The 72089-nt window shown below is 41.4% G+C and overlaps 1 protein-coding gene across 1 annotated transcript; it reads left to right on the forward strand.

Annotated features, from left to right (window-relative positions):
- The first annotated feature begins 26684 nt into the window (after positions 1 to 26684).
- On the forward strand, positions 26685 to 59301 carry LOC121522486 (matrix-remodeling-associated protein 5-like). Its single transcript, XM_041806932.1, has 12 exons — positions 26685 to 27346; positions 27904 to 28121; positions 31297 to 31426; positions 35171 to 35412; positions 36982 to 37133; positions 37765 to 41102; positions 45544 to 45685; positions 46270 to 46405; positions 48348 to 49463; positions 49542 to 49749; positions 55766 to 55987; positions 56080 to 59301. Exons 2-12 carry the CDS (start codon positions 27934 to 27936, stop codon positions 58111 to 58113), a joined length of 7908 nt encoding a protein of 2635 aa, XP_041662866.1. The 5' UTR covers positions 26685 to 27346; positions 27904 to 27933; the 3' UTR covers positions 58114 to 59301.
- Positions 59302 to 72089: the final 12788 nt, after the last annotated feature.

Here is a 72089-nt window from a genome sequence, read left to right on the forward strand (position 1 = left end):
AAAATTGGTGGGTGGGGGGGCATTTAATGGCAAAATGCAGCTTAAATGAGGGAAAATTGGCAAAAAAAAAATGCAAAAAAGAGGGAACAATTGCAAAAAGCAGGATAAAAGAGGAAAAAAAAACTTATCCAAAGTGGGTTTAATGTAGTGAAAATGGATTACAAGTGGCTAAAAGTGGAAAAAAGGGGAAAAAATGTCAAATAAGTACAATAGAAATATCTTGACAAAAATTATTGTTGACAACCAAAGCCAACGTTATAATTGTGGTAAACAAACTGATTTATGTGACTTGCAACGGATAATTTCTGGAGTCAAATTTTCCCTTTTTACATTTTTCTGGGTGAATATTTAAAATCGAGACATAAAAGAGCCACATGTGGAGATGATTTAGTCTACATGTGATCAAACAAGGCGGACAACTCCATCAGACAGAGAACAACGGTGAGTTAAGGTTGGTTATAAACCTCAGAGCTATCTACAGATTTAAGGTGTGAGAAGATGCATGCATGTACAGAGCATCTCTGTAATCAACCAGAGGAAGAAAAGGAGCAGAAACAAGTCTTTTCTTTGCAGCCAAAGAAAAACAAAGACTTATTTCTGAAGTAAAAGCTCAGTCAAAGCTTTAACTTCTTTATAAGTTCATCAGCATGAAGCTGAAAAGTCAAAGAGCCATCGATCAGAAATCCAGGTAGACACAGACTCAGGCCTGTCAGCCTGGCTCAGCGGCTTCTTCTCTGAGTTTGACAACGTCAGGAGTTTGCTTTAATCAGGATTCAGAACTAATTTTAGCTCACTAAGAGCTTCCTGTAACAGGGGTATCGAACTCAGTCACAGAAGGGGCCGGATTCTGATTTCAGGTCTGACCTGAGGGCCTAACAGGGTCCACATTTAACTGTGAACCTCATTTTTCACCAGTTATAAACGATGGTGAAAAAGTTAGCAATGATGATAAATGATTATGAGGCTTAAAAGTCAAAATGATCAGTTAAAAGGCTCAAAATCTGAGATAAAATGTCAAACTTATTAGTTCAAAAGGTCAAAACATGAATTTAGATGTTAAAATAATTCTTTTAAAGAAAAATATATAAAAAAAAAGTCACAGTAATGTTTTTAGAGCAAAAATATGGTTTAAAATTAAAAATGGTGCACCTAAAAGGTAAAAATATGATACCAAGGTTGAAATAAAACATTGAAAAGGTCAAACTATGAGATAAAAAGCAACAATAATAAATTGACTGTTTAAAATATGAGATTAAAAGTCAAAATCGTGAAAATATGAGAGAAACTGTGGAAATAATAAATTGAAAATTGTCAAAATGTGAATTAAAATTTCAAATAAAATTGAAGTCATAATTGTGCAATGCAAAGTTGAAAATATGAAACGAAAACACAAATGAATTTGTTTTCCTGCATTTCTGTGATGTAGTTATTTTTACTCTTTAATTTTTCACATTTTTATGACTGAAGGATATTTGATATCATCAGGGTTAAGTTTACATTTTTATACTGCAGGAAATCGCAGACCTCACATTTTAGGTTAGTTATAATTAAATCATGGTACGACCTTGCGGGCCGGTTGTAACTGTACCACAGGCCGGATTTGGCCCCCGGGCCTTAAGTTTGACACCCCTGCTACAATATGAAAGGCGACATAGCAGGAGCAGAACAATAAATGACTGCTGTCTGCATATAAATGAACGTCAGCATTAAAAAAGCATTAATCCTCAGTGGTGGTTCTTAGCCTTACTAAGTGCCACCCCTAAAACCCTGCTCTACCATTGGTTGTTTGCCTCATCAGGGGTGGAACTTAATGTTGATGTAAACTCTGACTTCGGACATGAATCTTTGTTGAGTCCTTAAAGCAGAGAGAACGAGTGTTCCTGTCTGTTGTGTGGCGTTAGAATAAAAACAAATATAAGAGAGAAAAGGAGGTTAATGTGTTCACAGACGTCAGCGCGGCCACACCAGTCAAAACAGTCCTGACTCACTGCTGGCAGCAGCATCTGGGTCAGAGCACAGATCTGTCTTATGATGGGGTTTTTGGTCCAGGACCAGAGCAGAGGTGGGTCTGGTGTGCTGTGGCATCAGTGTAGAGTCGAGAAAGCATTTATGTAAAAACTAAAGCCAGAGCACAAATCTACTCTACCCCCGACGCACGGCGAGATTCACACTCATCTGGGAAAGCTCTCATCAGAGGGTGATGGTCTGTCTCATTTATTATGGACCAGTCAGAGCAACAAGACACAATGAGGTAGTAGACATGAGGTGACTGTGGCTCAGTAGGTCATGTGATCCCAGCTCCTGCAGTCTTATGAAGACGTCTCCTTTGGAGAGACTCTTAACCCCACTCTGATCCCAGACTGTGGCCGTTTTTGACCTGGCCTACTGCATACTCCTGCCAAACGCAGTATGCAGTATGTATTGTGCACTGCGTACTGCGTTTGACAGTAGTACGCAGTATGACTGCCAGTCAGACGGTATTGTGTAGTACGCTTGGCCCGGTTTAGCTGGTTTCTGGTCTACAGAAGTACGTCATACCCTGGTCAGTATTAAACGACACTACAGCGTTCTCCAACCATTTATGTACAGAAAAATCTGGGAAGTGTTTTTATTTGATTTTTTGGGATTTTTATAGCCGTTTTTTTAAGCTTAGCATGTATAGTGCAGTGAAAGGGTATGGTGGGGGTTCCTGGTCTCTGGCACCTGTGTACTGGGGGTCACGGTCTGAAAAGGCTGAGAACCCTTATTAAACCCTTATTAAGTCCTGATTGAACCCTGATTTAATCCTGATTTAATCCTGATTAAACCCTGATTTTATCCTGATTTAATCCTGATTGAACCCTGATTTAATCCTGATTTAATCCTGATTGAACCCTGATTTAACCCTGATTTAATCCTGATTTAACCCTGATTAAACCCTGATTGAACCCTGATTTAATCCTGATTTAATCCTGATTTAATCCTGATTAAACCCTGATTTAATCCTGATTTAATCCTGATTAAATCCTGATTTAATCCTGATTTAATCCTGATTGAACCCTGATTTAATCCTGATTTAATCCTGATTAAATCCTGATTTAATCCTGATTGAACCCTGATTTAATCCTGATTTAATCCTGATTTAATCCTGATTAAACCCTGATTTAACCCTGATTTAATCCTGATTTAATCCTGATTTAATCCTGATTAAACCCTGATTTAACCCTGATTTAATCCTGATTTAATCCTGATTGAACCCTGATTTAATCCTGATTTAATCCTGATTTAATCCTGATTTAATCCTGATTAAACCCTGATTTAACCCTGATTTAATCCTGATTTAATCCTGGTTAAGACTGTGTAAATATGGGTAACGATCTTATCATCTTAACCCAACATGTTCTGTCATCCCTGCCTCCAAACGGTGAGGAGAAACCTGCCACGACCACTTCCACGTCTGAGTGAAAGACAACGCTGCAGACGCTCTGTAGCATCATCTCTACAGAATCAGCCGATCTGTGTTCAGACCGTCACTCAGGATCGGGTCCCTTTACGAGTCCAGGATAAATACTGAGTGCTGTGTAACAAACCTTGTTAGGAGACTTTATGTGAGCTACGTCTGTGTGACACTCAGAAATTAGCTTAATTAGCATTTTCAACACACTGTGGAGTGAGACTAGCCATTACATAAAGGGGTCCAGATTCTTGTGTGAAGGTTCAATGTGAAAGTCAAAGTGTTCCTGTGAGATAATTACAGATTCTGTCTGTCTGACCTGCAGGGCAGCAAATGTGTCTGCTCTGGTGCCTTTGTGTGAATGTGAATGCGTTTCTGGCTCTGAGTGTGGAGCAGAAAAAGAGCCAAGAATGGAAAAGTACGTCCTGAGATGAAAAGCCTTCAGAGCTCTGGCAGTTTTCTCAGTAAATTTGTGCTTAAATGCAGAATGGTGGCAGAACCAGTCATTTTCCTCAAACCCTGTGACACTTGGAAACCAGTGGTTTGCACGGGCCGTCTGTCAGTCGCACACAATCCAACCTCCGTGGAGTGTTTGACTGTAGTAATCCTCCTTTATTATCTTATCTGTGTCATTTCCTCTCTGTTCCTGCCGTCTGTGACGACCACAAACCCGATGTGACAGCTCTGAAACACTCTGCTCGTATCTAACCTTTGCCAAGCCCATCCTTTCTCTGGGCGAGTCGGCAGTCTGCCATTTTTAGCACTCTTAGGTAAACCAGTTAAACGGCTGTGGCAGGCTGTGAAAGGCTATTTCAATCTGGTATTTACTACTCTGCTTTATTTTTATTTTTATTTATTTATTTTTTATTTAATTTGTTAGGAATTATCAAGACGGATGAGTGATATTCGAGTGGTACACGAGGGACGGTGAGAGATGAAGAGGGGGAGAAAAAAAGACAAAGAAAAATAAATAAAACAGAAATAAAAATGTATATTTGTTAATATATATTCATAATATTAGAATATAATAATAAAAATGTATATATAATAATAAAAATGAATAATAATACAAAATTAAAAATTGATATATACAAGGAAGACATTGATTAATGATAATGATAAAAATAATAACAATAACAATAACAATAACAATGATAATAATAATAATAATAATAATAATAACAACAACAACAACAACAACAACAATAATAATAATAATAATAATAATAAATGAGAAATGAGAATAATAATAAAACAAAATAATAAATGATAATAATAATAATAATGAAAAAATAAAAAGTAATGATAATTATAATAATAATAATGATAAAATAATAAAAAATAATAATAAAATAAAAAAATGATGATGATGATATTAATAATAATAATATAATGATAATAACAATAATAAATGATAATAATGATAAAAATGAAAAATTGATTAATAAAATTAAAAACAGTTATATATATAAATATATACATATGTAATTATATATGTATATATAATTATATATATGTATGTATATATATATATTTTTTTCTTAATTGGACAAAAATTTAAAAAAGAATTACACTAAAGTGCACAATCCTTTTATTGAATGAGCCATGAAGGATGACTTTTACACACTAATCCATTCATTGAGTTCTTTCATCAGGACAAAACTTTAAACATTCCTCCAATAAGACAGCGTCTGTAGTTTACCTTAATAATATTCTTACCAATGCAAGGCTAGAATTTAGAGTCTGCTCAGGAAGATTGCTCTCATAGAAAATTATCCGGATAACTATAATACTCCATGTCAGCAAATATCCACCCTGGAGGTAATACTCAGCTCTGTGGCTGCACTCAGAGAAGGTGGAGCTGTAAACAGTGTTTTCACCTGGAGCAAGAGAGCAATAAGCTGCTTTAGTTCCTCAAAAACAAGAAATCTGACTTCAAAAGAGATGGAGAAAAAGACAACAACACAAGTCTGCACTATGTGAGCTGGAGTTGACCCAAACAGGCCCGTCTCCAGTCAGAGTGACGGTGCTTTTATTCTCCTGAGTTCTGAATCTGAAGGTGTGACCCCAGCGTCCTGCATTATCAGTTCAGCCTCAGGCTAAGACTTCTGCAGGAAACAAAACCTCAGGGAGCCCAGAGAACTTCCAAAAGGCCTCGAGTGTTTGAGCTAGTTAAGGCGGCAGCTTACTCACACCTCTGTGTGAAAGGGTTTTATGGAGCTGAACGCTAAATAGCAGCAATCACAGTAAATGACTGTTTGAATAGCTAAGACAGGCTCTCTACTGAGTATGAGTTGATTAAAGGACTCATTTAGTCTGAGTCTGTTTGGAAAGGGTGTCCTCCACTGTTACCAGGAGACATCTGTAGTCTCACTCCTGGATCCAGGACTCTAGAAGGTTCTGCTGAAAAAAGTTAATGAGCCTGGAGCCAGAAAAAGCTCTGACACTGTGAGTTTAGTAAAACCAGCCTGAAGATCTTAATACCAAAGTTTTAGCTCATTTAAAAGGAACACTAATGATTGCAGCCCAGTAACCTTTCTTTAGGAGAAGAATTTAAGGAAAAGCATGTTGAATAAGATTTATAGAAAGCAAATATAAATGTATCATTAGCAGCCTGTTAGCCTGGCACAGACTCAGTGAGGAGGACAACTGTCCCACAGTCTGCTTCCTGTAAATCAGTGAAACTCTGCGTGTGGCTCTAGAGCCACATGTGGCTCCTTTGTGATTATTTATGGCTCTTTTATGTTTTAATTTTAATTTCATTCCCCCAGAAAACCTCAAAGGGAAACTTCGTTGCCTTTTTTTTTTATTTCTTTTTGCCACTTTTTGCCCATTAGAGCTACCTTTTGCCATTAAATACCACTTCTTTCCTACTTTTTGCCAATGTTTGCCACTTTTATCCCATTTTTACCACTTTTTGTCCATTTTTTTTGGCCATTTTTGCCACTCTTCACCCATTTAAGGTACCTTTTGTCATTAAATACCACTTTTTTCATATTTTTTGTCCATTTCAGTCAATTTCCTCTCATTTTTATTTTTATTTTTTTTGGCACCTTTTTGCCACTTTTGGACCATTTTTGCCACTGGTAACTCCTTTTATTGTCACTTCTCACTCATTTTTGCTTTTTTCTGACCCTTCTTCCACGTTTTTCCCCCTTTTCCCCCCTTTCACACATTTTTGCTGCTTTTTGACAATTTTTTCCACCTTTAATTTATTTTTATTGCTACTTCAAGCTGTTTTTGCTACTTTTTACCACTTGTCGTTTGTGGCTCTTGTGAAGGTATTTTTCAGTTATTTGGCTCTTTGCTTGAGCACAGTTGAGTAACACTGCTGTAAAGTTTTAAATCTATAAGCACAATAAATGATTCATGGTGTATTATTAGTGAGAAATCATTATTCATCAACTCATAACCTTGTAAAACAGATAGATTTGCCTGTTTCCTGTTTCTCACTGGTGAATCCATCTTGCAAAGCTCCCATCTGAACCATGTGGGCCCGGTTAGAAAGTGACAGGACCAATCAGCGACGAGGGGCGGTACTTTCAGGCGCGGCGAGGGGCGGTGATGTGTAAGCGAGCAGCAACAAGAGCTGGTGCAGTTATGGAGGTTAAACATTAGCGTGGATGCTGCTGAAGTGCCAGTGTTATCTACCTATTTATCTACTTCTTTGTATGTATTTACAGCACTTTGATGGACTGCTGTCTTCTTGAAGATGCTTTATAAATAAATTTGACTTGACTTTCTCAAACACCGTCTATGAGAGGTTTAGCAGATGTGTCCGGTTCATCTATTCATGCTAAGATAAACTAAGCTGAAAATTGTCTCATTACTGACTCAGAAATGAAGGTGGCATTATTCTAATCCTAATCTGAACAAATGTGAAGCCGCTGGCGTGCTTTCACACTAAAAACATCGATCCGTGCCCGAACCCCTCACGTATTTACTCAGTCTGAAACAGCAGGTGGCGGTATGCATGTAGCTGGTTTAAAAACCCACCAAGGAGGAGAAAGAAGAAGAAGCTACCATGGCAACCACTGGGGTCATGACCTGATTGAAGATTGTTCATGTTTAAACCTGGCAGAAAGAGTCCATCCTGCAGCCATGGATGATCTAAAAGACTTTTAAGATGCCAGCAACGACACTCTTCACATCTACACGTCTGCACATCCACTACAGCTCAGAGGACTAAGGGGCTCGCGCTATGTGGATATGGCGGTTTTTGAGGTGTCAGGAGACTTTTACTGCCTTTGCATCTCCTTTCACTGACTCAAACTTGTGTTCAGCTCTGAGTCATCCTGATTCTGATGATTGACTGTCTATGAAAACATCAGTTCACATCTGAACCTTACTTGAACTGGTATTGGTAAAAGAACTGCTCTCTGTGCTCGGAAATATAGAAATCTGGTGTGAAATGAAATAATCTTTCATAAGGTGGCCCTGGGTAATATATGAGTCTAATTAAAGCCAGTTAAAACAGTTTCATTCAGTTATTTATGCTGTTTGGGTCTGTCACTGAGTATAATGAAATCATATGTAATCTCCCTAATGAGCTGTCGGCACAGGAACACTTCTGAAGGAAGAAGAAATGGAGACAGAGCACCAGGAGAACGGAGGAAAGAGAGTGTGACTGAGGAAAGACGAGGAATGTCCCACCTGAGCTTCTGTAATTAACATTTTCTGTGTCACTTTGTGTGTGTGTTGGAGTTTCACGCTGATTTACAGCCCCCATTATGAGGCGCATACGTAAAGGACCACAGGCCTCCAGACGTCCTGCCTCCAGGATCTCCTCACCCCCTCCTCTCCTCTCCACACTGCTTACTTATTGACTTCTATGCCCCCTGCAATTCTTCCTACCCCCCTCTGACTCTGCTTCTCACGAGCTCCCAGCATCCTTTGCAGGCCTGGGTTTCATGAATCTATGTCAGGATTCTTGCATCATGAAACCTTTTTGACCCATGAGCCCATATCTCTTTCTTCACTCCCTCTCCTCGTCACATTCTCTCTATCGGTGACCCATGAAGACGGCTGCATGGTAAAATGGGTCAGATGTTCAAGTCCTCAAAGTGCTCTACCCCACATGTTTGCATTAACCCTTTAAAGCACTAACATGCTAACATAATGAACAAATCACTCACATACTCCCACGTAAACGTTCTGTCCCAGCTTCAGCTCGTAGCTCAGGTATACTTCATGTGGAATGTAAGAACCATAAAAAGACACAAATCTTCTGAACAATGGACAACCTGAGCTCTCTATGAGCTACAGTCACTAAAGCCGATTTCACACATTCTAGGAATGATTTACCTCATTCCTAAAATTGTCCTGATATTTTCTATACATTTTAACAGACCTTAAGCAGACTGTTTTAATCCAGGCTGTGCTTAAAAAGCCTGCATGGATTTGTACTGAGCTGATATGTGAAAGCAGCATATCATAACCTGGAACATTTATCACAAATGAGTGGGCAAAGTGATGACATTGTTCACATTAGGTCATGTTCCTCTGCTTTAAACTATTTATAGCTCCCCTTGTAAGTATGAACTATGTTTCCTGTAGTATTTGAGCTGTTTGTATTGTAAATGTGATACTGATCCTGTTATGGAAAATGCACTTCATCACATTTTGTCCACTGGTAGGACACTAAGGAGGGCACTTCATCATATTTTGTCCACTGGTAGGACACTAAGGAGGGCACTTCATCATATTTTGCCCACTGGTAGGACACTAAGGAGGACACTTCATCATATTTTGTCCACTGGTAGGACACTAAGGAGGGCACTTCATCACATTTTGCCCACTGGTAGGACACTAAGGAGGGCACTTCATCATATTTTGCCCACTGGTAGGACACTAAGGAGGGCACTTCATCACATTTTGTCCACTGGTAGGACACTAAGGAGGGCACTTCATCTCATTTTGTCCACTGGTAGGACACTAAGGAGGGCACTTCATCACATTTTGCCCACTGGTAGGACACTAAGGAGGGCACTTCATCACATTTTGCCCACTGGTAGGACACTAAGGAGGGCACTTCATCACATTTTGTCCACTGGTAGGACACTAAGGAGGGCACTTTATCACATTTTGTCCACTGGTAGGACACTAAGGAGGGCACTTCATCACATTTTGCCCACTGGTAGGACACTAAGGAGGGCACTTCATCACATTTTGTCCACTGGTAGGACACTAAGGAGGGCACTTCATCACATTTTGCCCACTGGTAGGACACTAAGGAGGGCACTTCATCACATTTTGTCCACTGGTAGGACACTAAGGAGGGCACTTCATCACATTTTGTCCACTGGTAGGACACTAAGGAGGGCACTTTATCACATTTTGTCCACTGGTAGGACACTAAGGAGGGCACTTTATCACATTTTGTCCACTGGTAGGACACTAAGGAGGGCACTTTATCACATTTTGTCCACTGGTAGGACACTAAGGAGGGCACTTCATCACATTTTGTCCACTGGTAGGACACTAAGGAGGACACTTCATCACATTTTGCCCACTGGTAGGACACTTAGAAGGGTACTTTATCACATTTTGTCCACTGGTAGGACACTAAGGAGGGCACTTTATCACATTTTGTCCACTGGTAGGACACTAAGGAGGGCACTTTATCACATTTTGTCCACTGGTAGGACACTAAGGAGGGCACTTTATCACATTTTGCCCACTGGTAGGACACTAAGGAGGGCACTTCATCACATTTTGTCCACTGGTAGGACACTAAGGAGGGCACTTCATCACATTTTGCCCACTGGTAGGACACTAAGGAGGGCACTTCATCACATTTTGTCCACTGGTAGGACACTAAGGAGGGCACTTCATCACATTTTGCCCACTGGTAGGACACTAAGGAGGGCACTTCATCACATTTTGCCCACTGGTAGGACACTAAGGAGGGCACTTTATCACATTTTGTCCACTGGTAGGACACTAAGGAGGGCACTTTATCACATTTTGTCCACTGGTAGGACACTAAGGAGGGCACTTCATCACATTTTGTCCACTGGTAGGACACTAAGGAGGACACTTCATCACATTTTGCCCACTGGTAGGACACTTAGAAGGGTACTTTATCACATTTTGTCCACTGGTAGGACACTAAGGAGGGCACTTTATCACATTTTGTCCACTGGTAGGACACTAAGGAGGGCACTTTATCACATTTTGTCCACTGGTAGGGCACTTAGGAGAGCACTTCATCACATCTTGTCAGTTACAGGAAAGTTAGATGGTCACTTCATCACAATTTCTCCGGTTCATGGGTCAAACCGACAGAGACTGTTGAGCATGTGCAGGATGCCTAGAGAAGTCTGGTTTGTTAGTCTGACTGTGAGAAATGTATTTCAGGAAGTTTTTTTCTCCACTAACATGTTTACATGCATCTTAAAAGTCTAGTTTTTGTCAGAGTTGCTCAATAATTTGACTTTTCTAACTCCATGTAAGTGTGTTGTTATACAGTACATCAGTTTGTCATTGGGTTAGGTCACACTTCCATGCTATTAGCAGTATCTTGGCTAACAGAACAGAAAGCAGCTTGATGCTGTACCCCCTCTAAGTGTCACAGCAGCAGTTTGACTGATGGGCACTGTATCAAAACCAGATGCTGTTCCCTGGACTTTCCCGACACTGTTGGGTAAGTGATGAGTCTTTTGGTTTGAGTATGATTTTAGCACGTTGTGATTTATTGATATAAACCCAAGTGAGTGGCACTTGCTTATCCAAAGCACCTCTCAAAGACTTTTGGTGGCCCTGGGAAACTCCAGCTCTTCCTCTTGTATTTACACTCGCTCAAATGTTCCGGCTGAATGGGACGTTTTTTTCCACACAACTGGTAACCAGATCTGCTCCTGTTTCCTGTTGTTTGAGAATTAAAATCATTTCAGTGCTTCTTCCTGGGTATGGGGTGGTGCTGCAGCAACGATTTACTGTTGCCCTCAGGTGATCATATAATTGCGTCTGTAGATAAAAGTCTTCCTGCTCAATGACGGAGCCCCTTTGACCTTTTCCCCTCCATTTTTTCTTAAATCTTTCTGCTTCCTTCTTCTCTCTCATCCAGCCACAAGGGTCAAAAGCTCAGGGGCTTGGAGCTCTTACCATTTCTGTGCTGTCAATGTGAGAGATTTAGCCAAACAGGCTCCGTATATCATTCAAGAAAACACAAGAGGGACTTGTTGACTGCAGCTGTGGATCCCATTTATCTCCCTGAAGCTCGCAGATCAAATTTTAATGGCTCAAACATCTGAAATCTTTATGTGATAAAATAGATAATGGACTCTTACCGTGGTACGGCTGCTGTTGGACTTAAAGATCCTGTAGAAAATCAGGCCGTGCTGAATGGCACCTCTGTAGGATTTATTTTTGCCCTCTTTAATTTGTATGTTCTTCCTTTACTGCTTAGCCACCCTGCAGCTAGCATGTGCACTAACAGGAGAGGATGCTAATTATACATCACCACCTCATGTTGGCTCAGTACATGTGTTTTTAGGTGTAGTTTAATTAAAGTGACATGAAGCATCTGCCTGGGGGGGGGGGGGGTTGCCATTTTCTAAAGCCAATATTATTTCTAACCAACGTTTATTAGTTGAATTCATTATTTAGCCACAATGTAAACATTACAGACCAAGCAACATTTTAAAAAATAAACAGTAGCTACACCAAACGATGTTTGCATTTGCTACGTTAGCTTTAACTAAGGCTAAGCTTTGCTAGATATGTAGTTAACACTACTTTGTAAACAAAAGCAGCTAAAGGAGCTAAAGCAAGCCATCGTTCCCATAACCACCTCTAAAACGGTTCCAGCTTTAGCGAGCAAAGCATAATCTAACGTAGCTAACATATCATTGTTTGCTTTAGCTTCAGCTGTGTAAGTTATGTAGCTAAGTTACCATGTAGCTAAACTTGATTCATATGCTTTAGCTTGAGCTATGTTAATTGTGTAGCTATGTTACCCATGTGACTAATGTAGCTTTCTTTGCTTTAGCTTGAGCTATGTTAGTTCTGTAGCTTTGTTACCCATGTACCTATGTTATCCATGTAGCTAGCGTAGCTTTCTTTGCTTAAGCTTCAGCTATGTTAGTTATGTAGCTATGTTACCCATGTAGCTAACGTAGCTTTGTTTGCTTCAGTCTTAGATGAGTTTGGGCCCAGAGAAGGTGGCGGTGTTTCTGGATGCTGCTGTTTTATGGCCTTTATCTGGACGACAGAGTCTTAGTCGACATTTGTAGATGCAGAAGCATGCTATGCTAACTGACGGAGGTTTTCTGAGGCGCTGCTGTGCCACATTGAACTGTCCATGACAGAATGATGCTGCGGTCTGAGGGACTGACAGTCAGACATCCAGGGTTGTTTCTCGTCCTTGCTCCTACATGTAGCCATTATTACTCATGAGGATATTATGGTTGGTGAAATCCCTAAATTCCTGCTTTTTTAGCAACATTCTCAGTCTCACCTTTCCCCTGTCCAAACATTCTTGAAACATGCTATGTTACCAAATTTAGCACGTGCACGTATTTCCCCAAAGACAATAATGGAGTTGATCATTGACTAGATTAAAGATTAAAGTCCTTTTTTTCTTAGTTTCTCTTTTTTATAGAGTAAAAACTTTTAAATGTATTGAAATTCCCAAAGTATAATACAGTTTTTAAGACAAATCCCTCAAATCAAAGACTTAAAGCCCCCAGTAGCCTTCAAACACCCCCTTAAACAGCGATCCTTCTCCTCTGAAGCTATCAGCCTGTTCTAAACTACATATATCTGCGTCTCCTACCAGGACCTTGCATTTTAATCCTGCTCTCTTACCTCCATGCACCATTACACCTATTTTATAAAGCATACATATTGATTTTACATTTTAGCATTTCGTAATCACAGAACAGGGCAGAAGTAAGGCCAAAGGGGAGGTTTTTCGTTTTTGCATTACTTAGCATAATTTTCACAACGGCGCCTCTCCCAGAAAACCATAACACAGTTTCAAAAGGCTAAAGCTGGCACGAAAAGTCCTTTTTTCATCCACCTATTAACCCAGTGGATCAGCGCCATCCCGCTAAGCTCCAGGCTCTCACATAGGCAGACCTCGACCCCATAGTGTGCCGGAGCCTTTAATCAGTATTAGACCATGAGGACCAGTCCTGTAGCCCCGATGTGCCCTGAGGCTGTGAGAGCAGCACCTCTTAAAGTCAGGCTTTGGGACGGTGAGCTGTCATTAGAAAAATGATGAATATCTTTAAAGGTTGTAGAGTCAGCCGGGGTACTATATCACATTATCACATATGAAACTCTTAGTTTGGAGTTTTCTAACCCAGTGGTGTGAACATGAGTTCAGAAATACTGCTGGAAAGAGCTTTTAGTGTTTTCTTCCACTAGTCTGTCAGGATTTGAACACCAGGATTTTCTGATGACTTACTCGCCTGAACAACAGACAGAAGGTTGTATCATAAGAGCACATGAATCACTTTAACACAGACCTGCACCTTTCCTCCTTAGCTTTGTCTAACGCAGTCTTACTCAACCAAAGAGCCACATTATTGAAAAATACATTTGCAAGAGCCACAATCAGAGTGGTGAAAAGGGTCAATTAAAGTAAGTTAAAGGTGGCAAAAACGGTTAAAAAGCAACAAACACTAGGAGAAAAGTGGCAAAAATGGGTGGGAAAAAGACCAAATAAGGAGTTTAGAGTGCCAAAGTGTTGCAAAAAATGAGTAAAAAGTGACTAAAATGGGCAAAAATCAGAAAGAAAGTGATAAAAAAATGGGCAAAAAGTGGGATTTAATTGCAAAAGGAGGCTTGAATGGGTAAAAAGTGGCATAAAGGGGCAGAAAGGGGCAAAAAATTGCAAAGGGGAGAAAAGTGACAAAAGAATTGGCAAAATTGGGCCTAAAGTGGCAAACACTGGGAGAAAAGTGGTGAAAATTGTTAAAAAGTGGCAAGAAAAATTGTTAGAGGTGGCAAAAATGGTCTAAAATGTTGCAAAAAATGAATAAAAAGTGACTAAATTGGGCACAAAGCATGAAAAGTGGCAAAATGGGAAATTTAATTGCAAAAGGCAGCTTAAATGGGTGAAAGGTTGCAAAAAAGGAGAAAAAAGGGGCAAAAGAATTGCAAAAAAAAGCTGAATAAAGGGGTCAAAAATGGGCTAAAAGCAGTAAAAATGGAATTAAAGTAGCAAAAAATGCAAATAAGGCCAGTGGACATATGCAGACAAAAATAGAGGTTGACAGTAAAAACTTAGTGTGTAAGTGTGCGAAACAAACTGATTAATGTTAGGGCTACATCTCAGAGACGCTGCACGTCTCATGCTCGAGGAATTTTACTTTAGTTTACTTTACGTTGTTGTTGCAAATACACTATATTGCCAAAAGTATTCACTCACCCATCCAAATAATGTAAATCAGGTGTTCCCATCCCTTCCATGTCCACAGGTGTATAAAATCAGGCATGCAGACTGTTTCTACAAACATTTGTGAAAGAATGGCTCGCTCTCCCAACTTTCTGCAGAGTCAATGGCTACAGACCTCCAAACTTCATGTGGCCTTCAGATTAGCTCAAGAACAGTGGTAGAGAGCTTCATGAATGGGTTTCCATGGTAACAGCTGCATCCAAGCCATACATCACCAAATGCAATGCGATGCAGCAGTGTAAAGCACGCCGCCACTGGACTCTAGAGCAGTGGAGACCCCTTCTCTGGAGTGGCCAATCACGCTTCTCCATCTGTCAATCTGATGGACCAGTCTGGGTTTGGTGGTTGCCAGGAGAACGGTACTTGTCTGACTGCATTGTGCCAAGTGTAAAGTTTGGTGGAGGGGGGATTATGGTGTGGGCTTGTTCTTCAGGAGCTGGGCTTGGCTCCTTAGTTCCAGTCAAAGGAACTCTGAATGCTTCAGCATACCAAGAGATTTTGGACAATTCCATGCTCCCAACTTTGTGGGAACAGTTTGGGGATGGCCCCTTCCTGTTCCAACATGACTGTGCACCAGTGCACAAAGCAAGGTCCATAAAGACATGGAGGAGAGAGTTTGGTGTGGATCAACTTGACTGGCCTGCACAGAGTCCTGACCTCAACCCCATAGAACACCTTTGGGATGAATTAGAGCGGAGACTGAGAGCCAGGCCTTCTGGTCCAACATCAGTGTGTGATCTCACAAATGTGCTTCTGGAAGAATGGTCAAAAATTCCCATAAACACACTCCTAAACCTTGTGGAAAGCCTTCCCAGAAGAGTTGAAGCTGTTATAGCTGCAAAGGGTGGACCAACGTCAGATTAAACCCTATGGATTAAGAATGGGATGTCACTTATATTCATATGTGAGTCAAGGCAGGTGAGCAAATACTTTTGGCAATATAGTGTATACATGAGAGATACAAATATATATCCAATTAGGTGAAATTGTCTGATCACATCGGGTTAGTTTTAACACCCCCATTCTTCTTGGAAGGCTCTCCTCATGATTCTGGAGTGTTTCTGTGAGAATGTGTGTCCATTCATCCTGTAGAGCCAGGCTATTCAATTGGAGGCCCTGGGGTCAGATCGGGCCCCCAAGGTCATTTCTAGTGGCCCTTTAAAGATCCAGTATGTAGAATTTCTGCCCCTAAATATCTTTATTCATTTAAAAGGGACCATTACTACATTATATATTTTTTAACTGAGGTCTTACAGTATCTCAGAAATGTCCTAAACCAATGTTTGGTTTTCATAAATAAATTTCTTGTAGAGAGGAGGAAATGCTCTGAAAAAGGTACTTCCAGGTTTGTGCTGGTAGTGACGCTAGACTGCACACTCACTCTGTGACCATATCCAGCATTTTCTGTTCAACGGATATTTGAGTATTTTTGAAGTTGAGATGTACGAGGTAGGGCTAGGTAGGTTCTAATGTTCTGAAACATTTCAGTGTGACAAATTTAAAAATTTAAAATTTAAAATTAAAAAATTTAAAATGTAAAAATTTAAAGAATAAAAATTTGAAATTTAAAATTGTAAAAATTTAAAAATTTAAAAATTTAAAAATTTAAAAAATAAAAATTTAAAATTTAGAATTTGAAAAAATTGAAAAATAAAAAAAATGTAAAGAATTAAAAATTAAAACAAAAAAAAAATTAGAAAATTAATAGTTAAATACAAATTTAAAAAAAATTATTAAATAAAAATAAAATATCAAATATTAAAAATTGGGGGTGCAGATGGTCGAGTGGTTTAAGGTGCTACCCATGTATGCGGGCAGCCCGGGTTCGAATCCGGCCTGTGGCCCTTCACCACGTCTCTCCCCATTCTCTTCCCCATTTCCCAGTCTATCCACTGTCCTTCCTCTATCAAATAAAGGCTTGAAAAAGGCCCAAAAATAAATCTTAAAAAAAAATTAAAATTAGGAATTGGGCAAATACTTGTTTACAGCGTCAAGTAATATTGTTCAGGCCCTTCATATGGATGCTTTTTCAGGAAGTGCCCCCCATTCTGAGCTAATTGAATAGCTCTGCTGTAGAGCATTTCTAAGGTCAGGCTCTGATGTTGGACCAGAAGGCCTGGCTCACAATCTCTGTTCCAGTTCATCCCAAAGGTGCTGGATGGGGTTGAGGTCCGGGGCCAGTCACCTTACCAGGGGTTGCACCCCTCTGTGCTTGTATATGGTCTTCCGCTTCATTGCTGTTGTCCCTAAACTCTTCCACTTTCCAATAATATCACTGACAGCTGACATGCATGGGACTGCATGGCAGGGTTACACCAGCAGAAAAGTCAAAGTGCTCGTTTCAGTGTTGGACAACCTGTTCTTTCCTTTGACCAGATCTTTATGAGGCCACAGCCTGAACCGGCTTGTAGTCCTGAGATTGTAAGGATGTAATGAAAGGTCTCTATTCCTCTAAGGATAGCTCTCCACTTCCTGCTCTCTCTGATCCGTCTCTTCCTGTTTTCACTTTTTACGCTGACCTTGACAGAGAGGGTCCCATGTGTGCGGATTTTTCTGGTGGTGAGGCATGAATCAAATCAAAGCTTCGGCCAAATAATAATTTCTAACACATTAAAGAAAATTGTTATTACACCTCTGTACTCCACTGTTTCCTATCACTCTGAGCTTTCCTGACACAATGAGAGCAGAACCATAATGTGGTGTAATTAGAGAACAGAGCCAGAGGAGCACACTGCTGCATTTTAAGCTCAATGATGCAGAAAGCAGATCTCAGAGATGGATCGAGGTTTTAATGGAATGCAGTGTTTCCTAGTGTATTCAGACATCAAAGATGGATCAGAAAGAATATCTAATGGCCATGATTCCAAATTATGTATCAGCAAGCTGGTCTCCTCTTGGCGCCGAGTTGTTTACTTCCTGAATTCATGACTCAGCGCTCCATCAGCTGACCTAGAAAGCAGTAAACCCCCGAGACAAAACGATAGAGAGCAATGATGTCCAGGAGTTTTTATTCCTGGGGGAGAGCCTGTCTGGAGCAAGGAGAGCAAGGCTGCATCTTTACTTCCTGCTGGAATGAGAGGCAATAGTGTTAGTGAGAATGCCATGGTAACAGTCAGCTGTTCTCTTATTGGTTCATCTTTGCCTAACGGAGGTCAGATCAAGATTTCTGTGCAGATTCCCCCTCTTCATTTCCTTTCATCCATCCACAATGATGCACTGGAAACAGGGACGTTCTGCTTATCTGAGGAAAATCTGTTTTTTTTTTTACTCTAAAGGTCCTGCAGCAGCGTCGGAGTTATTCTCCACCTGAGGCAGCTGACATTTTTTATATTGCATTCACTGTTTCAAAAGAAAATGATCTTGTGCTCCCGTTAGCACCCTAGACCAGGGGTGACAAACTCTGACACTGTTTCTGCCCTAAAAATTTTTGCCAGTTTCTGACTTCTTCTGCCTCAGCTAACACTTTTTTTGCCAGTTTATATCAATTTTCATCCCATTCTACCAAATTTCCACCTATTTGTGGCACTTTCATGCCATTTCAGCCACTTTAGAATCCAATTTTACCAATCAATATGCCCATTTTTGCCACTTTAACACATTTTTGGGTTATTTTATGCCACTTTAATGTAATTTTTGGCATTTCTAACCAATTTCTGCTAATTTAAAACCTAATTTCACCACCTTTCCCACAAGTTTTTGCCATTTTTAAACCATTTTAGCTATTTTTAATGTATTTTGATCTGTTTTCAACAAAAGGATTTACATTTTTAGGAGGGCTTCTTACTACACAAATGAATTAAAACGTGTTGTTTTGATAAGAGAGGTTATTATTCAGGTTTAATATAAAATACCACAGTATAACTTCACAATGGACCAGGATTTTGCTGGTCCCCAGTCTGGCTGGGCTCCACATGACTATTCTTGAATGTGCGTGGCTGTTCAACCACCTTCAGGTCCAGTGAGGGTCCCTGGTCTCTGGCACCTTTATTTTGGGGGGTCATGGGCTGAAAAGGTTGAGAGCCCCTGCCCTAGGACAGTGTTTCCCAACCCCCTTGGAGCGCCCTCTAAATGTACCTAAGGCAAGCGGAGCGTCCCAGGACCCTAGAGAGAAGATAAAGTGATACACTGCCTTCAAAAGTCAACACAGATTTGAATTGTTTCACTGGTAAAACCCCAAAAAGGCCTATGGATGCTTTTCTTATCTAAGACCTTTGTATAAACTGCTTAAAAACTGCTTTATCATGGTTTTAGTCAATATCTGCAAATCTAATTTAGGGAGCCTCAGAGCACACAAAGCCTCGCGCCCCCCTTACTTTGGCCCCTGATGGGGCCCGGACCTCAGGTTGGGAACCAATGCCCTAGGCCAGTGTTACTCAACCCTGCTCAACCAAAGAGCCAAATTTATGAAGAACGCCATCGCAAGAGCCACAATCTAGGCGGAGGCAAAAATGGGTTAAAGTGGTAGTAAAAATTAGAGAAAGGTGGCGAAAATGGTCAAAAAACGGCAAAAGGTGGCAAAAAATGGTAAAAATGGTGAAAAAGGGGCAAAATAGGCATACAATGGACAAAAAATGAGTAAAAGTGATTAAAATGGGCAAAAAGATGTAAAAAGATGGGAACATTGGGGAAACTGGCATTTAATGGCAGAAGGCAGCCTAATTGGGGAAAAAAGTGGCAAAAAAGGGGGAAATTGCAAAAAAAAAAATGCAAAAAAAGCATGATAAAAGTAGCTAAAACTGATGACAGGGTAGAAATGGTTAAAGGGGTAGAAAAAATTAGAGAAAGGTGGCGAAAATGGTCAAAAAACGGCAAAAGGTGGCAAAAAATGGTAAAAATGGTGAAAAAGGGGCAAAATAGGCATACAATGGACAAAAAAATGAGTAAAAGTGATTAAAATGGGCAAAAAGATGTAAAAAGATGGGAACATTGGGGAAACTGGCATTTAATGGCAGAAGGCAGCCTAATTGGGGAAAAAAGTGGCAAAAAAGGGGGAAATTGCAAAAAAAAAAATGCAAAAAAAGCATGATAAAAGTAGCTAAAACTGATGACAGGGTAGAAATGGTTAAAGGGGTAGAAAAAATTAGAGAAAGGTGGCGAAAATGGTAGAAAAACGGCAATAAATGGCAAAAAATGGTTAAAAATGGGCGAAATTGGCATACAATGAACAAATCTTAATGAAAAGTGGTAAAGAAGGGGCAAAGACATCAAAAAATAAAGTTACAGGTGGTTGAAAGTGGCTTCAAGTGATGAAACGGTAAAAATGGGATAAAAGTAGCAAAAATAGGCTAAAAGTGGCTAAAAGAAATGGTAGAATGGGCTAAAAGTAGCAGAAATGGATTAAAGTGACAAAAAATGTAAAAAAAAAAAAAGTGGGGGCAACAAATTGCAAATTAGGGCAATGAAAATACACGGACAAACAGTAAGGTTGACAATCAAAGCTAACTGTTTAAGTGTAGAGAAACAAACTGATTCATGTGACCTGCAATGGATCATTTCAGAGGAATAATATTTCAAATTAGGAGATACAAGAGCCACAAATCATCACAACAGAGCCACATGTTGAGTATCACTGCTCGAGGCCAGGCTTACTTCCACCCCTTACTGTGCCCTAAAGGTGTGGATTTAGCTAACATATTCTTTCCCCTGCTAATATCCAAGGTCATCCAGCACTACCCGGGGTTGTGTCAATCCTCCTTCCTGCCCTATAGCGCCCTCAGCTGGGCTTTGCTGCCACTTCTAATTCAGCCTCAAGTTTTGGCCCAAACATGCCTCAAAGTTCTGCAGACAATATCTGTGAGTTCATAACACTGGAGTTAGATCCTCCTCAACAGTTTGATGCCAGCGCATTTGCTGACAAAGGTTTTAACAGGTGAGCGAGGGTAGAACGGACCAGAGATCCACAGGCAGGTTGGCGCAGCATCAGCAGGTTTGCAGGCGTTGTACCGTACCGTCCTGGTGAGGAGGGAGCTGAGCTGGAAGGCAAAGCTTTCATTTGCTGGTTGATCTGTGTCCCACCCCTCACCTGTGGTTAGAACTCTGGGTAATGACTGAAAGATTGAGCTCATGGGATCAAGTGGTTGAAATGAGATTCCTCAGGAGGGTGTCTGGGCCCAGCCTTAGTGATGGGGTGAGGAAGGAGCTCAGACATCCAGAAGGATCTCAAAGTAGAACCAAAATAAAGCACCAAAATCTGTTTTGTAATTTGCTATGCTAGGTTATAAGATGTGCTGGTAATACGTTGGGATTCGATTTCAATGCTCATCGCTATGAGTGAAAAAAAAAACCCTAACCTTTCCCTTTAATCAGCATCAAAACGAAGATCCTGAAGCATCTGCACTGTTTCTGTATCCCTCCTTCCTTCTGGCTCATTGGTGTGCAGCTGGGAGTGAGCAGAAGGTAAACACAGCTGTTTAGTGCATGTAAGCGGCAGGAAAGTCTGTTTTATTTGTACAGGAGTTTTTAGAGAACAAGGTCACAAAGGGCTTCACAACAGTTAAACAGATCAACAACACCAAAGCATTACATAGCCAGTCTGAATAGATGCATCTTCAGATCCTTTCTAAAAGCATGGATGCTACTGAGGTGGAGGAGAATTCCAAAAACTTGGTGCCACAAATCCAAATGATGATCACCTTTAGTTTTGAAACAAACTCCAGGGGTGGAGGAGACTTTGGTCAGAAGACCTGAGGGATGGACTGGGGATGTAGGGATGGAGCAGGTCTGAGAAAAACTCTGCCTGAGAATATCAGAGCATCGTAGCAAAATGTAAGTTCAAACGCTCCTGCTGCATTCATTAAATCGTTGTGCATAAAGCCTGTATTACTGCATGCTTCTGCCTAGTTTGATTTTAGATAGCTAGGGCTAAAATCTGTTCTTTGGTATCAGTTCTTTGGTCTGATGAGACCAAAATGGGACTTTTTGACTGTCAGAAAAGACGCCAAACGCTGATGTCACCACAAACACACTGCTGCTGGTGGCAGCATCATGCTGTGAGGAGGCTTCTCAGCAGCATCGTGCTGTGGGGATGCTTCTCAGCAGCATCGTGCTGTGGGGATGCTTCTCAGTAAAGGTAAAGGGTAAAATGAATGCAGCAAAATCTAGGAAATTCCTGGAGGATGATCTGATTCAGTCTGACAGAGAACTACGGCTTAGAGAAGATTTCAGCAGCATCCAGAGAAAGCTACACAAAAAATGGTTTAAAGACAACAAGGAGAATGTTCTGGAGTGGCCGAGTCAAAGCCCAAACCTCAATCTAACAGACATGTTGTGGCTGGATGTAGGCCTCAGCGCCCCCATTGCATATCTGTCTTTAACCGCTATCAAATATACTATATGCAATAATTCTTTTTGCATAGGAGTAACCAGAGGGCCCTGGTAATCAGTACCCCCCCCCCCCCCCCCGAGGCAGGCTATGGTGTTTCAGTGTGGGACGATTGATCCACAAACCAAAATCAGAACAAAAGCCAGGACTTCAAATGCAGCCCTGCTCCTGTGCCCTGTGTTTATGGAGGATCTGTGAATACAGATCTGAGCAACCATCCAAAAACACAGAGAAAACATAAAGCACCGCCGCCTCACTTAAGTAAATGATCTGAGATTGTCTACCGCCACTGTTCATTCATTCACCTTCCCTGAAGAGCCAGCGATGTTACATAATGTCTTCATTTGTTCCCTCCTGCTGGTCAGACGTTCATTTATTATGGTCCGATTCATTCCAGTACAGTGATGAGCGTTGTAATGAAGTCAGCTGGGATTGGTCCTAACACATTTCACAGCCACATCACAGCGGCGGGGAATCAGTGCAGAATGAGACGTGTTACGAGTCCCCTGACAAGCGTGGCCTGCAGAGACAAGTGTTGAGAACCATCACAGATATTTGCTGGTGACTGTTCAGCATCAAATCACATCTTTTAAGATATTTACGGATCTCCACTTGTCGCCTGTCAAGCTGGGGGGATAAACAGTCATTCAACATTAATTTTACAATCCATTATTCAGACAGCTGATGTGAGAAGTCAGTCGTGACCTTATTCACACATCTGCTGCTCCTCTACTTCTGCTCTCTCTCTCTCTGCTGGGAGTGAGAAAAAGCCGAGTCAGCTCATGTATGAACACTGTCAGAATGAGGTTCTCCTTACGTGAGTGTTCAACTTAACAACCTCATTTATTCTGAGGCGGGCCCACTAAGAAGGGGGCCTGGGGGGGGAGGGGGGGTTACTGTGTCTACAGCAGACAGCTGCTGAGGAGCATCAGTCTATTTCCGTCACCTTTATTTGACTCACAGAAGGACGTGTGATCATTTTAGAGCGGCTCAGCAATCTCACCCCAAAGAGAGTTCAACCTCTGCTGGACTCGTCCTCACCCACATCTCAGGAAATCCGTCTAAACTGCACAAATCTGCCAAAACACAAAACCCAAGTCCAGTATTTGTTGTTGAACCGGGTCTACCGGCATACGGTGGATAAAGTCGGAGCTGCTAACACAACAGTGTAAGACAATACGAGGAGCTGTGATCCAGTAAAGTTTGAAAACAGAAACAGAACCAGTCCACACTGATGGGACGTCCTGCCCCCAGATAACCCTGGACCCATAAAGCTAGCACCGGGGACACAGAGGTCGCGTCCTCGGGGTTATTTCTGATTTTTAACAACCCTACAAGAGTTACACAAGGCAAACCCCCCAAACCTTAAAACTGTTTTTTAAATTTTACATAGAAAATCTCCTTTTCTCTTCAACACCAAACATCACTCAGCAGGAACGTTTGAATCTGACAGAGTCACCGACACCGACTGCAGCAGCCATTAAAAGCATTAAAGTTTTAATGAACAGCAAAAATGATCAGACTTTCTCCTGATTTACTCCGGTTTGCTCCTCTAGGTCAGAGGCATCAGGATTCATTTCAGTCTGTTTGATTTATTCCTGAAAACTTCTAACAGGAGTAACTATAGAAAAAATTAGCTTTAGCTAAAGCTAACAAAGCTATGCTAGTTGTGTAGTTAATGTACCTATGTAGCCAATCAGAGGCATGAGCAACATAAGTGGCGGCTTAAGGCCCGTCACAACCAGGGGGCCCCGAGAGAGAGGAAGTGAATGTTCACTGGCAGTTCAGAAGCAAACTAGTGAGATCAGCCAGGCTGTGAAGGAGAACGAGGCTCTGAGGGTAAAGGTCAGATAGAAACTGAGCCCCACCTCACATTCAACAGTTTCAGTCGAAATTTTACACTGGGGGATTCATGTAACGCTGTTTTAGGCTGTTTCTCAAGTCTGTTCATTAAAATGAATATTTACGTAATGTTCTTGAACGCACCACAGATCAGTCAAACAGCGTCTCTGCAGCGGAGCGGCACAGGCATGCTAAACAGGAACTAGAGGGCCGTTAAACTGTGGTTTTCTTAAGTTTCTGTTACCAAATGACTCCACGCACAGTTTAGTCTCTTCTTAGCGGGAGGCTGAGCTGTGTAGGGTCTGACTGTTTTAGTACGGAGCGGGAGAAAGGACATAAAGAGGATGAATGCTAGCAGACTCGTCGTCATGCCCTCCTGCACAAAGACAGCAGACCACAGAGACAAACACGATCACAGGTAAGACACGGTTCCATAATTTACCCAGATTAACATGATTATGAGCAATGACGTCACTTTATAGATCTGTAGCCTGTTAGTTTTGCGTTTAACCCCTTAACGCCTGTTGTTTGATACTTTTATGATACCTCCATCTAATCAATAAATCACTCAGAAAACTTCTGAATACAATCTGATAAATGATAGAAATGCCCTCAAGTGGATTATCAGTTACCAAAAACACCCAATGAATAAAACGAGATACTAAAATTAAAGGCTATCTATGAAATTTTATGGAAATTTGGATTTTTTTAAAAGTTCAGTAGAAAGTTAAATGAACATTTCAGTTCCAAAAGAATGAGAATTTTCTGGCTGTTATTTGTGTTTTCAGGCTTTGAGTGGTTAATGAAGAAAATGAAGCTTGTATCAGGTCATAAATCTGACTGTAGGAGGGGATTTCATGTTAAACTGATCATTAAAGAGCTGTAAAGTAAATGATTATTATTTAAAACTAGCTCTCTGTTACTGTAATAGGGTTTATGAGGTTAAACACATGTCAAATAAATGAACTGCTAGCCTTCTGTGTTGTTTTATGGCTCTAAATCTTTCTCAAAGGTGATGTTGAAAGAGGAGGATGTGTTTTAGGGTGTAGGACATCAGCAGGTTTATTTCTGACAGGTGGAGAAAGTACTAGATTATTGTACTGAAGTAAAAGTAAAGTTACTCTGGATAAAATATACTTAAGTAGAAGTAAAAGTAGTAATCTGTAAATCTACTCGAGAAAAAATAAAAAGTAAGTAATTTAAAATGTACTCAAAGTACTGAGTATCTATTTCTGATACCTGAGGAGGTTTTACAGTAAAATCTGATCTTTCCTTAATGTGAAATAACTACAAGAGAACAAGAATCTACAACCAGGTTGTTGTTTAACCTAAAGTCAAATCCAGCAGCAGTTTTAGGATCAAACCTGAAACCATTCTGTCTCTGCTGGCTGTCATGAGTGTGAAAGTCAAACTTCAGGACATTTTCTTGTCGGCTGAAAGCTAAAATCGCCTCATTTTGGCTTTTATAGTTTTTTTTTACTCAGTATTTAATACTTTTGAAAATGTAGTGAAGTTCAATACTTCCCTCAAAATGTATTTAAGTAAAAGTTAAAGTAGTGATTTTAAAAAAGTACTCTCATAAGTTCAAGTACACAAAAATGCTACTCTATTACAATAACTAGAGTAAATGTAGTTAGTTACTCTCCAGCCCTGATTTCTGTGTTTTGTACATAAATGTAAGTTTTTACCATTAACACATTAAAAAGATTGATTCTATTTTTTAGTTTGGATGCTGCTGATGAGGAGGGTCTCTAAAAGAATAAGACAAGAAAAAGAGAAAGAAGCCCACCTTCTTCACAGATGTCCACTCCTGCAGACTTCAGGACCAACACAGCCGTCTCCTAACAGACCGTCCAGAACAGAGAGGGGGGACAGGAAACTTTCTTCATCTGCGTGCAGAAAGGTAAAACCCAGAACATCCCAGCAGACAGAGGAGTGGAGGACTTCCTGATCTCCCAGAGACAACCACAGTCCTCTCCAGATCCACAACAGTCCAGCTCACAGCTCAGTTTCCTGCATGCATGCCAGTGGGCCCAGAGTCTGGATCTAACAGTCACTAGTATTATGTAGAGGGAAGATCATCAGTGGACTAAACAGACAGTTCACACACGCTGGTCAAACACATGAGTCTAGTTTAACTCATTTAAAGAATCAACAGAGCCAAATCCCTTCAGCTTTAACTTCAGTAACGTACGCAGCGTTAGATGTTGAATTTCTCTCAGTATCTAAAATGTGGTTTGAAATAAAATGAACAAAATCTAAAGTTCTGTTACCTCGTTTTTCTCCCCTGGGGTTTAGATTAGCCGTACATGTGCAGATTATCTAGCACTGACTGCATCAGTAACAGTGATCAGCGGTTAGGGGGCCCCAATCAAAGTTCGCTTAGGGCCCCAAGTAAGCTTGGGCCGGCCCACGGTAGCTTTAGCTAAAGCTAACAAAGCTATAATTATATAAATAATTCTACTGGCTAATTAGTTCACTTCTGTCCTGACAGATGCAGATCAGTCTGCAGCCAGAAAACCTCTCCAGAAGTTTAAGTTTTTAAAAAACAAACATTCAGGCAGAACTTGACTTTGATTATTACTGGTAGAATATGAACGTTTAGAGTCTTAGTGGCAGATAACGTAACAGTAGAAACACATAGGGTCAGTCTAAAGCTTTTATTGGGTTAATTCATTGTTGATAAATGTAGTGACTCTGGGGAGGAGGGGCTGGTCTGATGGACTCTGACGTCATTGCTCCTCCACATGTGAAATACAGTAAAGCAGCCCCTGGCTATAACCCTTCACCTGACTTTTTCACAGTGTAGATGGAAACAGAGTAAGATGTTTGCATGAAAGCTGATACACAGGTGTAAAAGCCCCCCCCCCCCGCTCTGGAAGGAGGTCTATCTTGTACCTCTGCGTCTCCAGAAAGCCCCTCCTTGGACAAACCCCTCAGCCTGAGCGTCACACAAAGTTCACTTCGGTGCAGTCCCCTTTCCCTGAGCTCCAACACACACACATCCCCTGTCATCCACACACACACATCCACTACAGTCGTTTGCAAATCGCGCGCCTGCTGCTACTTTTCTGTCCAGAGACGCACGAGAGGACCTGTTGGATGCTCGAGCCCCTCTGTCCGGACTGTCTCCACCGTCTCTGTCCTCAGGACCAAACTCCTGCTACAACTTTGTTCCTGGGATTTTTCTCTGACTTCTACAAACTCGGAGTTCATGTCTGAATAAACTGCTTCACTACGTCTCCCATAGTCGAACCGTGCAGTTGGACTAAAATCAGCATTTCACGGTTAGAATGAATGATTCCGTGAAATAACGGACTCCTCCGGACCAGAAGGATTTCAGGTATGATCTGATCATCGTGACTGTGCATTACGGTAATCCCGTCCTGCCTCGGTGCTTCTCCACTTTTCTGTCTGCTCCAGTATCCAGGTAGCTCCACAGTTGGTTGGATGGGTTTGGATGGTTTTAAAGCGTTTGTGCGCTCGTGCCAGATGAGATAAGACAGAAAGAGGGAGTGTGTGTGTGTGTGTGTGTGTTCTAAATAAGGTCTCCTCTTTCTGATTGAATCTTTGTGCGCCTTTTTGACATGAACCTTGATTTATGTGACGTATAAAATATCTGTCATTCAACCAAATGGGCAAACGCATGCGCAAACGTGTATTTTCTTAGAGACAGGTGCTAGTCTGAGTGGGTCTAAGGATAGTGAGGATCCTGTAGTCCAGACAGAAAATCCCCTGGAGTCAGCTGTATGATTCTGGGCTGTATGATTAAAACTGACTTGACGCGTGCGCGCGCGCGCGCGTCCGTGTGTGAGACAGACAGAGAGTGTACATTTTTGGACACATCACCGCAGGGCTGCTCACTGCTCCCTCTCAGTCCTGACCTCTCCTCCTCTGCAGAGATAGTCCCAGCGTCTCCTCTGACTGAAGATGTGTCGGAGTGTGTGTGTGCCGGCGGCTCTGCTCACACTCCTGCTGCTGACACTCGCGGTGCCCGAGGCCCAGACCTGCCCCAGGAGCTGTAACTGCTACCAGGCCAGTGAAGTCCACTGCACCTTCCGGTCCCTGTTCGCTATTCCACCTGGACTTCCGGCGCACACTCGACGCATAAACCTGGGGTGAGGTCCTGCAGGTCACACTCAGAGCTGTCCAGAAGTCTCTTAGATACCAGGCATTTAAAACGACGCAGTCATTAACGCAGGGGTGTCAAACTCAAGGCTCGGGGGCCAAATCCGGCTCGTGGTACAGTTACAGCCGGCCCACCAGATCCTATCATATCTAAACGGGTCCACTGGTCTGAGGTCTGCAGATCTCCAGTTTAAAAATGAAAACTTCACCATGAGGATTTCAAATGTCCTTGTCAGGCTGTAAAAATGAGAAAAAGCTCAAATATGAAAGTCAGGAACGTGGGAAAATACATTTCTGTTTTCATTTCATGTTCTTAACTCTGCCTCTCACGGTTACCACGCAGTCATGGTTTTAACTTATTTCATGTTGACCTTTTCAGCTCACAATTTTGACTTTTATCTTCTGTTTGACCTTTTAGATCCTCAGTTTTAAATTTTTAAGTAACATTTTGATCTTTTGAATTTGTGATTTTTATTTTTTCTCATGTTTGACCTTTTTAGCTCCCTAATTTGATTTTTATCTCGTAATTTGACCTTTTAGATCCTCAGTTTTAAATTTGAAGTAATATTTTGACCTTTAAGACTCTTTTTTTTTCACACTTTGACAGTTTAAACCAGTGATTATGAATTTTATCTCATATTTTGACCTTTAAAACTCATGATTTTAAATATTTATCTCCTATATTTGCATTTTAAAAACATTTTTTTTAACTTAACCATGAGGATTTAAAATTTCCTTGTCAGGCTGTAAAAATGAGAAAAAGTTAAAGTAATAAAAGTCAGGAACGTGGGAAAATACATTTATATTTTCATTTCATGTTCTTAATTCTGCATCTCACAGTTATGATGCAAAGTTATGTTTTTTAACTTTTTTTTATGTTGACCTTTTCAGTTCACAATTTTGACTTTATCTTGTTTTTTTTAAACTTTAAGATCCTCAATTTCAAATTTTGAAGTAATATTTTGACCTTTTGAACCTGTCATACTTAATTTTTCTCACGTTTTGACCTTTTAGCTCCCTAATGTGACTTTTATCTTGTTTTTAGCTTTTAGATCCTCAATTTTAAATTTGAAAAAATATTTTGAATTTAAGACTCAATTTTTTTTCTGGCGCTTTGACAGTTTAAACCAGTGATCATGAATACTATATCATATTTTGACCGTTAAAACTCATGATTTTAATTTTTTTTTTTCTATATTTGCATTTTAAAAACATTATTTTGACTTTAATGCCATGTTTTAAGATTTTGAGCTAATAAGTTTGAATTTTTATTTCAGGTTTTAAGTCTTTAAACTTAACATTTTGACTTTTTTCAATCTCAAAATCATTTATCATCAGTGCTAAGGGTTTTTTTTCCACCCATAATGCATTGCTGGTGAGAAGTTACCAGTTAATGGTTTTATAATGTATAAACATTTACCATAATTAAGTTATTATCAGGCTATCAGTCCTCCCATAAGCCTCCCAGGTTTTCAACCTCACCTGCACAAATTTCTAAACTTCCTCTCTATCAAGAGAGATATGTACATGTTTCTTTTTCTACATTTTATATGTGCAAATAAATAAATAAAAAATAATAAAAATTAAAAATAAAAAAATGGTTCAATGTTGGCCCGGTTTGGCCCTCAGGTTGGAACCAAATTCAGAATTGGGCCCCTGCTGTGACTGAGTTTGACATCCCTGCATTAAAGTGATGATAGCATCAAAGTCCAAAAAAAAAAAAAAAAAAAAAACAACAGAAGAGGAATAAATCCTTCAGGACTTGCAGGAAAGCTCATGCTGCTGCATTTACTCCACAGAAACATGAACAGTGTTCCTAGTTAGAACGTGTGCAGAGGTATGCAGCTTTTTTGATCATTGCAAACTAAAAAGTCCTCAGTGTTTGGCATTTATAACTTCTATTTTATATTTGACAGTATCAATGATGTTTGATTATTGCAAGTTCAATCCTACATTTTGGGGTCGCTTTCCCACCAGGGCTCTTTGGTCCACTTTTAATGAACTCTGGTGCGTTCCCCTGGATAGTCCAGTTTGTTTGGAGTGGTGTGAAAGCTCCTTCAAACTCTGGTGTGGACCAATCAAGTGAACCCTGGTCCTTTAAAAAGGGGGTCTCAGTTAACTGCCAGACTAATCCTGGTGTGGCTCGTTTGAGGTCTGAGAGCAAAGCAGAGAAACCTGTGAACCAACGCGGCATCAGTGACAATGATTTATGTACATTTACGGTGCATTCACAAAGTACTAAGACCCCTCCACGTCTTTCTATGTCCTGCAGCCTGACACTTATTTGATTTTAGATTTTTTTTGCAAATGTTTTAAAAATCAGAAACTGAAATTCTGACCCTTTGGAAGACTCTGGAACTGTAGCTCAGGTTCCTCCATGTCTCTGGTCTCTGCTGAGATGTTTCTACACCTTGACTGGAGTCCACCTGTGCTAAATTAACCTGATTGGACATGATTCTAAAGCCCCGCCCCTCTCTATAGAAGGCCTCACAGCTGACAATGATTTCAGAGCAGAAAGCAAGGGTCAAAGGTCAAAAGTGCTGCAGAGACAGGATTGTTGACAGGCACAGATCTGGGGAAGACTACAGAAACATTTCTGCTGCTATGAAGGTTCCAGAGAAAACAGTGGCCTCCAGAATTCTCACATGAAGAAGTCTGGACTAACCAGGACTCTTCTAGACCTGGTCCCCATCAGGGGAGAAGGACCTTAGTGAGAGAGGAGACCAAAAACCTAATGGTCCCTCTGACTGAGCTCCAGAGATCCTGGAGGAGATGGGACAAAGTTCTAGAAGGACAGCCATCACTGCAGCCTCCACTGATCCGGGCTTAGTGGAGGAGAGGAGAGATGGAGAGTTTTTACTCCAGTGTTTTGCAAAGGGTCTGATACATATGTCAGCTTCCATATAAAAGGTGCCTATTGGTTGTGTAGAACTAGTACCTTTATTGCCATGGTAACACATCAGGTATCCATACTATCTGACTCTGACTAGTGTCTTTAATATTTGGGTGTAGTAACAATCTTATTAGTGCAACGTTAGGTTTTCTCTGACCCCTGTAACGGCTTTATTAATAAGGTGCCAAACTAAAGTGAATTATGACCTTGGATCCATTCAATCTAATGCTTTAACGAGGTCTGAGGTGGCTGATACTGTTTCTTCCCTGCAGGTTCAACAGCATCAGCGGGATCCATGAAACTTCTCTGACGGGGTTAAAGAAAGTGGAACTTCTGATGCTGCATAGCAACAACATCCAGCACCTTCCAGACGCAGCGTTCAGGGATCTGAAATCATTGCAGGTAAACGAGGAAGAGCAACAAGAAAGTCTGCAGAGATAGGGAAAAGGGTGATCTAATTTAAAGACATACTGGTGAACGGTGGGAGAGTAAGTCATCACGTTTACTCAGGTTACTGTCATCGAGTAGTTTTTAAATCAGTCCTATTACTGCAGGAAGTTTTAACCAGACCAACTGTGGAGAAGGACTCCACATCACATCCAGAAACAGCAACTCTGGAGTGTTCACATCACGTTTAGACCAACATGTCTGTGTGGATTTTAAAGTGTAATTGTAATTCTAGTCTGAGTGAAAGGGTCTTCATGGTTGGAGTCATCCACCAGTGTTGGTTCAGCTGGCTAAGAGTATTTAGATGGTTGTATCTGTGTGTAGGTGTGTGTGACTGATGTTTGCCTGCTCTGCACCATGAGTGAAGTTATCCACTGAGTTAGAGTTCCTGCCTGTGAGTTTTGGTGCTCCTAAAGAATGCCTGGTGCATCAGTGTGCACGGCTGTGCTGTGAGGCTGACTTTGCTCCGTTATTGTCAAAGGAGACCCACCTGACCACATTCTCCAGAGTTCCTGCAGCAGACAGAAGTGGTTCTCAACCTTTTCAGCCCGTAACCCCCAGAACACAGGTGCCAGAGTCCGGGGACCCCCACTGTACTTGAAGGTGGCTGAACAGCCATGAACATTCAAGAATAGTCATGTGGAGACAAGACTGCCCAAAAGGAGTTATAAAGGGGGAGGTTTCTGGGACCCAGCCAAACTGGGGGCCCATGGAGGTCAGCAAAACCATGGTCCATAGTAAAGTTAAGCTGTGATAACCATATTTTATATTTAACCTGAATAATAACCACTCTTATCAACAAACAAATATCTTTATTTATTCATTTAGCCTTCTTTAGATGGGAAAAACTTTTGTTAAAAGCAACATTTAAATGGCTTAAAAATGGCTAACATTTGTTCACGATGGCAAAAAAATTGTGAAAAGGTGTAGAAATTGGGTTTTTAAAGAACATAAGTGGGTTAAAAGTGGAAAAAAAATGACCAAAAAAATGGGTTAAAGTGGCAAAAAGTGGTAAAAGGTAATTAAAAAGTGGCTGGAATGGCTATAAAGTGCAAAAAAAATGGCGGCAATTAAGTGGAGTGAGATGAAAAATTGATATAAAAAGGCAAAAATGGGTTAACTGTGGTTACAGTGGGCAAAAGGATTGAAGAAATTTGTTGATAGAGACGATAATGGGTGAACAGAGGAAACAACAGGCAGAAAGTGGCAAGAATTGGTTTAGAAGAGGCAAAAACAGGCAGAAAAGTGATGGAAAGGGTTTCAAATTGCTTAAAATGGGTTTTAAGTGGAAAAAATGAGCTAAAATTGGTTTTAAAAAGTGGTGAAAAAGGGTAAACATTTGGTAAAAGTGGTGTAAAAAGGCAACAGCATAATTTAAAAAATATATTTTGTTTTTTTAAGGCATCTGGTGACCCCCTCTCAGCGTCTCGCGACCCCAAAGGGGGTCCCGACTCCAAGGTTGAGAAACACTGGCATAAAGTAAAATATTTTAAAGTGCAGTTTAACCATGTGTAGTGTGGATCGAGACACTTTTAAAGTGTGAAGCTTAACTATAGCAGCTACTCAGTACTTTAAATTTAAATCAAATACTTTAAACCAGTGTTCCTCAACCAGAGAGCCAAACTGTTGAAAAACACCTTTGCAAGAGCCACAATCTAAGTGGTGAAAAGTGGCAAAACAGCTTAAAATAGCAATAAAGATAAGTTAAAGGGGGCAAAAATGGTCCAAAAGTGGCAAAAAAAATGAGAGAAAAGTGACTAAAATGGGCAAAAAGCAGTCAAGAGTGGCAAAACAGGGCAAATTAGGAAACACGGCAAAAGGTAGCTTAAATGAGCAAAAAATTGTGAAAAGTGGCAAAAATAGGTCAATTATGTTTGATAATTAAAGCCTTCTGTATAAATCTGGGAAACAAACTGATCAGTGTGATTAACTTCTGAGGTCAATGTTTCCTTTTTTAAGGTTTTCTGGGGAAAAATATTTCAAATGAAGACATAAAAGAGCCACAGGTTGAGCATCACAGACTTAAACTCTTACTAGTGTAGAATTACAGCCCAGTACTTTTATTTTTATTCCTGCAGATCTCAACCAAAAGAACTTTAATTTCACTTTAGTATAACTGGATTATTTCTTCCACCTCTGCTGGTGAATTATTTCTGTGCTGGTTTCATGGCAAATGTTTGAGAATGCAACAGAAGCCTCTGCTTCTTCATGATTTACTGATTATGATTTTCAACAGCAGCTCTCAACTGGTGGGTTGGGACCCAAAAGCGGGTCGCGGTGCTCTTTTTTTGGGTCATGAATGTGTTTCCAGAAACAGAAATTACACCAGAAACGTCTTTAAAACACACGTTTGTCCTTTAGGTTTAATCTGTTACAGTGATCAAACTGGTCTCTGGATTCTGGTCTCAGTTTCTTGTTGAGGACTTGATAGTGGGTCCTGAGCTCCGACCAGTCCAGAATCACTGATTTATGGACCCACAGTAGACGGTGGTGCGTTGCATGAGAGCTGTCCTAAACTGTCCTTCTGCAGGAGAAGAAGCGTTCATGCTGTATTAGAAAGTCTTGTGTTGATTATTGGGGGCATAAACAATGCTTTCCTCACATATGTAGCCCTTTTCTGTTATGGAGATGAATGTTTTTCCAGGACACAGATGTTAAAACCAAAACTCCAAACCCCCCTCTGGCTTCATGCAGGGAGTCGGTGCACGTCTTCAGAGGCTTGGCTGCAGAAGTTGTCTGACTAGTATTTGAAAGTCTTCCTAACTTTGAGTGATAAACATGCTTAAACTCTGTGACAGAGCATATTTCACTTCTTCAAATGAGTTATGAAGGATTATAAAGACATATATCATTTGTCAGGAGGGTTTGGTACGATAAAGAGAGGATGCTAGTTTGATAAATGTGCCCTAATCCTGCAGACATTCTGCTAATAGCTAATGGATTCATAAAAGGAGAAGCTGTGCATTTGATCCGTGAAACCAGTATTTAAATAATGATTACAGTGTTGGAGATTGTGTTCACATTCTTCTAATTTCTACGGCTAATATTTTATTTATGAGCCACGGCTCAGTGACAGGAAACACACTGGACAGTTTAGCAGCAACCTTAGGGCAGAGTCAGTGCTCCGTGGGGAAGTCATATTACTCAACCAGCAATTGTTCCCTTCATCTCCCGGGCAGATGCTGATATATTTGCCATTGTGTGATAATATGAAGCATATTTCCATGTGCTGACATCTTCACGTGCTAGATCTGTCAGCAGCTGGAGCCCTTCCAGTTAAGAAGCCTCCCTGGAGAGCAGATTTATCATAATCCTTGAAGAATCACAGCCCTAAAAGCTGGTTTTCATGGTGTGCCTTCTAAACTTTAGAGTTTTCTGCTGATGATAAAGGGCTAAAATTTATATTTGGAGAGTTGAAGACCCTAAGTGGCAGAATATCCTCTCATTTATCCCTGCTTTGACCCAGTAAACTCCAGGCTGGATAGATCGCCTGAATATGCACTCTGGGCTATTTCCTGAGTTTCACTTTTCAAATGTAGCTCTGAGCCATTCTGCTCACAAAGAATTTCCATTTCCTCTCTTATCATTTGTCATGAATTAAATTCACAGACATACGATCATAGCAGGCATTCTTCATCAGCCTGTTTTTGGATCTCTCCTCTAATCCGCCTCCTCTTCCCCCTCCGCTCCATTCCTCAGATACTAAAGCTTAGCTACAACAAGCTGAGAGAGATCTCTTCATCGCTGACCTTCTCTGGCCTGACCTCACTCCTGCGCCTGTACTTGGATCACAACCTCCTCCAGCACATCCACCCCCGGGTCCTGCTCCAGCTGCCTAGCCTGAGGCTGCTCCGTCTGCAGGGGAACAGGCTGCATCAGCTGCACCCACACACACTGTGCACGCTCTCTCTGCTGAATACTTATTACTTCTCTACTCTCAGGTGAGTGCCAGCACTTACAGCACTTCATGTATTATTTATGGCTCAGGAGGTTACACTTTCAGTGTTTATGCTGAACATTTAGCAGATATAGTCCTGATGGAAGAAGTCTGGTGCACCGCTATTGAACTCAAATCCACCTTTAAAAAGGCAATAGAAGATTATACCTGAAGCATCTGCTGGAAGATACTCAGCACTAGAACTACGAGTTTCTTATCCTTGCTTTAACCTCCTGAGACCTGAGCTTTAGTTTTGGAAGAATTTTTAGTTTCTCCCATTTATTTGGGATGAATAGGATCTGATAGTTTAAAACATCAGCCTGGTCTTTGAACAGGAATTTTCCTTTCCAAAATCCACACAAATTCCCCAAAATAACAAGGAAGTTACCTAAAGTTTCTGTTGAAATTCTCAACCCTTTAAAGCCAGTTGTATCATATTTGATCCGTATTTTTTTTATACCTCTATCTAATCAAAATGATTAACAGTTTCCTAAAAAACTTCTGTATACAATCATATAAATGATAAAAATGCCCTCCAGTGGATTATCAGTTTCAAACAATTCCTAATCTATCAAATGTGGCACAAAAAATGTATTTGTGAAATTGTATGGCCTTATTTCTTTTTCTCGATTTCAGTTAAATAAAAATCTAATTTCCATATTTCCATAAGCAGCACAAAAGTGGAAAAAAGCAGAGGTAAAATGGACAAGTCGCATAAAAATTGTAAAAACTGGTAAAAAAAAAAGTGACAAAAAAAGGAAAAAAGTGGCAAAAAGGTAGTAAAGAAGTGGCACAAATGGATGAAAACTGGCAAAAATATGACACAAGAGGTGAGAAAGTGGCAGATATGGGCAAAAAATTGGTCAAATTGAGCAAAAAAGAGTCAAAACTGGGTTAAAAGTTGTTAAATGGGTTATAAAGTAGCAGGAACGTGTCTGATGCAGGTAGATCTAGGTTTCTAAACAGGCACAAAAAATAGTGCTATGCTTCCTGCTTAAGGTCTTATAAAAGTAGCAAAAAAGGGCAAAAAGCAGCAACTATGGACAAAAAGGGGCAAAAATGCACCAGAAATAGCCAATAACTGGCAAAAAAGTGAGAAATGTGCCAATAAGGCAGCATAAAAAGGAAAAATTGCAAAAAGTGGAAACAAAAAGGCAAAAATTGCCAAAAAACTGGCAAAATGGTTGGAAAATGTGTTGAAACAGGTTAGAAAGTCACAGGAATAAACCATTTTATCTTCACATGACACATACATGGTAGGTCTGAAAAATGGAAGGCTGATAAAGTTTCAGAAACGGATGTGAGGTACCACCTCAACAGCACCATACTTCCTGCTTGAGGCAGCATAAAAGTGGAAAAAATCAGCAAAAATCAGGCAATATGGACAAAAAGGGGCAACAAAAGTGACAAAAATAGCAAATAACTTGGAACAAAATGGCAGAAATTGGTGCAAAGTGTCTAAAAAAATGTTTAAAAAAAGGCCAAAAAGTGCAAAAGTTCTCTCATCCATTTGTCCATGACTGTGGTTCATCCTGAGCCGTCCCTCATCCCGGTCTTTCCTCTCTTCCTGCAGACATGTAGACCTGTCCAACAACACTCTGACCTCTCTGCCCAGGGACATGTTAGCCACAGCGCCTCTGCTGGAGACGCTGGTATTGCAGGACAATCCGTGGAGCTGTGACTGTGGGATGAACTGGTTTCTCTCGTGGAGTCTGGCTCATCCAGGTGGAGATTTTTGTGTTCCTCTGTGTTTGACATTTGAGCCTTTGAGCAGGGTTAAGTCAGTGTGGTTGAGGGACTAACAGAGAGGAAAAGAAGCATAAAGGAGAGGGAAAAGGGTTAAGGGAAAAAAATATGATTTGAGTCTATAAACAACGGAAGTACAGTAAAATAATAAATCAGACCCAGACAGGTGTTCCCTTTATCTCGCTACCTCAGACATCTCTCCACCTGCTCTTCATCACTCTCCTCCCTTTTTTCTGTATCTCCTCCCGTCAGTCTTGACGCCGTTATTGAGATGTGCAAGATGAAGGCTAGACCGGAAAATGTGTCTCATTGATATGCCAGACTTAACCTGCCGTGACTAATCCATGTTGACAGCACTGATGTGTGCAGGCAGATGAAATACAGGCTAATGATTGGTGTGTTTGAATAAAGCCATGCAGATTTCTGATTTATGGGAAGATGAAGCGACCATACCAAATCAGCAGGAGATATTAAGGGTAATGAATGCTTAAGTACAGCTGGCATGACTAATATACGACAGTGCTAATAGCTGAAATGTGCGCTAATATGCTTGCATGGATGCTATTATGTCACATGCTTCTTAAACAAATCTTTCCCTCTCTTCCAACAGGACTCATGAAATGTCCTGGTGGGCCTCAGTGTCCAATCTGTGCTTCACCAAAATCCCTACAAGGGCAGGGGATGTTCGATCAGATTGATCTAACATGCAGCTCGCCTGTTATCCCCTCCCCTGGAAGAGAAACACCACCGGAAACAGAACTCAGTGAAATCCAGTCTAGGGAATCCTTCAGAGAGCCTTTAGGCGCTGCGACTTTGGGTCTATCTGACCAGCAAGGGAACAGCGTTGATCTGAGCTGCAACATCACTCACTCCTTCGATTCCCAGGATATTACTCCTCCCCCAGATCTCTCCCCGTCTTCCTCTTCTCCTCTCCCTCTTGCCATGTCGCTCTCTTTGGATTGCCCCGTGGAAAGAGAGAGCTACGAGCAGCTCTGGAGGATTCTAGCTTACTACAGCGAAACAGCCGTTCGCCTGGAGAGGGAGATCATGCTGGGTAAAGCTCCGGCGCTGGCCTACCGCTACAGGCAGACAGCAGAGACAGACGGTTATTATCACACCGGGGTCAGAGCTTCTGTTAAAGCCAAGCCGCAGTGGCTGCTGCAGCCGGCGATTAGCATTCAGCTAAACAGAGCGCAGTCGAATGGGATCAAAGTTCAACTCGTATACTCAACGAGAGTTTCTGCCCACCCCGACCCCATTTCTCAATCCTCATCATCCTCCCCTGCGTATCATCCATGGTCGCTGATTTCAACCAATCAGACCGCCACAGCTATGGCAGCGGTAGCAGGGAGTAAAGTGGAGCTAGCGTGCCCTGTTTTGAGTTCTGGTAACCAGAAAGTAGAGTGGATTCTCCCTGATGGATCCAAGCTCATCTCCCCTTCTAACGACCTTGACGGTCGGTTTTTAGCATCTTCTTCAGGCTTGCTGATCGAGAAAGTCAAGCTTTCAGATGCTGGGGTCTACTACTGTGTAGCACGGGCAGGCTTGGATGTAGACGTGCTCCCGTTGCGCCTTGCTGTTGAGGACTCTTCGGTTCCACCGTCAGGAGAGCACGTCGGATCTACTGTCAAAGGAGCTGTTGGGGAGCCTGCTAGTCTCTCTTGCACGGTCTCTGGTTCCCCAGAACCTTATGTGAGTTGGCTGTTACCAGATGGAAACATAATCCGACACGGATTAGCTGTGTCTGGTGGGATCACGATACTCCCAAATGGTAGCCTCTCTTTGCTGAACCCTTTTCAGAGAGACGCCGGACACTATCGCTGCATCGCAGTCAACCAATATGGAAGTGACTCTCTGTCCATGCAGCTGGAGTTAAAATCAAGACACCCCCCTTCACTCAGGATGCCATTCCCCAGAGGGCCGCAGTCAGCTGCTGGTAGGTCAACCAGGATACGAGCGCCATTGCAACGTCAAGACATAGAAGGATCAGGGGGTGAAGAGGAAGAAGGAGAGAGGACTTTTGTTAGCAACAGAAGGCGTCCAAGGCCGTTCCAACCTCCAACTAACAGACGTTACCCGGTTGGGCAACCCAGAGGGCGTGGGCCTACAAGGGACGTCCCGTTGAGAAGAGGGGGAAGGCCCGTGACATCCACTGAGCAGAGGAGAAACCGCTTTGAAAACAGACACCGGGTTACCACAAACAAGCAAAGACTAGATCCACAGAAATGGGCCGACCTCTTGGCAAAGATACGACAGAAGACGGCTCAAACTAATACCAGCCAGAGCATCACAGAAGGAGCAGAGGGAGGACGCAACGGTGGAGAGACAGACAGGCGGGAGGGAGATGATGACGGGAATAAAGGTAGAGCTGAGGGTGAAGAAACTGAAGGGTCGTCTGTCGATGATGGGGATCCTAAACAAGAAGGACTACAGTCCATTCCCCCTGTTTATACTGAAACAAACACAGAGGTGACGAAAGCGACAGAGAGTCAAACAGACACGGAGAATGAGACAGAGAGACACACAGAGAGGACGGCTCAACCAACAGAGACAGCGACAAACCCAACACAGCAAGAAGAAGTCACGTCTAAGCCAACCCCAGGAAGAAATGAAATTCTCACAGAAACAAGCGAGAGAAACCAGCAAGAAGAAACCCCAAATCTTCCTCGAAACCGGCAGATTCCCCAGCAGGGCCTCCTCCCTAATTCGGAGCCAAACTCGCGGCCCCAAAGCCCTTGGAACTCTCGCAGGAGGATCGGACAGCGAAGACGAATCATCAACAGACAGAGGGGCCGACCTTTGAGTCCATCCCAACCTCTCCCTGACCCGGCGAACCCAAGGTCACAAACTGACACCCCTCCAGATCAGCTTGATAAGTTGTCATTGGTGTCATCAACCGCGTCTCCAGCTGAGCGTTTTAAGACTCCTCCAATAAATGCTCCGTCTCCTCCTGTTTCTACTCTCGGTGTCTCTGCTTCAGAATCTGACTCCCCCTCAGTGACTCCCCCTCCCTCCTCGACCAGCTCATTATCCCACTCTCACACAAAGGCACATATAGACACGATGACTCACTCAGCCAGCATCCCAGACACCGCTGAGTCCCATCCCATCAGCACAGTGACACCAGCACCCACTCACTCCGACACTTCCACCGTACAGAAACATGTGCTGGACTCGCACGCCATGACACATACAGACACAGAAACGGGCAAACATGTTTATAGACCAGCAGGCGAACACGCCGACGAGCTGGAGAGGACTTCGTTAGGTGAGCCATATGTTCCCCATCCCTTGGACTCGCCCACTCCTTCCTCCGTGTCTCCTCTGACAGTCCCCAGTGCAGTGGCAACTGCCATCACGACTGCAAAAATAACAACTTCAGCTACTCCAGAGAGCACAGGCTCTACTAGCTCTCCTGGAAGCACTCAGAGTAACCCGACAGAGAGCAAGGATGCACTTCCCATGATAGTCACAATTAGTCCAACGACTCAGCGTCCAATCACATCGACTAAAACGCCAACCTCAACTACTACTACTCATTCAACCAGCTCCTCCACAGCGTTTACCACCACTACTACAGCCCCCAGCACTACAGTGTCAGTCAAAGCCGTCCCTACAACTCTGAGACCTACCACCAGTTCCACCACCACCACCACCACCACCACCACTAGCCCTACAGTATCAGCCCAAACCTCTCCCACCACAACCCAAGCAGCTCAGCCCACCACCACTCCTGCTACAACACCAAGAATGACAACCACAAGTGCTGCAGAATCATCCAGAGAGAGGCCAAGCAGCGGCCACCCCAGAGGGAAGCCTGTCTCTGGGGCTCCAAACCAGAGTCGACCCCCCACTGAATGGAAGAACCCTGGAGCTAATTCTATCCCAGATTCACACAGCAGCAGGCCGCTCCGGCCCCCCTCCTCTGTGCTCCCTGTTGTCCCAGGGGTGAGTCCTGATTGATTCAGATCACATTATACTGCTATTTCAAGGATATCGTTACCCAACACCAAAACAAACTGAACCACAAAAGTAAGAATAAAGTTATGACCTCTGTTTGCTCTGATGTAAAAACCTTATCATTCAATGAATTAGTTACCAGGGATGTCAGACTCAATTACAGCAGGGGCCCAATTCTGAATTTAGGTCCAACCTGAGGGCCTAACAGGGTCCACATTTAACCATAAACTGTCACCCTGATTTTCACCAGCAGTGAATTATGGGGGAAAACCTTGGCACTGATAATAAAGGATTTTGAGATTGAAAAAGGCCAAAATGATAAGTTTAAAGGCTGAAAACCTGAGATAAAATTCAAACTTATAAGCTCAAAAGGTTCAAATCATGGCATTTAAAGTTAAAATAATGTTTTTAAGGCAAATATGTGAGATAGAAAGTTGAAATCATGATTCTTAAGAGTCAAAATATGAGATAAATTCAAAATCACCGGTTAAAAACATCAAAGCATGAGAAAAGCATATAAATTGTCAATTTTAAAGGTCAAAATATGACTTAAAATTTAAAATAGAGGATCTAAAAAGTCAAATTATGAGATTAAAGTCGAAGTAAGGGACAAAAAAGATCAAAACGTGAGAAAAAATTGATAATCATGAGTTTTAAAAGTCAAAATATTACTTAACTAGAATGGCCGTCTGAGGCGGCAGACCCACGCCCAAGCAGCACCACCAAACTCACGCTCCCATTGATTACTATGGTGTTCAAAATTCATAGTCTGAGAAAAACCAAATGGGTGTGCGGATCATCACCAAAATCCCTGCAAGTTTGGTGAAGATCCGACTTTCCGTTCTCTAGTTATCCTGTACAAATACAAACAAACAAACAAAGATACAGAACCCTTTACATAACCCCGCCGATTTCATCGGTGTGGGTAAAAAATTGAAATTGAGGATCTTAATGATCTTGAAGAGAACAGAAAACTCCAGCTCTCCTTATCCTCCATGCACCTTGGAAGTTTGTGAAGTTGTGCCAGATTTACCCACTTAGGATCTTAACGGTCCAATTATTGTATATAAAATTTGTATGTAAACTATTTTATGTTCAGAAAGAATGGCTGCGGCTATGTGCCAGTGTTAATGGGATCCCAATAAACAATAAAAAATAAGATGAAAAGTCAAAATAGTGAAAAAAAGGGAGAAGCCACCAGGGCAATCTTCGGGCACACTCGCTGGAGTCAAGGATTTGGGTAAAAAGCCTTAAATGTTTCAGGGCATATTTAATAAAAACAATAAAATCACAAGGAAAGCCGACCGGTTTCGACCGCACAGGGTCTACATCAAGACACTGACACAGGTGAGGTTCATTTAAAGGAATCATGTGATCTGAAGGCTGAATCCACTCCAGCTTGAAGGTACAATGCCAAAGGAATTCTCAGAATGAATATATAACCCCTTATGATTTTTCAGAAAAAAGTTTTTGAAAAATTGTGAATTAAAAATGTCAACATATGAAATAAAAAGTCAAAACCATGACTTTGCATCATAACTGTGAGATGCAGAATTAAGAATATGAAATGAAAACATAAATGTCTTTAACCACATTCCTGACTTTTAATCTAATTATTTCAATTTCTTATTTTTTCTAACTTTTAAGACTTAAATATACTTAGATCATCATGGTTAAGTTTCCTTTTTAATTGGAGGAAGTCTGCAGACCCAAACCAGTGGACCAGTTAGAATAAAAACATGATATGAACACGGGCCGGATGTAACTGTACTACGGGCCGGATTTGGCCCCCAGGCCTTGAGTTTGACACCCCTGGTCTTAAGTATAGGTATGCAGTTCTTATATGGAGTGATTTGTCTTCATTATCAGATTAACTTTTCTCATAGAGCTTCATTACAAACACAGAACAAGCTACACACCCTGAGGCAGCAGCTTAGAAACACACAGTAGATCAGAGAGTAGTCTAATCCACATTCAGACGACCTGATATTCAACCTGAGGGATGTTTCTGACAAGTCTTTGATTTCATGGATTTCCCAGTGAACTAAAGAAGAGATGAAAAACACACACGTTTCATAATCAACAACAATATGCGTTATGAGACTAATCCGCAGGGATTTGAATAAATCGATCCTTAATTAATGAGGATTTCTGTTGGCAGGCCTCTGCAGAGCAGACCTCTGGGTCTAACATTGATTATTCTACAGCAGGGATCACAGGAGTGTAAGAAGAGTGTAATACTACCGTACACCAACGCTAAAGTCTACATACTGATGCCGTTACACCAGAGTGCTCTCATTAAGACGGGGAACTGTTCTGGATCACAGATTTTCCTAGTTATAGACACCAAGTCTGCAATAAAACTTCAATCGTTTTAGTTTATAGTTTGGACAGAATGAAACCTACTTTGAATACAAAAGAAGTCATGAAAAAACATTTTAAATCAAATTGACAAAACTATGTTGTAGTGCTTCTTCCACAATGGGATGCTTTGCACATCTGTTCCTAAGGACTCGTGTGTTGGAGGACAAGGCGTCCGGCAAACAGTTAAAAAAAAACTCCATAAATGAAAATTTTCAGACAATGGATTATGGGTAGTGATGCCCCCTGGCTGCATAGTTCTTCTTCTATCTTTCTGATCATACATCGCAGGAACTCGTCTCCTTCTCTAAAAGTCCACAGTAAAAAAGTCCTGAAGCTGCACGGATTCTTCCTCTGGAGTTTCATCCTTAAATATTTTACATTTTTAAACCAGGCAGAGTTTTTAAAAAAGAGGAAGTGAAGAAGAAAAAACTGGGATAGAGACGGAGGTCGATACGATCCAAAAGGTGTGGGATGAACAATGCAGCCAAATGACATCACTACCCAGAATGCATTGCACAAAAACAGCATCCTATTTGAATCTATCTTTAAAATTTACATGAAGATCTAAATTTACTAGGGATGCACAATTATTGGCAGATAGGTGTTTTAGGCTGGGCCAATAGACCTGTGTAAGTTGAGATCTTTTTCTGTATTCATTCTTATTCTTTAAACTTTTAAGTGTGTTTTAAGAAAAAAAGTTTTTCTTTTTTCATCCTCGAACCTAAAATTGTGTTCAAATGACAGAATTTTTAGTCATTTAAAGCATATCTAAATATCGGTATCGGCTAAAATGAATCTGTAAATATCGTCATATCGGATATCGGCAAAAATGCAATATCGTGCATCCCTAAAATTTACACCTTCACAGATAGATCAATCTGATTTTTAATACTCTATTCATTAAGACCGTTTTTTTTTAATCACATAAAATTCAACTGTTAATCTATTTCACCTTTACTGTTGTTAAGCCTTCAATTGTGATGATCTTTGTCAGATACTCATTGTTCCATTTAGCACTTCTAAGTATTGTTTAATTGGTGGGTCAAAAGTTGACTGGGCTATGCCCAACATTGAGCTCCACCCACATTGGGCTCCGCCCCCATTGCACACTGCATTGAGGGGCTTCTCAACAAATGAGCTTCTAATTGGATCATGGTGAAATGTTGATTCAGTATTTTAGTATGACTTAATTCTGTTTTATTTTATCCACTAGAAGTGTCTGCTGCAGACCTCTAATCATTGGCTGATTTAAACCACGGGGTCAAACTCAAGGCCCGGGGGCCAAATCTGGCCCAGGGAAAGGTTGTATCTGGACCACAAGATCATACGCTCTTTCTATTATAACTGTCCCATCAGCATGAGGTCTGCAGGTTTCCTCCAGTAAACTTGAAAACTTTACCTGGATGATTTAAAATATCCTTCAGGAAGGTGGGAAAAGAAATGAATGTTGTCATTTCATATTTTCAATCTTGCGTCTCACAATTCTGACTTAAACTTATGATTTTGACTTTTTTCATGTTTTGACCTTCAAGGTTCACAACTCAGAATTCTAAGTCATATTTTTACCTTTGAAACTTGTGATTTTGACTTTCCATCTCATTTATTTGCCTTTTAAAATCATTATTTTACCTTTAAATTTCATGTTTTGACTTTTTGAACTAATAAGTTTGACTTTATCTCAGTCTTTGAGCCTTTAAATTTATCATTTTTACTTTTTTCCATCTCAGAATAATTTATTATCAGTGTTGTTTATATTTTATTTATATTTTACCAATGATGAAAATGAGGTTGACAGTTTATGGTTAAATGTTGACCTTGTTAAGGCCTAAATCCAGAATCCACGATGGACTTTCACAATCCTGGCCTAAATAGTCCGGCCCTCAGGACTTTTCTTTAGAGCAGAGCCCCGGACTCAATCTGAATTTGACACTCCTGATTTAAAGTTTAAAACAGATAAAGACATCTCAGTGGGGATTTCTCACTCCCAATGTATTGCAATATATTAAATCATTTTTTGTCATCTAGCTCATATTAGGCCAATTTTTTTTCTTAACCTCAATTATAGGAACCAGCTGTGAGATCCAGGCCGAGGATTTCAGATCCACATATCAGGACTGTGTCCGTCCCAGCGGAGAGTACAGCCAGGCTGGACTGTGAGGCTAAAGGAGAGCCCAAACCCTCCATCACATGGACCAAAGTGGCCACAGGTACACACAGAGACGTTAATATACCAGTACAGACATAAATATGAAGCTGTAAACGCACAACTGTGTTATCTTCAGTTAAAGCTTCATCTGAAATAATCAGCGGGGTCTGTCAAATCTGCTTCACTGACTGATGTAAGAACTAAGCAAAGATTTCCAGATAAGTCTGAATCTGCTCTCAGGCTTCATTTTAATTATGCTGTGATAGAGGATAGTTATCTGTGAATACCTGTCGTTTCTTTGATTAAAAACTAAAGACTGCAGAATGCAGAACAAATAAAGGCTGGTATTTACCTTCTGAACTCTGAGACTTCAACATTTTCTGCTCTGCAATCATCTGACACTAATGAAATGTCCGTTTAACACAGGATTGGGCACATGTGGGAACGGCATATTGAGAGAAAGTATGGAACATTCTGAGCGTTGCATCACTGACTTGACTCCATGCCGTGCCACTGTGCATATCCCTGATTCTCCTTCCCTCTGTCCTTCTCTCACTCTGCAGCTTTCTTTTCCTATTTGTCTCTGTTTTCACCCTCTGTCTGCCTGTCTCTGCCGTCTGTCTCACTGTTTCTCCTTCTCTTCAGGAGCAGTGATGTCGGTCCACTCCAGGGCTCAGCGATTTGAGGTCCTGCCAAATGGCACCCTTGTTATCCAGAATGTTCAGCAGCAGGACAGGGGCACATACATTTGCAGTGCACACAGCTTTCTAGGTCGTGACAGGTGAGACTACTAATACCTGCTCTGAATGTTAATGCATGTAGACCGAGCTGTTCAGTGATAATGACCATGAGACACAATATTCTAGTAAGAATTACACAGGCCTGAGGCACTCTGCTATTTAATTACCGAGCATGAAGAATGTTTTGTTTCTATCCCCCCACTTCATTTGCTAAACAAATTAATAGTTTTCAAGTGCAAACACACTTACAGACCAGCTCAGGTCATTATTTTCACAGAGCTTAAAGTCAGATGCAATTCTGTCCAAATACATTCTGTTCAAACAATTACATTATAGCAGCATCTATATACAGGATTTTTATTTTAGATACTGAAAATCTAATTATTGACTGTTTCTATATACGGGTATTTTATCCTTACTGATTTAATAAATCAATCAATATAATTTTTGAACACAGAAATTTTTAGAAAAAATGCTTTTTAAAGTCAAAGTGAAAACATATTTCTACAAAGTAATGTGAATTAAATAAAAATATATAATGAAGACACCTGGGTCTGGAAGATCCAGTCACTAGTTAATCAGTATGCCTGGCTACCATTACACCATGAAGACTTAGGAACACTCCAAGCAACCCAGAGAAAAAGTTATTGAAAAGTCTAAGTCAGAGGATGGAGACAGAAACATCTTCAAGTCTCTGAACATCCCCCAGAGTTCAGTTAAATCCATCATGAAGAAATGAAGGAATATGTCACATGTGTAAATCTGCCTAGATCAGACCGTCCTCACAAACTGAGTGGGTGTGCAAGAAGGAGACTAGTGAGAGAGGACACCAAGACACCTATGACTACTCTGAAGGAGCTCCAAGCTTCAGCAGCTGAGATGGAGAGACTCTGCAGACAACAACTGTTGGCCGGGTTCTTCACCAGTCAGAGCTTTATGGGAGAGTGGCAAAGAGAAAGACACTGTTGAAGAAAACTCAGATTCAATCTGGACTAGAGTTCACCAGAAGGACTGTGGGAGACTCCATGGTCAAGAGGAAGAAAGGTCTTTGGTCTGATGAGACCAGAATGGAGCTTTGAGACCATCAGACAAGACGCCAAACACTGACATCACCACAAACACACCATCCCCACTGTGGAGCACGCTGGTGGCAGCATCATGCTGTGGGGATGCTTCTCAGCATTCCTTGTAAAGGTAGAGAGGGTAAAATGAAGGTGGTAAAATATCGCAAAATCCTGGAAGCATCCAGAGAAAGCTACACAGAAATGGTTTAAAGACAACAAGGTGCATGTTCTGGAAAGGCCAAGTCAAGGTTCAGGCCTCAATCCAAGAGAGAATTTGTTGAAACCTGACAGAATTTGAGCAGTTTATAAAAGAAGAATGGAGTAAAATCTCAGAGTCCAGATGTTTGATCCTGACTGGGACCTATCCACACAGACTCAGAGCTGAGACCGCAGACAGAGGAGACTAAAGACTGACTAGAAGGAGAAATATTCATGTTTGTATTTACTTATTTTACCTTACATGTCTTGTTTAACTGTCATTACTTTGTAGAAATCTTTTTCACTTTGACATTAAAGAGATTTTTAATACATTTTTTTGTCATAAAAGCCAGATTATATTGACCATGATTGATTTATAAAATGTAAAAAGTGAATAATTTGATAAGAACTGTATTTCTGTGAAAGTATGAAAACTTAATGACACATTTGTTCTGATGATGTTTCCCTGATTACTCTCAGTGCAAACACACTTGAATGAATGTTTTTAAGCAGACTAAAGTTAAATGAAGATATTTCTTAATGATTTCTGTTCATGCAATATTTATTTTGGTGTTTTCCTTTTTGTGTTTGAAACTTATATTTCCCATCATGCTTTGCTACTTTTTGCATGCATGATTTGGGCTCTTTCTAAACGTGCCCTAAAAACGTAAAAGTATTTTAAGGAGAATCTTGTGATCTTCCTGTCTGCCTGCTTTAATAGGTTGTTAACCACCCTTGAAGTGTGGACCCGCCCCCCTCGCATGCAGCTGGCCAGTTACAGAGAAGCCACCATTCATCAGGGTGGAGAGCTGCACTTGGAGTGCCGTGCGGACGGCGTTCCCACCCCTCTGCTGTCTTGGGTTCTACCTGACCGCTCTGTCATGACGTCGACTTCCCCCTCCACCGGTCGCCTCAGTATGGACACGAACGGAACCCTCCACATCTCTGTGACGCTACCCAGCGACAGAGGAGTGTACCGCTGTGTGGCCTCAAACTCAGCCGGCGCCGCCAGCGCCTCTGTGCGTGTACACGTGTCCTCCTTGCCCCCGGTGATACACCAACCTAGAGAGGAGCACCTGCTCTTGTCTCCAGGGAGGCCTGTCTATGCCCACTGCTCCGCCCGAGGGGCCCCACCGCCAACTCTGCGCTGGCGGATCCCAGATGGGACTCTAGTTCGACCTTCCCAGTTTCTCCATGGAAATCTTTTTGTCCTGCCCAATGGGACGCTGCATATTCGGAGTGTTGGTCCTAAGGATTCTGGGAGTTATGAGTGCACTGCAAGTAACGCTGTGGGAGCTGACAAGAGAACAGTGAGGGTGGAAATAGAAAGAGAAGGACAACTTAGAAATGAAGCGACTGAAAAACCGTCTTCTTCTCCTTTCTATGAAAATAAGAACTTTCCAATCGTCAGACACTCCTCTCCATCGCTCTTTGATAGATCCAGGAACCTGCCCGACTCCTCCAGCTCCTCTCGCTCATCTTTTCACCCACACCAACTCAATCCCACTAACTCACCTCCCAGAATCAATAAAACAGTCAGCGTCTCCCCCACACTCTTGGCCAGCATCAACAAAACACCCTCCACTGTGCCTACAAATAACACCAGAGTCTCAATTGGCACTGTAAACAACACAAGAGTTATTTCTCCCCCCTCAGCTGGCTCCCCTCCCTCACCCATTTCTCCCTTCAGTAAAGCCCGTATCGTCTCCACCTCCCCCTCCATCTCTACGGTCCACTATGGGGACATTTTACAGCTTCACTGCTCCGTCACGGGCAGCCCACCCCCCATCATCATCTGGAGGACGCCCAACAGGAAGCTGGTGGACATTCATTTCAGGTACGTCTGATTCTTTTCAGTCTGGTTCCTTTTTTCCCCACGTTTGTCTCTAAATTATTTTCTACTTTACATTTTCAGTTTTGACAGACGGTTTAAGGTGCACCCTAATGGGACCCTGTCAGTTCAGGGCGTCACAGAGAAGGATGCCGGGGACTACCTCTGCATCGCACGCAACAAGGTTGCAGACGATTATCGCCTCCTGCGCGTTTCCGTGGCCACCAAGCCTGCCAAGATCGAACCCAAGCAGCCTCTCAATCAGATGGTGCTGTTTGGCAAACCTCTGAAGGTGAGCAATGAACGGCTTTAGCCGCTTTCAATCTGGCACACGTCACGCTTTAAGCAGCAGCCCCCTCCTCCCTCAGGTCTGCTTCTGTTTATAGACGGATGTCCATCCTCATCCCCAGGGGCGTAGCTAGGGATTTAAGGCCCCCAGAAAGAATTTACACAGGGCCCCCCTTAACCGGTGAGACAAGCAAAAAATGTTGAGTCTTTTTTACAAACATCTCTGCATTTTAATATATTTTTGAAACATAATTTCCCCATTTGTGAGCAACATTTCTAATATGGTTAAATTAAAATTACTTGCAATATTTCGCAGCTCTGTACTATACCATTTGGACATTTTTAAGGGAGGAGCAGAATTGTATTTTACTCTATTTTATGCTGATTTCAGTCTGTTGACCGATTCATTTAGTCCAGTGTTACTCAAGCAAAGAGCCAAATTGTTGAAAAATGCAGCTGCAAGAGCCACAATCTAAGTGGTGAAAAGTGACAATTAAGATAGATTAAAGGTAGAAAAAATGGTCAAATAGCAGCAAACACAGAGAAAAGGTGGCAAAAATTGGAGGAAAAAGGAGCATAAAAGGGCAAAAAATGGGTGGGAATAGACCAAAAAATGAGTTAATGGTGGTAAAAATGGTCCCAAAGTGGCAAAAACGTGGCAAAAAAATGAGTGAAAAGTGACTAAACTGGGCAAAAATCAGAAATAAAGGTGGGAAAAATTGGCAAAAGTGGCATTTAATTGCAAAAGGTAGCTTAAATAGGTGAGAAGTGGCAAAAAAGGCAAAAATGGGCTAAAAATTGCAAAGAGCAGGATAAAAGTGTCAAAAATGGGCAAGAAGTGACAAAAAGAAGTGGCAAAAATGTGGCAAAAAAATAAGTAAAAAGTGACTAAACTGGGCAAAACTCATCAAAGAGTGGCAGATGGGAAATAAGTGGCATTTAACTGCACAAGGCAGCTTAAATGGACGTAGAGGATCACTGCAAACATGGGTACAGATTGTGCAAAGATTGATGAAAAGTGGCAAATAATTGGGGCAAAATTTGGTGGGAGAGTGGTTAAGAAGTGGTACAAAAAATACATACATTAGACACTAATTATGTTTATCAGGGGCCATTCATCCATTAATGTTATGCATATATTTTATGAAAATGGATAAAATGTACAGTTTAAACTCATGTGAAAATATTCCTAGTTTTTTTTAAGGCATTCGGCGACCCCTTCTCAGTGTCTAGTGACCGCAAAGGGGGTCCGGCCCCCCACACTGAGAACCACTGAGGGTCAGTCTTTCTGGATAAGCAGTAACCATCGGTCTGCTTTCTTGTGTTTTCCTCTGGTTTTGTGGGTCATAGATGAGAATTACCTTCAGTTTGTTCAGTAACCGTCATGAAGGACCCTTCCTCAGCCTCTTCCTCCTCTGATGAGATTTTCAAGGCTTTTATAGCTCGGCTGTAGTAAGTGATGGCTGTCTGCGATGGCTGCCAGAAAAACGTCTCCTCTCTCTCCGTAATAAAAATGTTCCATGTTTTCTGACTCAAAAAGAAGAGGAAGACGTGTCAGGTCACAGCCTGTTTTGACTCATCAGCAGCAGCCTTCAGGGAAAAACACACAAACATGAATATTTAACAGCTCAATGAGAAATGGTGTCATACAGGGGGAAATGAAAGGAGGAGCACAGGACGGTACAGTGGGATTAGTTTTCCTTCATGTTCAGGTTTCTGTCCTCAAAGTTCAGTTTTCATCAGAGTCAAATCCACAGAAATGTTTCAGATGTGGCCTTTGGCAGCAACAGTCTGCTGGTTCTGTGTCATGGAAGGTAGCCTGGGCTTAGACCAGACCTGTGGCCCCTTAGCTACATCCTCTCTGCCTGAGTTCCTACACTATACTGTCCCATCCTCTCAGAAGCAGGGGTTCTCAACGTTGGGGTTGGGACCCACATGGGGGTCGCAGACACTGAGAGGGGGTCTCCAGATAAGCTAAAAAACCTAGAATATTTTTTAAATGACACTGTTGCCACTCTACACCAATTTTGCTGTTTTTAACCAATTTTATCATTTTTTTCTTTCAGGTTTGCCACATAAAACATTTTTGTCCGTTTTAACCCTTTTTTTCTGCCTTTTTTTCACTTCTAAACCAATTCTTTCCACTTCACATCAACATTGTCTCTGTTTGACCCATTATTACCACCATTAACCACTTTTTTTTTACTACATTTTATACCCATTTTAACCACATTTCACTTTTAATAGCTTATTTTTGCCAGTTTAACCCATTTGTGCCAATTTTTATGGCTCAGTTAACCCCTTTTTCCAGTTTATATCACTTTTTCATCCCATTTAACCAGATTTCCAGCATTTTTGCCAATTTAAAGCCATTCCAACCACTTTTTAATCCCAGTCGATGGTGTTTATGCCACTTAAACCATTTGTTGCCAATTTTTGCTTATTCTTTGCTACTTCTAGCCCATTTCTGCTACTTTTAAAATTCAATTTCACCACCTTTTCCACCATTTTTTGCTGTTATTTAGCGGATTTTAGACATTTTTTAAGCCCATTTGACCCAAATGAAAAAAATATTTGTTTATTGATAAGAGGGGTTATTTTTCAGGTTAATAATAAGATTCGGATTCCACAGCTTAACTTAGAAGTAGAACATGATTTTACTGACCTCCATGTCCTGCAGTTTGGCTGGGCCCCAGAGAGATAAGACAAGATAAGATAAGATATTCCTTTATTAGTCCCACAAGGGGAAATTCCAGTTTACAGCAGCAAAAAGTATCTTAGTCAAAGCAGGCCATTGGTGACAGAAACAATAGAAAATACAGTACAACACACACAAGAGAAATAGAGTACAAATAAAGGTAACGTTGCACTAATAAATCCCAAAGTATGGAATGTAAAAACTTTAACTTACAAATTATAAATAGTATTTACAGTTATGTACAGGTTGGGTATATTACAGATTGGGTGTGGCGGAGATATTAATATGTACACCTATATACACATATATATACACAAATATATATACAAACATGTGTACAGATTATACATATAAATTAGTAATTGCACGGATTGTTTTGAGCAGCTCCCCTCTTTATCCCCCCTTATGGACGGCCTTGTCTCCGCATGACTGATCTAGAATGTAAGTTTGGCTAAAACTGGAATTTTAATACTTATGCAGACATGGAACACCTAGAAAAGGCAGTTGGGAGGTGATTATCTCTTATACATACAATTTTTTATTTTTTTTTAAACTTTTTATTTTATTTTATATTAACCAGAACGGTAGAATATAAAGGCTCAATAAGAGCAAGATGTCAACATATACAAATACATTTCTGTTGTTCTAGTGTCCAACCCTGATGAAACGTACAAAAATCTAGAAAAGGCAAAAACAAAACAAACAAAACAAAACAAAAAAAAAAAAGGGGGGGAGAAATAAATTATGCAATGTGTAAATTAAATTCAGTCCACACCGATGCTCATTAATGCAGACCATTCACTTTTAAAGAAACTTCTGAGGGGGAACCATTCTTTAACAAATAGCTCTAAGGTTCCTCTCATCACAGGAGATCATCTTTCAAAGGGGAGAAAAGAAAGTCATTTTTCATGCCGTAATGCTAGAGTAGGTGGAGAGCTTCAATCCACACATGAAGGATGGAGAGGCGTGCAGAATACAACATAAAATTCAACCACTTCTCTGTATGACCAGTCTGGGCACTGATACCCAGGATGCACAGCTTTGGATCCATTGTTATTTTAATGCCAAGAATATTTTCAATTTCTATTTTAACAGAAGACCAAAAATGTTTAATCAGAGGACATGACCACATTAAATGAAAATAGGTGCCCAGTTGTTTTTTACACTTCTTCTTGCATGTATTAGGACATGATTTATCATATTTACTACGTATTTCAGGAAGTTACATGCAATTTATTAACAATCTCATACTGCGTTTCATGTGATTTGGCTGAACTAGTGATTTTCTTGGCATTGTACAAAAATCTATCTGAAGTCTGATCATCCAAGTGATCTCCAAAGTCTTTTTCCCACCTATTTTTAATGTTCACTGTAGTCTTATCATTCACAAGCAATTGGTCATATATGTACCTAATCAGTTTCTTAATAATTGTTGTTGTTTTCATAATAAGACGATCCAGTGTATTCATTTTGTTACCAATTTAATAATATGGAATTGAATTTAAATAACTTCTAAGTTGTAAGTAACGAAAAATTTGTATTTGTGAGAGGTTGAAATCATCTTGTAGTTGCTGAAAAGACTTTAGAGCTCCACCTTGATACATATCATTGATTTTAGTAATACCAGCAGCTCTCCAGTCACAGAATCCCAAGTCTACACAAGCGTTTTCAAAATCAGGGTTACTGACAATAGGTGCTAACACGGAGCATTGACAACCTCCAAGATGTCTGCGTATCCTACTCAAAGAATTGTATATATTTGTAACTCTAAAATTAATATAAAATTATACAACTTCATCTGAGCAGAACTGGCCATGGTAATCAGCTGCTGTACTGGGCGTTAGCATGACGGATAGTGAGTACTGGGTTTAAACCACGTGTAAAGCTTAGAGTAGGAACACAGGTTTAAAGGTGGCCGTGTTTTTACCGTTTGACTCACAACCAGTCTGCCACTTACTGACTAGTTAGCCAGGAGGACGGTTCAGTAGAAAGATGCTGACAGGGGAATACCACCTCCTGCTAGAGGAGTCCATACATTGATTTTCCTCAGTGCTTGTATACGGGGACAGTGGTCTGGTTAAATTCCCTCATGGATCTATAACAGTAGCTTGTTAATAATAGTAGTAAGTGCATGTGTGAGTCTAAAGCCCTGTTCACACTGGACTTGGGTTACCCAGGGACCTCTGCTCATTTGTAATAGTCCAGGGGAACATGCTGTCTGTAACTGGCCGAGTACAAATTCTAGAGCAAGTTACCTCCCATATTCCAGCACACATAGATCCACAGGTAATGTGGCATTGGCATTTCTTTGATTAAAAGTAGTAACTATGTGTTTTTTTTTTAACAGCATATGTGGATTTTTCTAAAATTTGATAATGATAGAGTCTGCATAGGACATTCTTTTTTTTGTATTTGTGCAAAAACATTAAAAGAAAGTAGTGACACAAATTAGTGAACAAGAGACACAAAAATGGGTGAGGAAGAGTTCAAAGATGGTAATGCCATAAAAGTTTTTAAAAGGCAAACATACGAGATACAAAGTCGGAATAATGGGTTTTAAAGGTCAAAATATGAGATTTAATTCAAAATCATGATTTTAAAATTAGATGTAATGTTATAAAATGAGAAATTATGAGCTTTAAAGGTCAAAATAAAAAAATCCAAGTCAAAATCATGAGTATTAAAGGTGAAAATATGAAATCAAATTCAAAATCATGACTTTATAAGTGAAAATAATGTGATAAAATTTGAAATCGTAAGCTTTGAAAGGTCAAAATATGAGTTGAAATTTTAAAATCAAAGTTAGGAGTTGAAAAGGTCAAAACATAAAATTAAATTCAAAATCATGAGTTTAAAAGGCCAAAATATGAGATAAAGTCAAAATCATAGATTGAAGTCAGAATTGTTAAATACAAAATTGGAAATATAAAATGAAAACAAAAATCAATTTCTTTCCCCACATTCCTGACTTTTTATCAAATTGTTTTTACTCTAGGTTTTAGTTTTTTAAAGACTCAGCAGGGATATTTTAAATGATTGAGCTTAATTTTACATTTTTATTCTGGAGGAACTCTGCAGACTTCGTACCGCTGGGCCTGCTATAATAAAAATATGGTTTGATCTTGAGGGCTGGGTGTAACTGTGCCATGGGCCGGATTTTGCCTCCGAGCCTTAAGTTTGACACCCTCAGTCTAAGTCAATGCACTGATTTTTCTTGGTGCTTGTATACTGGGACAAGAACAGCTGTCCAGTCCAGTGACCCAACTGCAGCCACAGCTGAACTTAAAGACTCACGTAAACTAACAGATCCAAATCCTTGCAGGTGGACTGCCAGGCATCAGGACTCCCTGACCCAGCTGTCCGTTGGAGTCTACCTGATGGAACCATGGTGAACAGCGTGCTGCAGGGGGAAGAAAGAGGAAGACGAACACGGAGACTGACTGTATTTGATAACGGGACGTTACTGGTTCCAGCAGTTGGTATGGGAGAGGAAGGAGAATATACGTGCTACGCTGAGAATCAAGGAGGGAGAGACACCATGAAGGTAAGAGGAACTGTTTCTCAAAGAACTGTCTAAGAACATTTGTTTTACTGTTTAAATCATCCTGTGCCTTTGTTCACATTCAACCATTCCAGGTCAAAGTAAAGATCATGATGACATCTCCACCAACCTTCACTGATGACAGAAGCTACCACCTCGTCAAAGTACGCCAAGGGGCAACCGCCACCATTCCCTGCCGGGCCGTAGGAGACCCTGCTCCAACAGTGACGTGGTTTTCCCCAACACGCCGTGTCATCCCCCAAAGTTTGGGATCTGGGTTTTACTCTGAGCGGGTTGTGGTGGTGTCAGGAGGAACTCTGGAGGTGCGACTGGCTCAGAAGATTGACACAGGAAACTACACATGTCGAGCTAGCAACTCAGCCGGGGAGAAGAGTATGGTGGTGAGCCTGGAGGTGGAGCCTCCTAACTATGGAGGTGGCGGCCACGTTGGAGGAAGAGGCTGGAGTACTAGCTATGGGCAGGGCAGTAGATCAGGAGACAACTTTAACAAATTAGGTAGCAACACCAACAACAATAATGGCTACAGCTATAATAATGGTAGGTTAGGGAATGTTGTACCAAACACTGGCGCTAATGCTAATGTAGCAACAAGTGGCTTAAATCCTGCAGCTAGAAGCAATACTCAAGATACAGTCAACAGGCCTGTGACTGGAATAACAACACAACTTAGTAGCAGTGTGGTCAGTGTAGGGGTTAGCGGCGGTAGCAATGTCGGCTTCAAAGCAGAAAACACTGGGATAAACGGAAACGGGCCGAGCATCCCAGGTGGTAGCAATAGCGTTGGAAGCAACCAAAAGCCAGTCCAGGCCAGTATTGTTCAGAGGATTCCTGGATCTACCAATAACGAAGTCATTGCAGGAAAGAGTGGAAATGATGCTAACGTAGGTAGCAGTATTCCAAGAAGTGTTGGAGTCTTTAGTAGCAGTGTGTCCAATCACGGAGCTAGTTCAATTAGAGGAAGTAGTCTCAATAGTGGCGCCGATGCAGGGGTGATTAATGCCAACAAGAAGGCAGGTGCTGACTCAAGAAGTGCTAGCATAGCTGCTAGTAATACAGATGCTATAAGCTCCACTAACAAGCCTGTGAGTGTGGCAACCACAGTGAAGCAGCGGGCAGCTAAAGGTCAAACTGTCATTCTTCCATGCCCCTCCCAAGGCTACCCTCCTCCCCGAGTGGCCTGGCTTCTGCCCGGTAACGGTGTGTTGCCTGCTCCTTATTACGGCAGCCGACTCACCGTGTACCGAAACGGCTCCTTGGAGCTGCGAGGCGTGCGGGAGAGTGATAGTGGGACTTTGGTTTGCGTGGTTAGAGGTGAGCGAGGCGAGACGAGGACTCAGGTGGAGCTGGAGGTCTCTGAAGTGACCTCATATGCCATTCAAGGACGCCCTGGTCTGAATGACCTGCCAAACCCAAGAGTCCCAATTACTCAAAAGCCTTTAAACAGAGGCCTACCTTCGCCAGTTGTACCTCACCCTATCGGCCCTCCGCCCCGCTCTCCTGGACCCGCCCTGGAGCCAGCAGTGAGCACTAAAACGGCCTCCTTGGTGAGCATCATTAATGGGGAAACTCTTCGCCTTCCTTGCCCTGCGCCTCAAACCTACACCCAAGGCTCTCTCACCTGGACCGTGCCAAGCGGCAAGGTGCTATCTCGCGGTGAGAGCGGCGAATCAGGCCGTTATCAAGTCCAAGCGGATGGGACGCTATCGGTGCGAGAGGCCACTGTCTTCGATCGCGGCACCTACACCTGCAGATCTGCCAGTTCGGACTCCTCCCTAGTTTCAGTCCTCACAGTCCCGGTCATCGTCATCGCCTACCCCCCTCGCATCACAACGGGGCCTTCCCCCGTGACCTACACGCGACCCGGTGTTGCTGTGGAGCTGCCATGCATGACCATAGCCACTCCTAGGGCGACAGTCACTTGGGAGACACCGGACCTGACACAACTTCAGGTCATGGGTCAGGCTCGTATCTATGGCAACCGCTACCTTAGTCCTCAGGGTTCCTTGGTGATACAGAACCCAACGAGTAGGGATACAGGGTTTTACAGATGCACCGCCAAAAATGTGATCGGAGTGGACACCAAGGCAACATACCTGCATGTTATCTAATGAGGTCAAGAGGAACGCACACACAGACACACACATGAACACACAGGCTTCTGTGCTGGTGCATGAACTCTTCTGCTGTTGACACTACATGCCCAACAAGCCCAAAGGAACTGCAAGATACTGTTAAATCTCAGAGAAGACTCCTCTAATGGACAAGTATACGCCTCATGTATGTATTTTAATGTCCATCTTTGTTTTGAATACTGTATTTTTCTATCCAAGACTCTCTGAACATACATTTTTGTCTATGCTATCAGATAACTTCAGAAAGGTTTGTTTTATTCAACCAGTGGTACACCTTTAATATTTGTACCTCTAGGCCTTTAACACAAGCAAGTTTAACAGAATACACAAATATATTTAAGGGTGCTGCACAGCTGTAACGCACCAAGGGCTAACAGACTGCTTTTCAGTGTGACAATGAGCCAAACTGAAAACTCTACATTTATATTTTAGGTTTTAGGGGACTGCTAAAGGGACATGGATGGAAGAAAAAGAAGCTTCCTGTGTGCATTTAGACAGAAAGCAGAAAATCTTCAGTCTGCACAAAATACTTTTTAGTAATCATGAAAACTTTCTGGGGTGCACAGTGGTGCAGTGGTTAGTGAGGACAGTCAGTGTATTTTCAGATCCATTTCCTGGTTGAAACCAGACTCAAGAAATGGGAGAAACTCTCATTATTCCTTTTTTTTTTTTTCATTTTGGTCACAAAAACGGAAAAACGAATAACAACATTTTAAATAAGGGGTCCCATTTTGTTTATTCAATTGCGTTATTTTGCTTTCTTCATAAAATGAAATACTTGAGGAAAAGGAAATCATGTGACCCATTGGAAAAGGTGAGCTTTTCAAAATAAAAGCCTCCATGTCAAAACAAGTGCCTTAACCCTAAACAGAAGTTTAATCCTATTTTTCAAAAGTTTTAGCGTGTATTTCCGTTCCAAGGTATCTCAGATGAACAGTCTGGAGGAGGTCTGCTGGACTGAGTAATCTGTGATATTGATCGCCTAAACAGAAAAAAAAAAACTTTTTTTGTATAGTATAGGGAAGTACTTGGGCTGCAAGGCGGTGCAGGGGTTAGCGCTGTTGCCCCACAGCAAGAAGGTTCCTGATTCGCTTCCTGGTCAGGGCCTTTCTATGCTGAGTTTGCATGTTCTCCCCGTGCATGCATGGGTTCTTCGGCTTCCTCCCACCACTAAAGACATGCTTGTTAGGTTAATTGGTGACTCTAAATTGCCCGTAGGTGTGAGTGTGAATATGCCTGGTTGTCTGTCTCTATTGCCCTGTTTAGAGTGAAAACACAAAAGTTTTGTAGCGTTTCTGTCCGTTAACACTGCAACGGCGTTTTGGTGGCTGAACACTGAACTTTTCAGAAACGGGCTCCAGAGTGGAAGTTTTTCAAAACGCCCCTGTCTCTGTGTAAACAGGGAAACTGGGACTTTCTGAAAACAGACATGCGCACTGTGGCTGCAGTAAATATCCATGCACGAGGCTTATAACTCATGTGCGGATGGGAAGCCCAAACAAAGATGGCCGACACCAGTGTACTGTTCATGCTCCTCATTCTTTTGAATTTAACTGTACTTCTCCAACAAAGTGTTGATTTACCTCACATCACTTGGATCAGCGGAGACGTACAGTGCTTAACAAATGTATTAGACCACTCTAACCCTAACCAAAGTCAGGTTTCTGCCACAGCTGCCCTAAATTAACAGCATTGGTAATTACCAAAATCATTTTTGATCATCATACACCAATATGTAGAAGCTCTTTAACCCAAATGATATTTTTAATGCTAAAATAGAATTATTATTGTTATCCATGAATTTTCAAATTTACTGATTTACAAAAAAACTGAATAAATAGTAAAGACATTAATATTTCTTGATGAATATGTCAAATTATAGTTATTTACTGTCATTCCTGAAGAGAAAAATGAGTTTTAGTGGTTGAATGTTATGCTTGATTCATTTCTGACTTCTCAGAGAAGCCCAGTGAGCCGGCTCGAATTTGGGTGAATTCAGTTTGGAATTCCTCATTCCTGTTCAAAATGGTAAAACGTGGAGAGCTGACTGAAAATGAAAGAGTCCGCATTAAAGCACTTCATGATGCTGGATGGTCTCTGAGACAAATATGACAGGGGGTCTAATAAATTTGTTAAGCACTGTATTTCGTGCCTGCACCAGATTCTGACTCGACCCATACGACGTCGAAGGGCGTATGGGTCGAGTCAGAATCTGGTGCAGGCACAAAAATCACACCGCCATCTACTGGCGGCATGTACTGGCATGTATACTACATCGTTTTTGGTGTTTCCCGCAGTTTGTTTTGAAAACGTTGCTGTCTGAACGTGGAACTTTCTGGAAACGAAAACGGAAAATGAAGCAAAACGTTGTCGTATAAACGAGGCATAAATGTCAGCCCTGTAATTGACTGGCGACCAGTCCAGGGTGTACCCCAACTCTCGCCCAGTGACAGCTGGGATAGGCTCCAGCCCCCCCACCCCCACCCGGCAACCCCAAGCAAGACAAGTGGTATAGAAAAGGAATGGATGGAGGGATGGTACTTAATTGTCTGAGGCCCGTTCAGAGCTTTAAAGTACTAACTCTCCTCTGTTCATTCATTTCTATTGGCTGTCCCCCACCTCCTGACCCCGATGGACGTTTGTGTGTTATCAGAATCATGCAACTGCAAATAAGCTATGAAGGCAAAAAAAAAATCCCCCAAAAAGAATCTTAAAATAAATGCATGTATGAATTGAAACTTTGGCACGCTGAGCATTTACTCATGAGCAGCAGTGAATATCTTTATCTTAACAATATCTCCTAGTGCGTACAAGAAGCTGCATGGTGCTCACAGGACAGTTTCAGGTGCTATTTATTAGTTTTCATGTGCAACTTCAGCTTTTTTCTGCCCATGCCCCCCGAGGCTCTGTTAGGTTCTAGTTTCTTTAACATCACTGAGAAGGAAACAACCTTGAAAGCTGGTGTAGAAACACGAACACTAGCTGGTGGTACTGTTAAATGCAGATTGGTTGCTATATTTCATCTGTTTGTGCATTTATCTACTAACACTGACCTACAATTCAGACCTAATTCACTTAGACCAGTATTTGCATTCAGAACACCGACCTGATACTGATCAACTAAACTGTTCAGTTTTTATTCATAAAGTAAAGCGTAGAGTTTTTGGGCTCCTTGCAGCTGTGTGCTGCTGTTTTCATTTCATGTTGAACAGATCTGAAGACTGAAGGCTGCAGCTCTGATCCAGCTTCTTTAAAAGCTTGTTGACATTTTTACTGACTTACTAGTGGGTTTAAAGCCATGCAAATATTGTTCCACCAGCACGGACTGTATCTCACAGCTTCACAGCATTAGCGGAGCAAGATGAGGCATGGTAAAGGAGCTTTACCGTAAGCACAATGACTGATTCTTTGAAGGGGGCTCTCACAGATTGTTTAGATGTTAAAGACTGTATAAATGTGCGTGTAATTCAAGAGCCCATCCTAATCTTGTGCACAAAGCCAGCAGCTTATCCTTATCATGTTTCCTCTCTTTGTGTTTTCATTTGTGCTTAAATTATTTGTCCTGTAAAGACTGTTGTTAGACGCCAGTGTTTGGTCATAAAGGGAGAAATGTTAAATATTATTATGTATTGTATGTTTGATGTCTTTGAAGTCACGTGGAGTGCTTGCTAAATTTTTCACACCTTTATTTTCTAAATAAAAATGAAAAGATAAAAAGCGTTTCCTCCAGTTCTGTTTGGATGCATGGTGCATGTATGGAGTGGCGCCTGTGTGAGGCAATGCACAGAGGCAGGGAGGAAAGAAAACACCCAGTGGGAGGGCAGGGGGGAGGAAGGACACTTTTCTTTAGTATATTATGAGAACAGAGACCCTTTATCCCCAGCTCAGCTGTCAAACCAGGAAATGGGTTCTTAGCTGCAGATGAGACACATGTTGATGACATCATAGCCCTCACTCTGGAAAATGCCATAAAGCTCACAGCAGCCTGCAGAGAAACAGCGAGCACCACCCAGTGCCCACACCTGCTAGAGGTTAGCAGAGGTCATTCTGAGTGGGTTATATATATAAATACTAATTCAATAAGCAAGCTTTCATTCAGACATCATAAAGAGGAGGTGAGGACTCTGGAGGAGCATCATGTCAGCAACGATGTCAACGACAATAACGTCAGCTATGTAGAAGGATGGAAGACAAGCAAACTATGGCTCTAAAGCTGATCACAAAGGTTGATTAAGTAAGAATATCCATCCATCCAAGGTCCAGTTCATCAGTATTCACGGCTACTATTACACCATGAACACAAAAGAACACTCCAAAGCACTCAGAAAAAAGAACACTCAAAGAAAAGGTTATAGAAAGTCTAAATCAGAGGATGGAGACAGAAACATCTCCAAGTCTCTGAACATCCCCCAGAGTTCAGTTAAATCCATCATGAAGAAATGAAGGAATATGTCACGTGTAAATCTGCCTAGATCAGACCGTCCTCATACACTGAGTGGACTGAGAGGACACCAAGACACCTATGACTACTCTGAGGGAGCTCCAAGCTTCAGCAGCTGAGATGGAGAGACTCTGCAGACAACAACTGTTGGCCGGGTTCTTCACCAGTCAGAGCTTTATGGGAGAGTGGCAAAGAGAAAGACACTGTTGAAGAAAACTCAGATTCAATCTGGACTAGAGTTCACCAGAAGGACTGTGGGAGATTCCATGGTCAAGAGGAAGGAAGTTCTTTGGTCTGATGAGACCAGAATGGAGCTTTGAGACCAGTGCTTCTCAACCTTTTCAGCCCAGGACCCCAAAAATAAAGGTCCAATAGACCAGGGCCCCCCACTGGACCTGAAGGTGGTTGAACAGCCATGAATTTTCTAGAATCTTGGGCAGACAAGGCCGCCCATCAGGGGGGATAAAGAGGAGAGCTTTAACCTGAAAAATAACCACTCTTACCCAAGAAACAAGTGTATTTTTTATTCATTTGTGTGGTAGATAGCCTCCTTAAAAATGGGTTCAAATCTTTTTGTTAAAAAAAGAAATAAAATGGGTTATGTAAAATGTAAAAAAATGGTGGAAAAGGTGGTGAAACTGGATTTTAAAAGTAGCAGAAATTGGTTAGAAGTGGCAAAAATGTAATAAAATTGGCAAAAAATAAGCAAAAAGTGGTTAAAGTGGCAAAAATGTGCATACATAGTGGTAAGGGGAAATAAAAAGTGGCTGAATTGACTTTACATTGGCAAAAAAGGGTGGAAAATTTGGTGAAATGCGGTGAAAAATTAATATAAAATGGCGAAAGAGGTTAACTAAGATAGAAAAATGGGCAGAAATAGGTTAAACTGGTAAAAATGAGCAAATCAAATTGTGAAATGTGGTTGAAATGGGCATATAATGTGGTAAAAAGTGGTTAATAGAGGCAATAATGGGTCAACAGAGCCAAAGGCAGGTGTAAAGTGTCAAGACTTGGTTTAGAAGCGGTAAAAACAGGCAGAAAAAAGTGTTGGAAAGGGTTTGAAATCAGAAAAATGGCTATTAAGTGGCAAAAATGTGTCAAAATTGACAAACATTGGTGGGAAAAAGTGATAAAAACAGGTTAAAATTTAGCAAAACTGGTGTAAAGTGGCAACCGTGTCATTTAAAAAATATTCTTAGTTTCTTTAAGGCATCTGGTGACCCCCTCTCAGTGTCTCGCCCCCTAATGGGGTCCCGACCCCAAGGTTGAGAACCACTGTTTTAGACCATCAGACAAGATGCCAAACACTGACATCACCACAAACACACCATCCCCACTGTGGAGCACGCTGGTGGCAGCATCATGCTGTGGGGATGCTTCTCAGCAGCATCATGCTGTGAGGATGCTTCTCAGCAGCATCATGCTGTGGGGATGCTTCTCAGCAGCATCATACTGTGAGGATGCTTCTCAGCAGCATCATGCTGTGGGGATGCTTCTCAGCAGCATCATACTGTGAGGATGCTTCTCAGCAGCATCATACTGTGAGGATGCTTCTCAGCAGCATCGTGCAGTGGGGGTGCTTCTCAGCAGCATCGTGCTGTGGGGATGCTTCTCAGCAGCATCGTGCTGTGGGGGTGCTTCTCAGCAGCATCATGCTGTGGGGATGCTTCTCAGCAGCATCGTGCTGTGGGGGTGCTTCTCAGCAGCATCGTGCTGTGGGGATGCTTCTCAGCAGTCGGCCCTGGAGGGCCTATAAAGGCAGAGGGTAAAATGAATGCTGGAGGACAATCTTCTTCAGTCTGACAGAGAACTGCGGCTCAGAGAAGATTTATTTTCCAGTCAGACAATGAGCCGAAGCATCCAGAGAAAGCTACACAGAAATGGTTTAAAGACAAAGAGGGGAATGTTCTGGAGTGAATTAAAGGCTTTTCACGCACCCTGCAACCTGACAGAGCTTGAGTAGCTCTGCAAAGATCCAATTAAATAAGCAGAGTCCAGATGGGTAAGCCAGATTGGCAGACTCAGAGCTGTGATTGCAACCAAAGGTGACTCTACTAAACAGTGACTAGAACGGGCTAAAAGCCAAATTATGTTGACTATTACTGATTTACAAAATTAATAAAAGGGTAAAACATCCATGGGGGTGAATACTTTTCATAGGCACTATGCAGCTTTTGGCAAAGATAGGAATGAAGTGAAGATGTCTCACTCATAGCTTCATTCCCAGACTGTATGTGGTTCAGTGAATTATTGGTAAATTGTATTCGTGTATGCTGGTTGGGTTGGGGAGGTCGCCTGCCAGCCAGAATTGGCACGGTGGATTCAGACTTTCCACTGTAAGATGGAAGCATCTTAATGTACTGTCAGCTAAAATTAATGTGATCGAATAGTTTCTATGCAGTTTCCACTGCTCAACACACACCAGACTTGTTTTCAGGCGTTGTTACAAATACAATCAGCCTTTGCCTTTTAATATTTGGGTCAAACTGAGAGTTAGTGTTGCTGAGTTACCCAAATATCACAACAAAAGAACAAACAAAAACGTCCTGCATTATTGTTGACTCTGTTTACTTATCAAAGGCAGAGCTCATTAAAACGGCTGCCATGTCCCACCCATTAATTTGGGTAATTTGGTTTAGTCAGAGTATCTAGTGGGAAATCTAGCCGAGGATCAGCACTGGAGATCTGTTGTGTAGCTCATGATGTGATGATCACAGTTGTTTTCTGTGGAGGCTTTCCTGGTTTGAATTATCTCTTTTATGGCACTGGAGCATTTCCATCCATTGTGGGACACTGATTTTATGGTTCCATGCTTCCAATCCCTCTCAGCAAATAGATGATTGTTTGTCCTTCTTTTGTGTGCGATTGAAAACTTACAAGCATATAAAAAAGTATTACAAGGGCATTTTATTGGCCAACTATTTCACTTTCACCTCAGATATCCCAGAAGGAGATTGCAGGATGGGGAACGGCTGCTTTGGACTGGGATGTACTATACTGACCTGCAAAACCAGTCTGAGGACGTCTGTAGACCACTGAACCAGTAAACACCAGCATCCAGATTTTCTATTAATAATACTATAACAATATTCAGGCAGAAGCACGACTATCTTACAGAAGTAAAATGATATTTCCACAGTCGTGCAGGACGAGTGTGGAGCCAGTTTCATGTCATATGGGGGATACGGGGATGTTATCAGACATGGACCCACAAAAACCCTCAAGACGGTCCGGCTGCAAGTCAAAGATCTCAATGCCGGATCTTGCAGACCTCTACCAGAGAACTGAAGAGTCATAGTCTGTAGGTACATTATCTCACTTTAAGAGTGTTTTTACGAAGCAAACATTACAGACTAAGGTCTGAGGTTTTACCCGGGGCAATTTTATATATTGATCCATTTTAGAAGTTAATATGGAAATGGTGGCTTGCCTCAACTGTGTTAGCTTTAGTTAAAGCAGTGTTACTCAACCAAAGAGCCAAATTGTTGAAAAATACCTTTGCAAGAGCCACAATCTAAGTGTTGAAAAGTGGCATAAACAGCTTGAGGAAGCAATAAAAATAAGTAAAAGGCAGAAAATAGTAGCAAAAATGGGTGAGAAGTGACAGAAATGAGTTACAGGTGGCAAAAAATGGTCCGAGATTGGCAAAAACGTGGCAAAATGAGTGAAAAGTGACTAAAATTGGCAAAAAGCAGTCAGGAGTGATAAAAAATGGGCAAAAAATAGAACAAGTGGTATTTAATGGGAAAAGGTAGCTCAAATGGGCAAAAATGTTATAAAAGTGGCAAAAAAGTGGCAAAAATGGGTAGAAAAATAGGAAAAAAGTGGTCTTTAATGGCAAAAGGTACTTTAATGAGGGAAATTGGTAGAAAAAAATGTGAAAATGGGCAAAAATGGTATAAAAGTAGCAACAATGGGCAAAAAAATAAATAAAAAGTGGTATTTAATGGCAAAAGGTAGCTTAAATGGGTGAAAAGTGGCAAAAAAATGTGAAAAAGGGCAAAAAAGTTTCCCTTTTTAAGGTTTTCTGGGGAATAATATTTAAAATTAAGACATAAAAAAGCCACAAATCATCACAAAAGAGCCACATGTTGAGTATCACTGAGCTAAAGCAAACGTACCTCGATAAAGCTAATGTAGCTACCTACACAGCTGTCCACATTATTATGCAAAACAGAGTTTTAAAAGATTTGATAGGGTTGCAGCATTAGGAGGTCATATTTACTGAAATCAAAGCTATTTCAATCAAAAACATCTTAACAGGCCAAGTTCCATGTTAACATAGGAGACATTAGTGTCTGAGAGCACAGACGGGTTCCTGCAGATAAAGGCGTAATGAGGAAGGTTTCTGACAGATTCATCAGGAAATGTCATCACAAAGCAGCAAACAGGTATTTGAAGCTGCTGGTGCCTCTGGAGTCCCACCAACCTCAAGGTGTAGGATCCTCCAGAGGCTTGCAGTCGTGTATAAACCTACTATTCAGCCCCCCCTAACCAATGCTCACAAGCAGAAACGGTTGCAGTGGGCCCAGAAATACATGAAGACTCATTTTCAAACAGTCTTGTTGACTGATGAGTGCCGTGCAACCCTGGATGGTCCAGATGGAGGAGTAGTGGATGGTTGGTGGATGGCCACCATGTCCCAACGAGGCCGGGACGTCAACAAGGAGGGGGCGGAGTCATGTTTGGGCCAGATTCATGAAGAGAGAGCTGGTAGGCCCCTTTAGGGTCCCTGAAGGTGTGAAAATGACCTCGGCAAAGTATCTAGAGTTTCTGACTGACCGCTTTCATCCATGGTACAAAAAGAAGAACCGTGCCTTCCGTAGCAAAATGATCTTCATGCATGACAATGAACCATCTCATGCTGCAAAGAATCCCTCTGTGTCGTTGGCTGCTATGGGCATAAAGGAGAGACACTCATGGTGTGGTCCCCATCCTCCCCTGACCTTTAACCCTACTGAGAACCTTTGGAGCATCCTCAAGCTAAAGATGTATGAGGGTGGGAGGCAGTTCACATCAGAACAGCAGCTCTGGGAGGATATTCTGACATCCTGCAAAGAAATTCAAGCAGAAACTCTCCAAAACTCACAAGTTCAATGGATGAAGAATAGTGAAGGTGATATCAAAGAAGGGCTCCTATGTTAACATGAACTCGGCCTGTTCAGATGTTTTTGATTGAAATAGCTTTGATTTCAGTAAATATGACCTCCTAATGCTGCAGATTCAACACATGACCATTTTCAGATCTTTACAACCTATAAAATCTTTTAAACTCTGTTGTGCTTAATAATGTGGAACAGTGCATTTTGAGTTTTTTATTTTGATAAAATAACGGTTATCATTATGAAGTTTGTTCAGAATCAGCTGAATTCTGCTGATGACCTGAAAAATATTCTGTCAATTTCATTATATTTAGGAAAATTAGAGAAAAATGTCATTTGCTTAATAATGTGGAAAGCGGTGTAAACTATATTGGTAAGCTATGTCAGTGGTTCTCAACCTTGGGGTCGGGACCCCATTTGGGGTCGCAAGACACTGAGAGGGGGTCACCAGATGCCTTATAGAAACTAAGAATATGTTTTAAATAACACAGTTGCCACTTTACACCAGTTTTGCTAAATTTTAACCTGTTTTTATCACTTTGTCCCTCCAATGTTTGCCAATTTTATCACATTATTGCCACGTCTAACCAATTTCTGCTACTTTTAAAATCCAGTTTCACCACATTTTCCACCATTTTTTGCCATTATTAACCCATTTTATTTCTTTTTTAACAAAAAGATTTGAACCCATTTTTAAGAGGGCTGTTTAACAGACAAATGAATAAAAAAGACACTTGTTTCTTGGGTAAGAGTGGTTGTTTTCAGGTAAAAGCTCTCCTCTTTATCCCTCCTGATGGGTGGCCTTGTCTGCCCAAGATCCTAGAAAATTCATGGCTGTTCAACCACCTTCAGGTCCAGTGGGGTTCCCCGGTCTCTGGCACCTTTATTTTTGGGGTCCTGGGCTGAAAAGGTTGAGAACCCCTGAGCTACGTAGCCAACATAGCAGCGTGGCTTTGTTAGTATAGATATCCATGAAGTTTTTGTAATACTGGAGTCCTGCACTGAATAAATTAAGATAAAACATATAAAACAGACTGAACATGCCTTAGAGCCGTCATAGATCATAACAATGCTATATCAACTGTATACTGTGAGCTCATTGTGCAGAACCCTGCACTGCTGCTTCATGTGTTGGTATTTTACATTCTAACGTCATCACAGATTAGTCATGCAGACTAAATCTGGCACATCAACCACACACACGTCACGGTCTGCTCAGCGTTCACGTTTGCACCACGCTGAGAAGAGAGGCAGCAGCTCATCATCTGCTTCACTGTCTGCTGATTTTTCTGTTTGGATCAAAACCAGACAGTGAAAGTCTTCCTCCTTTCCTGCAGGCCATGACAGGAACTCCAGACTTTGCAGTGAACCTCATTCATTCATTCAGGTGGAAGGTTTATTTCAAAGTGCGCTCTGCTGCTGATTATCAACTCAGTATTGGCACCGCTCGAGTTCAGTGATGTCATTTCTAGCAGGAAAGCACTCCAGCGCCCACACAGAGGCTTCAGACGGCTTCATTATTCCCATATCTGTAATGTCGCTGTGGAACAACGATGCACTTCACAGCAAAAAGACATTTGGCTTTAATGTCTCATTAGCTTTGTGCATCATGGACATTTTTTTCCTGTTTGTTTTTCAATTTTGCCACTGAAATATGGAAATATTAATGTAATGAAAATATGAAAAGGTTTCCATTTCACAGCTATAATGACTTCAGAACAGGAAATAATGGGAAAATTATTCCTGCATGGAAAAGCACGGCTTTGCACATGATTTCCTCACCCTGTGTTTTCAAAGACATGATTTTTTTACATTATAGCAGCTTTAATCAGCTCTCACCAGTGAAATGTTAAAAGGCAGGCTAAAACTACCAAACACAACCTCCTATAAACTGTTATTTCTCCACCATTCATTAGTTTAATTCTACCTTTATTTGCACATTTCCATAAATGTTTGTCTCTTGCTAACAGATATAGCTGATAGACATGACTCACTTCCCCTCAGCAGCAGGATGACTGGATTTCTCAGATGTATGTTAGAAAGAGAGAGCTGAGCTCTGCTGAGCTGATGGAACAAAGGGAAGTTAAGCTGCAGAGTGGGCGGAGCTATCCTGTAGCAGATATTTAGACCTGGACGTCTGCATCATCACCTTCAGCTGCTTGCATGTACATCTCAGAGACCTGACTTCATTGAAATCAGATGATGATGATGATGATGATGAAGATGTGGGGCTTTAAGGCAGGGGTTCTCAACTTTCTCAGCCCATGACCCCCAAAATAAAGGAGCCAGAGACCGGGGACCCCCACTGGACCTGAGGGTGGCTGAACAACCATGAATATTCTAGAGCAGCCATGTGGAGACAAGGCCGCACCTCAGGGGGGAAAATGGGAGAGCTTTCTGGAGCCCAGCCAAGCTGGGGGTCATGGAGGTCACCATGGTTCTTTGTAAAGTTAAGCTCTGATATCCAAATTTTGTTTTGCAGTGGTTCTCAACCTTGGGCTCAGGACCCCCTTGGGGGTTGCCAGACACTAAGAGGGGGTCTCCTCTTGAACCCTGAGGTCCCCTCATTGGGGGACTTTGAGAGGCATTGGCAAACACGGTGTGAAATAATGCACTAATCATGAAAGAATTCAGTGATGTTGCACATCAAATTAAACAGCAGAACCTGGGCTACAAGAAGATATGAACCTTTCTAACACACTCCAAACACAACTCAGATCACAACCAAATGAATGAGGACAAATCAAACTCCGTACTCATGTGTTGTACTATGGTCTGATAAAGGTTTAGCGCTGCAGCTGCATCTTTTTAAACCGATATTCATCCTGAAAATGCTTCTTCTTAGGCAAACCTACATTTTTTAAATTTTGCTGAGTGCCATCTTCATTTACTCTTCATCAGTATCACATATACTCATATTAACACATCTCAACAAATCTCACAAGTGTTCCCTTTACGATGACACCAAAATATTCAAGTAGCCCTTGTGGTTGCAGAGACAGACCCATTTTATCATGGGTATGCAAAACTATTTTGCCTCTTCTTTTTGCTACTTTTTCCTATCTTTTGCTACTTTTTTCCACTTTTTGCCCTTTTTCACCATTTTTTTTTTGCCACTTTTTGCCCATTTAAGCATCCTTTTGCCATTAAATACCTCTTGTTTTCTTTTTTCCACTTTTTGCCCTTTTTCACCTTTTTCTCCTCTCTCTTTGCCCATTCAAGCATCTTTTGTCATTAAAAATCACCTTTTTTCCTACTTTTTCCCCATTTTTGTTACTGCTTTTTGACTGCTTTTAACCTATTTTTTTTCACTCACTTTTTTGCCTTGTTTTTGCCACTTTTGGACCATGTTTTGCACCTGTTATTAATTTACTTTGTAACTTCTCACCCATCTTTTTCCACTTTTGTCCCCATTTTTGCTGCTTTTTGACCATTTTTGCCACCTTTAACTTATAGTTATTGCTACTTCCAGCTGTTTTTGCCACTTTTCACCTCTTAGATTGTGGCTCTTGCAGAGGTATTTTTCAACAATGGGCAGGGTTGAGTATCACTGCACTAAAGCAACCCCATACCATCAGAGCTGCAGGCTTTTAGAAGTGTGGGCTGATAACAAACTCAGAAAATAATTTCCAATTTTGATTCCTCTGACCACAGAACAGTTTTCCATTTTACCTCAGTCCATGTAAAACGAGCGTTGGCCCAGAGAAGACTGCAACATTCCTGGATCCTTAGCATGTTCCAGCTTCTTCTCTAGTTTGTGGAGGTTGATTGTCTGAGGATGGTTTTTGGAAGTGTTCCTACAGAATCATGCCTGTTTTTAATGCAAAGCTGCCTGACGGCCCCACCATCGTGGACATCCAACACTGATTCCTGGCCTTGTCTGAGATTTTCCAGATTCTCTGGATATTTCGCTGATATTATGGACTGAAGATGCTGGGATATTCAAAGTCTTTGCAATTTTATGCTGAGGAACGTTGCCCTGAGATTGTTAGACCCACTTTTTCACAGACTGGTGAACCTCTGCCCATCTTTACTGCTTAGAGACTCTGCCTCTTTAAAATAACTTTTATACCCAGCCATGTCACTGACCTGTTGATAATTAGCCTAAGTAGTTGCAAAATGCTCCTTCAACTTTTTTTCATGAGAATCACTTACTTTTCCAGCCTTTTGTTGCCCTGTTCCTACATTTTTGAGACGTGTTACTGCCATAGAATTCAAAAATATTTTTCTATCAAATGGTAAAATGTTGCAGTTTCAACATCTGATATTTTGTTTCTGTTCTATTGTGAATAAAATACGGCTTTATGAGATTAGCAAATCACTGCATTTTGATCTCATTTACACAGCACCCCAACTATTTTGGAATTGGTGCTTTCAAACTCCCAATACATGAATTAACTCCTCAAATA

This window comes from Cheilinus undulatus, linkage group 15 (assembly GCF_018320785.1).
Source record: "Cheilinus undulatus linkage group 15, ASM1832078v1, whole genome shotgun sequence".
NCBI classification, from domain to species: Eukaryota; Metazoa; Chordata; class Actinopteri; order Labriformes; family Labridae; genus Cheilinus; species Cheilinus undulatus.

What these genes read in the sequence shown, in the direction of transcription:
- LOC121522486 (XM_041806932.1), top strand. Translation starts at nt 27,934, where the DNA reads ATGTGTCGGAGTGTGTGTGTGCCGGCGGCTCTGCTCACACTCCTGCTG. An exon ending in ACTCGACGCATAAACCTGGG is followed by an intron (nt 28,122 to 31,296) that starts GTGAGGTCCTGC and finishes TCTTCCCTGCAG; the next exon opens with GTTCAACAGCATCAGCGGGA. An exon ending in TATTACTTCTCTACTCTCAG is followed by an intron (nt 35,413 to 36,981) that starts GTGAGTGCCAGC and finishes CTCTTCCTGCAG; the next exon opens with ACATGTAGACCTGTCCAACA.